Below are 72,089 nucleotides of genomic sequence, written 5' to 3'. Positions count from 1 at the left end.
TAGATCCCACTCTTTTCACGAAGACATATGATGGTGAACTGTTTGTGTGCCAAATATATGTGGATGACATTATCTTCGGCTGCACAAATCAGAAGTATAGTGAAGAGTTTGGATATATGATGCAAGAGCAATATCAGATGTCCATGATGGGGGAGCTGAAGTTCTTCCTTGGTCTTCAAATACGACAACAACGCAATGGCATCTTCATATCTCAAGAGAAGTATCTCAAAGATTGCCTGAAGAAGTTCGGTATGCAAGACTGCAAAGGCTTCACAACACCAATGCCAGCCAAACATCATCTGGGTCCTGACGACAATGGTAAAGAGTTCGATCAAAAGGTATACCGCTCCATGATTGGTTCTTTACTTTATCTATGTGCATCTAGGCCAGATATTATGCTTAGTGTTTGCATGTGTGCTCGATTTCAAGCGGCACCAAAGGAGTCGCATCACTTAGCTGTGAAGCGAATTCTTCGATATTTGGCTCACACCCCAACTCTAGGATTATGGTATCCAAAGGGCTCAGAGTTTGATCTGGTTGGATTCTTGGATGCTGATTATGCTGGCGACAAAGTTGATCGCAAGTCTACATCAGGCACATGTCACTTTCTGGGATGATCACTTGTATGTTGGTCTTCAAAGAAGCAGAACTGTGTATCTCTCTCCACTGCCGAATCTGAATACATTGCTGCTGGATCTTGCTGCGCTCAGCTTCTGTGGATGAAGCAAACACTCAAGGACTATGGCATTCATCTGAAGCAAGTGCCACTTTACGGTGACAACGAAAGCGCCATCAAGATTGCCAACAACCCAGTTCAGCACTCGAAGACAAAGCACATTGAAATTCGTCATCACTTTCTCAGAGATCATGTTGTGAAGGAAGACATTGATATTATACACATCAACACTGAAGAGCAATTGGCAGATATTTTCACCAAGCCCTTGGATGAGAAGAGGTTTTGCAAGTTACGGTGTGAGCTAAATATCCTGGAATCCTCAAATGTCCTGTGATCAGGCACACATCCTAACTCTTATGCATATTGATGACTTAGATGTGCAACACACGAAGTAAAGTATATCTTCAATCAATGAAGACATACATTCTAAGTGCGAATACATTAATGTGGAATTTGACTTCGGAGCGCCACGATAATTGTGCGCCGTGTCTGGGTCTAATACTTCCTATACGGTGGGTAACGCCACCACCAAACGTTCTATTTTGAAGTGTTTCACTCATGGCGTTACCTTGCAATGTCTTCACATTTGGTTTGGCTTCGATCTCAACATATTTTCATGATTATCTTCACTATGTTGATTATAGATATATATACATATATATACTAGTGTTCTGTCCTCTACATCATTCACTTATAGCTATGTCTTCGTGTTGAATCTTTTGAACTAAGTGAATGTGATCGGACCCTAACCTCTCTATGCTTTCTATCTCAAACTCTCCAAGTCATATGCGTTCTATTGAAACTGTCGAATGTCTTCTCTGCGTCCTTGTCAGCAGAAGATACAGAGACAACCATTAAGTCCGTTTTCAATGCTCATTCCTCCACATGAAATCCGGAGAAGTAGGAACGACCACCCGACAATCCAGGCGTGCGTGGGACGTGGAACAAACCCCAAAATTCCGCATAATGGCCACGTGTTCCTCAGATGCGAATCGCCAGGGGCACCTGTGTGATAGCACAGTGCCGCCCTGTACCTATAAATACACACTCACAGCAGTCATTATCTCTTCTTCCACCCTCGCACGAACCCTAGCGCCACCACTAGCCCTCGACGACGCCGGCGACGAAGCGCTTCGCTGCCGCAACCTCTCCGACGCCGTCTTCACGCCGACCGCGGACATCGTCCTCTCCGCCATTGCCGTAGGTGTCCTCCGTCGCCAAGTTAGGGCACGGAAGATCGAACTACTCGGCCTCATCTTACACTCTGTCTAGCAGTTCTTAGTGTGGTAAATAAAACTTCCTCTTTTTACAGCACCATTGATCCTATGGATTTGTCACTTTCTACCACAAGCAGTTTCTGTTCACACAAGCTAGATCTCTCTCATACTGCATCTCATAACATGCCTAGTATATTCACTTGTGCTTCACAAAGTAGTTAGATTCCTCACTTGTACTGATCTGTGGATTCGTACAAATCTGGAACCAACTTCTTATCTATGAGTGAATGTCTTTGCACGATGAGGTCAATGTCTTCTAAACTGATTTATCTTCAAAATCTTCTGAGAATGCATATGACCTCTTCCCCTTCCCTCGCACCTTAATGCTATCAAAGGTACATGTCCGTGGGAGAATCCTTTGGTTCTCATAGTCTGCATTCATTTGCAGAATTCTTACAGCATCACATAAATTCTACCGAAGCCAGTTCCTATTGGTCCAGCAAACGAAAACCTTTGAAGCCTTTGAACATCTTGAAGCCTTTCAAGTTAAAGTTTATGGCTTCAGAGAAAGCAGCAAGGAAGGGTGGCAGAAAGCGTCGTGGTGAGACCTCCAGAGATCTGCCAGATGAACTCTCAGAAATGTACAAGACAGATCCTGAAGAGGATTACAGTCAGCGCAAGACCCGAATCCAATGGATTTGAAGATATTGGGCAGAACAATGGTTCAAATACAGATTTATGACCCAGGAGTATGCTGAGAAAAACGCCATCAAGAGACCGTGGGGAGACATCCTATTCAAGAATCTTCTACCCAGGTCTAGAGATGAAGCCATTGCCCAAGGCTTCTATCCATGCATGGTCCGTGGACCACAGCCTGCTGATGCACACTCGTCGTCACTGCTATGGTGTCGTGACGACAATCTGTTCAAGAGCAACTTCCAGTTTGCTCAGAACTCAGCGAAGCAGAACAAGAAGACTTTTGGGTTAGACTTCAACCCTGGTCCCTCATCTCCAAGGGCAGATGGCACACAACATGCAGAACCCAATGTCATCGGTCCTTTCGCCAACGTTGAAGGCCTCATCACCTACATCTTGGTTCAAGGGACTGCAGTGAATGAGCCTGCAGCTGACACTGAGTCTGATGACGTGCATGCAGTGCCGAAGCCAAAGCAGTTGAAGAAGCCAAAAACTTCAAAGCCGGCCCCTTCACCAAAAATCTCAAGGGCGAAGCCATTGGCAACTGCACCTCCTGAAGACAGTGTGCAGTCTGAAGACTTATCACGCGTCTCCAAGCCCCAGAAGGCCAAGATGCCTCTGTCTCACACTGGCAAAGAGCTAACAGCTGCTGCCATTCTGCGCAATGACGACATTGATCTGTCAAGTGATGAAGATCTTGCAGATGACGCTCTTGAGCAACTCATCAAGAGCAAATAAGAAGCAGAAATCTTCAATGATCTGCCTCTCTTTGATGTCACCATCATCCACAACTTCATTGACGAGTGGTTTGACACGCCAAACATCAGCTTTGAAGATCTGCAGCTATCCATTGGCCTCAGTGTCGCCTTCCAAGGCGCCATTGCTTTAGAACTTGCTATTGCCCAGCGCATTGTTGAACTGAAGCAGAAGATTGACTATGAAAAGGCTCAGTTCAAGAAGCATATGGCCAAGCTCAGCGTGCAAGAAGTGAAGAACTTCAAGACAATGATGCACGAGCTCAAGGAAGCCTTTGTGAAGAAGCGTGCAGAAGCTCAGGGTTAGCGTGAGCACATGAAGACTCTGGCTGACAGATGTGTGCAAGCCTATAATGAGGCTGAGAAGCGCAAGGCACTTGGGCGTCCTGGCATCGACCCCAGGATGGCCGCAAATAAGAAGAAGAAGCCTGCTACGGCTGAACCTGATGCACCAAGGCAAGAAGCAGTTCCGATTGTCTTCCCAACTAGACTGATTGGCTCGAAGCCAAAAAACCAGTCAACAGCTTCAGAGCTCAAGAAGACAAGGACTGCTGAGGCTGAAGCCAGAAAGAGGAAACACTTTGAAGCCTCTCCTACTGCCCCCTCCAAGAAGAAGAGGAAGACCAAGAAAGCTCGGGCTGCTTCCATAGAGCCCTTGATAGTTGAACCCATTTCTATGGTCTATCCTGAAGCTGAACGACAACTGACAATTCATGAGCCTGCTTCCACAGAGGCTCGTGAAGCTGAAGACATTCTAGTAGCTGATCCCATCACTGCTGAAGACATTGGTCAACATGACAATGTAGAAGATGGTGCAGTCCTTCCTCAGCATGAAAACAGCGAACTCATCAGCATTGGTCGTCCACTAACGCTAATTGCACAGGATGCTTCATGGGCGGATCGCCCACAAGAGGAAGAAGACTATGAGGCCCAGCCCACTCCAACTCCACAGGCGTCGTCTGCGTTCCGCAGGCTTCGCAAAGGTCCAAGGCCTCAAGTATCTACTAAAGACATTCCGGCTGCATCAGCCGCAGAAGAAGGAGTACCACAAGATCCCACTCCCCTGTCCCACCAAGAAGCAGTTCTCCAGGAGAATGTGCTTGTGACCGACCCTCCAGCTAGTCAAGTGGAGGATGAAAATCGTGAGGCTGCCACAACCACCAATGAAGCTAATGTGGAGCCCTCCCCAGCAAAAGCTTCAGAAGACAGCGAAGCCACTGATCCCACCACTTCTATTCCTGAGTCTGCTGCTGGTCCCCAGTTCAACTATCATGTTGAGCACAGGCCTCAGGTCCAGAAGCCAATCCCAAGACTGCCAAGGTTTCCAGGTCCTGCATCAGCACCTGGCTCCTTCAACATCAATGGCTTCAGGGCAGACAACACGTTCTTCAATAGCTCCAAGAACCCCTACTCAAGGGAAAGGATATCATCTGATCGGTTCTGGAGCTATCCTCAGCGAAGCTATTACTCTTGCATTCTTTACAACCAAGGTCGCATCTTCCCACACAAGCGCCTTGACGTTGAAGCTATAGCTGGTCTGCCCTGTCTGGAAGAAGCTTTAGATTGCTTCAAGGAAGTTGGACTGCTGCCGTTCATTACTGACGAAGAGCATTGGAATGAAGAGCTGCCGATTCAATTCTATGCCACACTTCACATCAGAGGGTACAGCAGAGATCCGAAGACTTGGGTCCTGGAGTGGATGACTGGCAACGTTCATCACGAAGCCAATGCATTTGACATCATTGAGCTCACTGGCTTGCCCACTCCCGGCAATCTCTTCGAGCAAGGTTGTCAGCTGCATGCTGAAGCTATTGAGAGCATCTTTTAGCGGCCAAAACCTGATATGAGTCAGATGCTCAGCATGATGAAGCCATTGCCCCAAGATGCTGCTTATCCCATAGAGTTCTTCGTTGAAGACCTTGAGTACCTGCCAAGAACCATCTATCACATCATCAGGCGAACTCTCTGGCCTATCAAAGGGCACTCTCCAAATGCCAAGCTTCAGGGTGCAATGAAGACTTTGGTCTTCTATATACTTCATGGCAAATGCTTCAATGCACAGGACTTCTTCATACGCCAACTTGCTGCATCAGGCATTGATCTGTTTGGTTTGAAGTTCTACACCCCTTGGGTCATGCGGCTGATCAAGCTACACTCTGCCATCTCGTATCAGCCCTCAGCCCGCAACCATCGGATCTTCTTGTCTGACATGGACATGTCTACTGAAGCCATATATTCTGAGCCTGCCAAGCAACCTCTAAGTCTTCAGAATGCAGAACATCAGAGTTTTACTCAGAACATTGAAGGAGTTGAAGCAGTTTCTCGGGTGTATCCTTTGGCTGGCACTACACGTGCACCACACACTGCTTCCACTGAAGCCACTAACAGTGCCACTGCTCCAAGACCCAAGAAGCGCACTCATGTTCTCAACGACCGAGAGCTTCTTGTAGCTCTACATCATAAACAGGATAGGCATCATGACTGGCTGAAGCGTCAGATGAAAAGCCTCTTGGTGGATGTTAATCGCACTCGAAATCTTGCCACCAAGAATGCTTCGTTGCCCATGAAACCTGTCGCCGCACATGGAAAGGGCTCACGATGATGTGTTCTGAAGCTGATCTTCAAGAGGATGGCTTCACTGAGAGATTCAAGTTTGACTCCACACCTCCTCGAACAGCTGTGCTGCTAGGAACTCCATCCCTTGAAGACTCTGAGTTCTCTTCCTCTGCTGCCACAGTGACTGCCAGAATTATTGAGGAAGAAGACGATGCTACTTCACCGCCACCTCCTTCAGCACCTCCAAGCTCTTCTGCACCGCCAAACAACACCAACAACCCTGCTACTTCACCTACTCCTCATGAGAACGAGTAGAGGCTCTATGTCTTCAAACCTTTTTGTTCATTACTGACAAAAGGGGGAGAAGCATATGAGATTGATAGTCTTCAAGCGGGTCCACATGGAGGGGTGCTTTATATTTTGCTTCGTGCTTACAACTCTCGTTTTTGCTACATTTGGTTCTTATGAGTTGTAACACTTAAACTAGATGGTCGTCTACTACTTATTTGCCACCTTGTTTTGCGAAGATAAATTCCGCATGTGCGACGATAAATTCCGCACTTAGCTCATTCTGCAGACGTCCATTTTCCATTATGCATGTCATTATCTTCATATACTTTCACATGCATAGTGGATTGTCATCATAAGCTGAAGTGGATCTCCACAAGTACAACCTGCCATGTGCATTTGCATTCCAAAAGCAAATTAACTCATATGCACATCTTCAGGGGGAGCCCTTGCAACTTATGAAGACAATTCCTTATCCTTTACAATTTCACAGATTATATTCCCCATTGAAAACTTCAACTAGTTTTTCATCAATCACCAAAAAGGGGGAGATTGTAAGTGCATCTAGTGCCACCCCTAGTTGGTTTTGGAGTATTGACGACAAACCTAGTTGAGGGACTAATGTGTTTGTGAGAATTGCAGGATAACACAGGTAGAAGTCCCTCATTGATTCGGTTTTACTACCAGAGATGACCCCTAAAAATGTATGAAGACATTGAAGTCAAAGGTGGTATATGAAGATATTCACATTGAAGACTATGACAAGAGAAGACACTATATGAAGCCTATGGAGCTCGGAGACTTAGATCTTTCGTAGTTCTTTTTCTTTTGTGTTGAGTCATAGGAACCACCGTACTGTTAAGTGGGGTCCAAGAGAACCAGTCAGAATGACTGAAGTGATGCCTAAACCAAAAACTTATGTCTTCGAGTGAAGACTATGAGAGCGAATCTTGTCCAGAGTCGGACAAGTCAGCTTTGCTTGTAGCCCAAGTAAAGTTGCCGTGTGAGTTTGAAATCTGACCGTTGGAACACGTGTCAGTTCCTTAGTGACCCAGGGTCATTTCGGACAAATCAGGTCGGGTTGCCAAGTGGCTATAAATAGCCCACCCCCTACAACCATAAACGGTTGGCTGCTCAGATTGAAAGTACGACTTTTGTCGTTTGAGAGCAACCCACCTCGAAGCCTTTGAGAGAGAATTCCTTGCGAGGATAAAGCCCTAACCACCAGAGCTAGAGAGAATTGGGCATCACTTAAGTCTTCTTGTCTGTGTGATCTGAAGACTTATTACACTTGAGGACTATGCATCCTCCAGCCGGTTAGGCGTCGCGTTCTGAGCATCCAAGAGACATTGTGGATTGCCGGTGAACGAAGTCTGTGAAGGTTTGGGAGTCTACCTTGAAGACTTACTAGAGTGATTGGGCGAGGTCTATGTGACCTTAGCTCAGGGAGAATACGGTGAGGACTAGGTGTCCTGAGCTGCGTGTTCAGGACTGGGTGTCCGGGACTGTGTGTCCTAAGGTTTAAATACCTTGCCGCTCCAACCAGACGTACAGTTGTCACAACAACTGGAACTGGTCCAACAAATCATTGTCTTCAACGAGTCACTGGTTTCATCTTCACTTCCCTTTACTTACTGTTACTCCTTGTGAAGTCATTGTATGTTTGCACTATCATTTGTCTTCATTGAGTGGCTGCGTGTTCTGTTTGGCTTCACAATATCTTCCTACCTGATCCTTACTACCTAGCTGCTATTAGTCTTTGTGCTTTCACTTCATTGAATACTTGACTATGGTTTGCCTAGTGTAGTCTACCTTCTGCTGCATGGTAATAGGTTTAATTTTATCGTTTGTCTTCAAAACTTCTATGTTCTGAAGACTTTCATAAAAATCGCCTATTCACCCCCCTCTAGTCGATATAACGCACTTTCAGTTACCCGCCGCGAGCCTCAACACTCATCGGACTGCATACATCAGTATGTATTATTTCCAATAAGTCAGTGGCTCACTCCATTGTTCCAGAGAATGGAGTCTTAGTCATCTTGCCCATGAGGCATGGTTCGCAAGCATCAAGTGATTCCAAAAGCCAACCGGTATGGATTTTCTTCATGCGCTTTACACCAATATGACCTAAACGGCAGTGCCACACACATGTTGCACTATCATTATTAACTTTGCATCTTTTGGCATCAATATTGCCAATATGTGTATCACTACAATCGAGATTCAGTAAACCATTTACATTGGATGTAAGACCAAAGGTTTTATTCATGTAAACAGAACAACAATTATTCTCTGACTTAAATGAATAACCATATCGCAATAAACATGATCCAATCATACTCATGCTCAACGCAAACACCAAATAACATTTATTTAGGTCCAATACTAATCCCGAAGGTAGAGGGAGTATGCGATGGTGATCTTATCAACCTTGGAATCACTTCCAATATATATCATCACCTCGCCCTTAACTAGTCTCTGTTCATTTTGTAACTCATGTTTCAAGTTACTAATCATAGCAACTGAACCAGTATCAAATAACCAGGGGCTACTATGAATTAATACTAGTAAAGTACACATCAATAACATGTATATCATATATACTTTTGTTCACTTTGCCATCCTTCTTATCTGCCAAGTATTTGGGGCAGTTCCGCTTCCAGCGACCATTTCCTTTGCAGTAGAAGCACTCAGTTTCAGGCTTGGGTCTAGCTTTGGGCTTCTTCATGGGAGTGGCAACTTGCTTGTCATTCTTCTTGAAGTTCCCTTTCTTTCCCTCGCCCTTTTACTTGAAACTAGTGGTCTTGTCAACCATCAACACTTGATGCTTTTCTTGATTTCTACCTTCGCCGATTTCAGCATCCCGAAGATCTCGGGGAATCATTTTCATCATCCCTTGCATATTATAGTTCATCACGAAGTTCCAGTAACTTGGTGATAGTGACTAGAGAACTCTATCAATCACTATCTTATCTGGAAGATTAACTCCCACTTGATTCAAGCAATTGTAGTACTCAGACATTCTGAGCACATGCTCACTGGTTGAGCTATTCTCCTCCATCTTGTAGGCAAAATACTTGTCAGAGGTCTCATACCTCTTGACTCGGGCATGAGTCTGAAATACCAATTTCAACTCTTGGAACATCTCATATGCTCCGTGACATTTCAAAAACATTTTTGAAGTCCCGGTCTTAAGCCGTAAAGCATGGTGAACTAAACTATCAAGTAGTCATCATACCGAGCTTGTCAAACGTTCATAATGTCTGCATCTACTCCTGCAATAGTTCTGTCACCTAGCGGTGCATCAAGGACATAATTCTTCTGTGCAGCAATGAGGATAATCCTCAGATCACGGACCTAGTCTGCATCATTACTACTATCAACTTTCAACTTTAGTTTTCTCTAGGAACATATCATAAATAAAACGGGGAAGCTATACGCGAGCAATTGATCTACAACATAGATATGCAAATACTATCAGGACTAAGTTCATGATAAATTTAAGTTCAATTAATCATATTATTTAAGAACTCCCACTTAGATAGAGATCCCTCTAGTCATCTAAATGATCACGTGATCCATATCAACTAAACCATGTTCGATCATCACGTGAGATGGAGTAGCTTTCAATGGTGAACATCACTATGTTGATCATATCTACTATATGATTCATGTTCGACCTTTCGGTCTCAGTGTTCCGAGGCCATATCTGCATATGCTAGGCTCGTCAAGTTTAACCCGAGTATTCTGCATGTGCAAAACTGGCTTGCACCCATTGTATGTGAACTTAGAGCTTATCACACCCGATCATCACATGGTGTCTCAACACGAAGAACTATCGCAATGGTGCATACTCAGAGAGAACACTTATACCTTGAAATTTTAGTAAGTGGTCATCTCATAATGCTACCATCGTACTAAGCAAAATAAGATGCATAAAAGATAAACATCACATGCAATCAAAATATGTGACATGATATGGCCATCATCATCTTGTGCCTTTGATCTCCATCTCCAAAGTACTGCCATGATCTCCATCATCACCGGCATGACACCATGATCTCCATCATCTTGATCTTTATCAACGTGTCGTCACATGGTCGTCTCGCCAACTATTGCTATCACATAGCGATAAAAGTAAAGCAATTATATGGTGCTTGCATCTTATGCAATAAAGAGACAACCATAAGGCTCCTGCCAGTTGCTGATAACTTTAACAAAACATGATCATCTCATACAACAATTTATATCTCATCACATCTTGACCATATCACATCACAACATGCCCTGCAAAAACAAGTTAGATGTCCTCTACTTTGTTGTTGCAAGTTTTATGTGGCTGCTACAGGCTTCTAGCAAGAACCGTTCTTACCTACGCATAAAAACCACAATGATTTTTCGTCAAGTGTGCTGTTTTAACCTTCAACAAGGATCTGGCATAGTCAAACTCGATTCAACTAAAGTTGGAGAAACAGACACCCGCTAGCCACCTGTGTGCAAAGCACGTCAGTAGAGCCAGTCTTATGAACGTGGTCATGTAATATCGGTCCGGGCCGCTTCATCCAGCAATACCGCCGAATCAAAATAAGACGTTGCTGGTAAGCAGTATGACTATTATCGCCCACAACTCTTTGTGTTCTACTCGTGCATATAACATCTATGCATAGACCTGGCTTGGATGCCACTGTTGGGGAACGCAGTATTTCAAAAAAAATTCCTACGATCACGCAAGATCTATCTAGGGGTGCATAGAAATGAGAGGGGAGAGTGTGTCTATGTACCCTCGTAGACCGGAAGTGGAAGCGTTTAGTAACGCGGTTGATGTAGTCGAACGTCTTCGCGATCCAACCGATCCAAGTACCGAACGCACGGCACCACCACAATCAGCACTCGGTGATGTCCCTCAAACTCTTTATCCAGTTAAGGCCGAGGGAGAGTTTCGTCAGCATGATGGCGTGGTGACGATGATGATGATGTTACCGGCGCAGGGCTTTGCCTAAGCACTACGACGATATGACCGATGTGTTAACTGTGGAGGGGGTGCCGCACATGGCTAGGAACAATTGATGTGTGTTCTAAGGGTGCCCTCCCCACGTATATAAAGGAGGGAGAGGGAGGGAGGCAGCCTAGGGCGCGCCCAAGTAGGAGGAATCCTACTTGGGCCCCTAGTCCAATTCGGCCCCCCTTACCATATTTGGATAAGGGGGAAAGGAAGGAGGTGTAGGGGAAGGAAGTAGGAGTCCTACTTCATACTTTCCTTTTCCTCCTCTCCTTTTCCTTTCTCCCCACGTGGCTGGCCCTATAGCGGGCTCACCATCCCCTTGTGGGCTGGTGTGTTCCCTTACTTGGCCCATTAAGCCCATATATTTGCCGGGGTTTGCCCGGAACCCCTTCCGGTGACCCGGTATCACCCGGAACACTTCCGTGTCCAAATATAGCCTTCCAATATATGAATCTTTACCTCTTGACCATTTCAAGACTCCTCGTCATGTCCGTGATCTCATCCGGGACTCCGAAGAAACTTCGGTACATCAAATCACATAACTCATAATACAAATCGTCATCGAACGTTAAGCGTGCGGACCCTGCGGGTTCGAGAACTATATAGACTTGACCGAGACACATGTCCAGTCAATAACCAATAGCGGAACCTGGATGCTCATATTGGCTCCTACATATTCTACGAAGATCTTTATCGGTCAAACCGCATAACAACATACGTTGTTCCCTTTGTCATCAGTATGTTACTTGCCCGAGATTCGATCGTCGGTATCATCATACCTAGTTCAATCTTTTTACCGGCAAGTCTCTTTACTCGATCCATAATGCATCATCCTGCAACTAACTCATTATTCATATTGCTTGCACGACTTATAGTGATGAGCATTACCGAGAGGGCCCAGAGATACCTCTCCGATACACGGAGTGACAAATCCTAATCTCGATCTATGCCAACTCAACAAACACCATCAGAGACACCTGTAGAGCATCTTTATAATCACCCAGTTACGTTGTGATGTTTGATAGCACACAAGGTGTTCCTCCGGTATTCGGGAGTTGCATAATCTCATAGTCAAAGGAACATGTATAAGTCATGATGAAAGCAATAGCAATAAAACTAAACGATCATTTATGCTAAGCTAATGGATGGGTCATGTCCATCACATCATTCTCTAATGATGTGATCCTGTTCATCAAATGACAACACATGTCTATGGTTAGGAAACTTAACCATCTTTGTTTAACGAGCTAGTCAAGTAGAGGCATACTAGGGACACTTTGTTTGTCTATGTATTCACACATGTCCCAAGTTTCCGGTTAATACAATTCTAGCATGAATAATAAACAGTTATCATGATATAAGGAAATATAAATAACAACTTTATTATTGCCTCTAGGGCATATTTCCTTCACATATTTCAGGGCCCAACGTGTGGTAGTAGCTGTTCATGGATCACAAACACAGAACTTAGTTCCTGAGGACGGTTTCAATGAGACAACCCACCATGTACTCCTACATGGCCTGTCACCGCTACCTTTACCAAATCATGTTCACACACTTAGATCTCAACAGTAAGACATGTTCACCACATTCCAATTCATCCCCGAAGAATCAGACCTGACTCAACTCTAAGCAGCAGCGAGCATGACAACAAGCATGAATGAGTAGGCACATCAGGGCTCAAACAACTCCTACTCATGCTAGTGGGTTTCATCTATTTACTATGGCAATGCTAGGTCATGCAGAGGAAAGGGGTTCAGCTACCGCAACATGTAACAGTTTCGTTGTTGACCTAATGCAGTAAAAGAGAGCAGAAGCGAGAGAGTGGGATTGTATCGGAATGAACAAGGGGGTTTTGCTTGCCTGGCACTTTTGAAGATAGTATAGTTCTTCATCGGTGTCATTGACCTCATCATCGGAACCACATCTACTGAGAGGGGACAAATACTGACAACAATGAAGGAACACTATCAATGCAATGCAACAATATGATGCATGATCATGACATGGCAATATGTTGTGGTTTGAGCTAATGGAACTAGAACCAGAAGGATTTGAATTATTTTGAACCAAAGTTTCAAGTTTCAAATTCAAATTATGAACTCATATAATGCACTATCATGTTTTGATCTAAACAGCAAGGTTGAGTTTCTTTATCATGCATGAAACTAGTACAGATGGATAGATTGTATTTTTCTGATCATTTTTCATATATAACTCTTTTCATTTGGAGTTATAGATTAATTTCTGTGATTTTTTTAAAAGTTTATAACAATTTCTGGAATTTTCTGAATAGGTTTTAATTCAGAAAACTCTTTACTGCGTCAGCATTTCATCATTGTGACATCAGCAGGTCAACAAGGCCAGTCCAGGTCAAACCTGATGTCTGGGTCCACACGTCAATGACACAGGGCTGGTTAGTGTCGCTGACGGGTGGGTCTGGTCAACGTCCACGTCAACATGGTCAATGCTGATGTGTCGGTCCCGCTGGGTTATCAACTAATCTAAACAGAAATTAAATTAACCTGAACAGGAACAGGGGCCCACATGGCAGTGGCTCTAGGGGTGTTTAGTAGGGTCATTAGCGCTAATTAAACCGGCACCACGTCAGTAGTTGATGCCGGCGACCACAACAACGGCGAGGACTCGCCGGAGTTGCTCAGGACGACGCTACAGAGCACCGCTTCGCGCATGGTTTGTGGCTACGGTGAGCTGGCGGTGCGGCGCATCTGATGGAGCAAGCAGAGGGGGCTGCGGTGGTCTGTGGTGACGGCAATAGCGAGCTAGGCGGCGGCCGGAGTTCGGGAGCCGATGAAAACGACAACACCGTGCATGGAAAGATCAACAGGTAGCACCTACACGTTCTGTAGGCTCCCGCAAAGCCAACGGGCATATGAACGGGACTGATTGGCTACCGAAGCCTCGTTGGCGATGAGCTCATGCGGCGGCGTGCTTTGAGCATCATTGGAAACGGTGGCTGCATCGAGCGCTAGGCCGCGGGGTTAAGGGGAAACAACAGCGAAGCTCATAGTGATCACGAAGAGGGGCTCGGCTTGCTTGGGGATGTCCTATGGCCAGCCAATCGATGACGGTGGTGATCGGCTCCCGAGGACAAGGACGATAGCGATGGCTAGGCTGAGGGGCTCCCGGGCTTGTTTTGTTCTTCTCGTTGACATGTAGAGCTGCGGCGGATCCTAGGGATACGGTGAGGAGGCCAGGCGAGCTTGGTGGGCGCGTTGGTAGCGAGCGGCGGCGACGGGCTAAGCTTGGGTGGTCGTGGGAGAGAGAGCAGAGAAGGGGGAGGAGTTCCAGAGAGAGGGGGTTCGTGCCCGTCTCCATGGCGCTGGCAGAGAGTCTCAGGGGTGTGAGGCAGGCAGGGAGGAGGTGGAGGCCTCGGGCGCGCATGCGTCGACACACCTCTGCCTACTGGCAGAGGTTCAAGACAACTGCTCCGGCCAGTGGGCTAGGCCGTCCATCTGGCCGCGCCAGGTAAGGCCCAGGTGAGCCTTTTCCTTTTCCTATTTTTCTTTTTCTATTTTGTTTTCTTTGTTCTGATTTAGTTTAGGAACTAAATCATTTTGGATAATTCTGAAAATTATTTTGGAGGTTAACTGAATTATTTCAGATCTCCACAAATAACTTCAGAATATTTGACCATTTAATATATATATATATAGCATTTAAATGGCTCCAATTCAAATACTTTTGTGTTAATCCAAAAATCCAAGAATGACCTAGAAATACATATTCATCATTTTTGGCAGAGATTTTCACCTTAACCAGAAATCATGAAATTTTCTTAGGGACATTTTGGGTTTATTGAAAAAGATTTTATTCAAGCCTGGATAGATTGATTTAGTGCTAGGATTTGAACAATCCCCATTCCAGGTTTAAAAGAAATTTAGACATGATGCAACAACCAAGATAGTCCAAGTGCATAGCAAGGCTAGGGATGTTACAACTCACCCCCATTAAACAAGAATCTCGTCCCGAGATTCAAGACGTGAGGTAAGAGGAAAGGGGGTCACAAAACTATCACAACCTTCATGATCCATTTGCCCTTCTCGAAGATGTTGATTCATTGCTTCAAATTGATCTTGACATCTTTGCTTTCAAGATCTTTATCCAACATGATGACGACAGAAGAAAACTCTGTAGAAAACGATCTCCTCGAAGATCGAACACTCAAGATCAACTGATGGAGTGAGAGGTAATAACATGTCTTGAGTTGAGGCATAAACACACATCGAGAGCAATGGCAAGAGGTATATGACAACGGTTCGATTGGGTAGGCAAAAATTTGATGCTTAAGATGATGGTGCATGGTTTCAAGATAGCGAGGAAATAATTGCCATGATTCCATAATGGGGCACCTTAGGGAAGGTCTCATATAGAATTAATCCCTTAAGTGGCAAAAAGAATTACTTTTGATATAGAGATCATTGAGACTCTTTATACCAGCCAAAGGCATTCACAATCGATCATTTGAAGGAGTTCGAAAGAATGACATACTCGGACTAGAATGGATGATGTGGACTACCTTGTTCAAGACAACGCAATGATTTTTGCTTATCATCGGAAATGGATGGGACCCATGGTAGGACCACTTTTGAAGATGATCCTGGATAGCAACTATTGAGAAGGGAAGCCCATGGGAAATTGGCACAATGGCAGTGCAAGCTGGGAACAAAATCCAAATGTTGGGAATGTTCCCACCATCATATCTACCTAAGATTCAGATCTAGTTGGTAACGGGATATTTCAGACAACATGTCTTGAAAAAGAAAGGTAGCAACACAAATCGACGAGATGACGTTGCGAGATTCTCGGGAAATGGACTATGGTAGTATGCTCCAAAACATGAGCAGGTTCTGCTACACACATGTGAACATGTTATTCCAGACAAGCATGACAACATAGTAGTCTTATAATAAAACACTACCGAGTTCAGGTGGGGAACCATAATCGAGGATATCGAAGTCCTTGCATAAGGCATGCTCTTAAGAAGGAACTTCTTCTCCTTGAACAAGTCATTCAGTGGCTTGGTATGCTAGGAAACACATATAGAATGGAGGTAGCGAGCCTGTCAAACCATAGCATACTTCGCACATGCATGACTGACTTTGGATGGTACCAGAGGAAACAAAAACAATCTTTCTCGAACTCATGGCGGCAACTTGCCCCAAATGCACATGAATCAGAGAAAGCCACTTCTTACATCAAAACATCTACTTCATGAGCTAACACAAAGATGATGCTTACAAAAGTTTCCAATGCTAGCTTAAAGTTCAACATGAATCATGGAGAAGATAAAATGTTGTTGATGAGCTCAACAACAAGTCATCAAGATTCCCATGAAGATGGAATTCCACAACTATGTGAACAAGGCGATAGTATTGGTCAGACCCAAAAGATATAATGGTGTATGCTCGAGGGACAATTGCGAGTAAGACAACATTACGAACATCATTGGTTCTGATTTGATTTGACGATAGCCCATACGCAAATGAAAGATTTGGGTAAGACATTAGGTCCAACAATTGATCACGAGGACCCATCAATGAAGATATCATCTTTCTTCAACACACACACACAAAGATATTCCTTAATAATGAACTAAGTCAGACAAGCTTCCATCTTCCAACTCTCCAAGTTGTTGTTTAGCTTATCCAACTAGTTCAGGAGTATCCAACACAGATCCTTGGAGAAAGGGTGGTTTATGGAAAAACCAACTTGATCACGAACTCAACATAGCGGTCAGGTGACAACCTGGTAATACTTCCGAGAAGATATTCGGAAAATCACAAACCACCGATATGTTACTAAGCTTGAGAACAATCTTACTTTTCAGGGCAAAACGATGTGATCAATGGAGTGATGGATTGACACAATCCTATCTCATTGATCAAGGAGTGCACCAGGGAAAATGGACTAGGTCAAACACTACAAAAAGAATACACTTCTGTGATGATACGTGTTTGTCATAGTAGGTCGCGTTTTTTGTCGTGCCTGTACATCCATGTCGATTTTATGACAGAATCAAGATAGACATACCTGTGCTGTCGTAGAAGTGTTCCATGACATTACCAAAATTACCATGACGGAAGTGTCCACTTCCATGATGGTAAATCGCGCGTCACAGAAGTGCTTTCATCAAGGCTGACCGACACGTGGCATCCACCATAACGGAACGCCGTTAAGCTATCGGGTCCTGTTTTGGATTCGATAACCCGTTAGCAGCCGGGACCAATGGGAAATTTCCACGTGTAAAATTCTGATTGACCGGAGGGAACACCTGTCAGCTCGTTAGTGGGCCAGATGTCGCCCGTCCATTGGAGGAGACATGCCTATGATACGTCGACACGTGGCTGGGCCCAACAGAGGCCCATATAGGTTAAAAAGGCCGGCCCACTCAAAGGCCCGTAGTACTTACTCAGGTACTAGTGGGCCAGCCCAACAACGAGTTGCTTAATAAAGGCCCATTTATGGCCCGAAGCCAGATCTGGCCCGTTAATTATTCGCCGAATATTTGGGCCCAATTACAGCCCAGTGACTTTCGGCTTGTTAGAGGCCCGATGTAGACATGGGCCCATTTCAGCCCAGTGTGACTTTTGGCCTGGGAATGGCCCGTGCTGCCCATGGGCCATATATGGCCCGACGGGACATCGGGCCCACTAACGGCCCGTGATAAAGGTAGCAACAGTTAAGCCCAATGTGACTTTGTGCCTGTTAAAGGCATGTTGCATAATTCGGCCCGTTGATGTCTGTACTAAGCTTTCGGCCTCTTAAAGGCCCATGATATCAGTGGGCCAACTAAGGCCCGAGATATGTTTCGGCCTGGTAACTGCCCGTGATATAACTGGGCCCAAAAAGACCCGGTCTACATTTCAGCCTCCCGAAGGCCCGTCGATGACTAGTGAAAATTGAGGCCCAACATGCATTTAGGCCTGCTAAAGGTCCATGGTTTCATCTGGGCCATAACAGGCCAGTACAATATTCAACCTGTTAATGGCCCAACGCTACCTGGGCCAAACTAAGCGCTGGGTTCACGAAAGGCCCAACTAAAATATAGGCATGTGTAAGTTGTGGGCCTCGCGCAAAGTGTGAAGGCCCCAATCATTCAGGCCCAAGAAAGATGCAGGTCGGCCCCATTGTGGCCCGCTAAAATAAAGAAATTATGGCATAGTAACTAAGAATAAACCTACACTACACAATAAAGGATTTATGGTATATTACATCCACTGGGCACCGAAGTTCGCCACCAGTGATCATAAAGCGCCACGAAGAAGCAGATTACAAAAATTGGGCACCATTGCAGCGTAACAAAGTAATACTGAACTGAGACCACTTCCAAGACAGTTCAAGAAAGGTTAGCCTTGCACGGGAACTGCTGCACAAGCTGCTGAGCAAGGCTGTGAGACCGGCCTAGCATGTCAGTCATAGCTTCCAGGTGTAGCTGTTTAGCGATGAGGTTCTCATTGGTGTTCTCCGCAATCTTTCTTAGAGATAGGACTTCAAGTCGAAGTTGAGTTGCAGACTGCCTTTCTGGTAGAACTTGGGATTGAAGAAGTCGAACTGATTCAGATAACGAATTTTGTGAGCTTGTCTGACTGCTAGTCCCAAGTAACTTGAACACTGCATCAAGACAAGACTTTGGGGTTGTCTCGCTATCTTCAAGATGTTTTGCCTTCTTTGCTACAATATATGTTGGGTTTGTCTCACAGCCTTCAGCAGACTTGTGCATGCCATCAGGCATATCACCCTGAAACAAAGCAGAGAGATGACATGTTTTGCACATGTATAAACAAAGATGATAACTGTGCTGTCAATTCCATCCAATTTCAAATTAGAAAATAAAGAGTAAGTTCAAAATATCAATAGCATAATTTGGCATTTTTCATAATGCGGGGAGCTTCACCACACTACTAGATTACTATGTGAACATAACAAGCATAGATGAAGGGCAAAGAAAATCATTGTATCTATTTTGGTTAATGTGCATGGCATGTTGTTCATATCATCAGCCACATCAGTAAGATAAAACAGGAGATGACAAGGTGTAACCCTGGGCTGCTTCACCACACCTTAGATTATAGATCCACAAAAACAAGCATACATATAGGGAGTATTGAGTAATGTGCATGGTATGAATAAGGAATTTGGTTTTACAAGTAAAAATTAGAACTTACAGTTCTTGTGAACATGCATTTTGGTAGAAACAGCAAACTAAACAGCAGTAAACCATAGAGAGTATGACCAAATTAAACAGCAATTGAGGATAAAGGCTTTAGAAGGACTGACTTACATTAACAGTTAACACCGGCTTTATAATGCCCTTCTCCATGTCAAGGGAAGGATAACTCAAGAATTTCAGCACAGAATCTTCTTCATAAGCATTGCATGTACTCTACATTTTGTAGAGAGTAATTATAGATATGATAATACTGGAAGGGATAGAGGATAATGAAGATAAGATGAAGATGCTACATAATCAACTACTAATCCCTGGAAGTACAAGCGTTATAGGACAAAATGTACTGACAAGAGCAATGGGCTACACTTTTGCAATGGCATTGTCTGTGTATTATACTTTTTGGTAAGATTAAATATAGATCTGATCTTTTTGACTAAATGGTGAGCGAGGGAGATAAGATGCAGAATGATACACAATGAACCAATCCCTCTTCCCATAATACAAGAGTGTTTTGACCACTGGTGTACTGTACAAAACGTTCTTATATTATGGGACGGAGGGAGTAGCTGTTAATGTAAGTACAATGATAGATGACGTTCAGTCCTTACAAGAGGACTACAGAGCTAAACCTCTTCAAAAGAATTGGGTTGATTCTAAATTTATGTAAGAGTCTATACGGATCTTATAATGTCCACCAAATGGACGATAACGAGGCTAACATGTGTAGTGATGCTACATAATCAAACAACTATGAAAGTAAGTATGGTCATATAGGGCAAGAGGTACTCACAAGAGCAATGCAGTGTGCAGTATAGTTGTGAGATTCTGTGGTCCCTTGAGAATGAATGTTCTTCTGCTAACAGTTTTCGTACAAGTGAGATGTTAAGGCAAATGCAAAAATGTAGTTCAGATTGTGATGTGATATCATAGACAGTACCTTATGCTACAGCCGAGACCAATGTGTAACAAGATTATTCGAGTCACCATCGGATAAATGTAGCACCGGAGACTTACAAAAATTTCATTTAGAGGCTTGCCATTGAAGTGCGCTTGCCTCAGGTAGGAACGATACTTCATCAACAAGTGCTTGAAAAGTGCAACCAACCCTTGCTCGTCTTCACAATCCAGTTTGGTCCTCGCCTATTTAAAAGAATGAAATCTTGTGTCTTCTGTCAGCAGAAACATATGCAGTAATGACCATGAATAATATTAGTACATTACTTATGCATAAGTTGCGGAGGAAGACTGGAAATTGTTCTGTGTCTGCGGTATAATCTTTCCATGAAGGAAAGATGCGCACAAAGTTCCTGACAACAATATAAGCTTCATCTTCTAAACTGGGAAGAAATGGAACAGGGGTCCTATTTGCTGCAATTGGGGCTCTCTCTGGTTCGAAAAGGGATTTGACAACTAGATTTGGTATACTCTTTGCTGGAATGGGGGTTTTGCATTGTAGAGCTTGTGCTATGTCAACTGGCATAATCATACTGTTTGCTGCAACTGGGGCCTGCTGAGTTGGGGCATCAGAAATGACTAGTGTAGTAGGGCTAGAGTCTGCTAGAGTTGGGGTGTTTTGTGGGTCAGGTGATATTGCAACTACACCTAATGTGCTATTTGATTTATCAGGTGCCACTACCTTTTCCAAATACTTTGCTTGTGCTCCTCCACGATCAGCAATCGCCCTCTTCCTTTTGAACGTCTAATACACAAGAACATCATTTGAATGGATAATTATGGTATGATGACAGATGAAATATCTACTGAAAATGGATAGGAGGGCGTATTCACATACATGATCTATAAACTAAGCTAATGGCAGTTGAACAAAGTAGAAGCAATGCAAAGCATCAGTTGCAAGATATGTGCGACCAATATAACCTTGGAAAGTTAGAGCAAGCACCTTGATGGGTGAATAAGATAGAGCATCTTCCTCCGACTCATTGACTTAGGTCTCCCTCTAGCTCAGAGTCACCGTTAGGATCATATTCTAAGCATGAATTTGTAGGCGGAGAGCATTTGCATTGCATTGCATCCAGACTTGATTTCAGTCCCTTAATGCCAAGTTTGACAGCCATGGCATTGTTCTGCTTTATTCTTTTCATGCGCGCAAGCTCATAATCATTATGATGCTGTTCAGAATCTGAGATTCATGAAAACATAAAAAGTAGTCAGATTATCTATGGAATGCATTGTGGATTCAACTCGAAGAGTGTCTCCCTATAAACCCCTGCATATGCAAAGTTCACCCCCAACCGTGATGACCAGACCACACACAGAAATACAAACCCCTTATGTCTCTATAACAGGCAAACACACATTTCAAAACTGAAGTAGGAACATTAGAATCATATGAAATTCGTATTTGAACAAATAAACTAAGGAATTATGAGTGGCATAATGTTTAGCTTCAAGGGTGGAGCGTTGGTAGTGCGACACAAAGCAAGTACGCAGATTGTATTCCATGTAAAAGATCGAAGCCTATGTAAAAGCTAGAAATGACACTTTCTTTCTATACAATGTAGTGTTCGTTGCCCACACATGATGGAAGAGATCACATAGAAAATACTATTCACTCATGTCTACGGTTCCAGTATTTAGAAACAGGGTGGTCCACCCTAAAAGAATATTGACAACAAATATGACAAGGCAAGCATAGATGTAGTGAATCAATCATTTACTTGTGAGGTTACTAGTACAAGTATGCAGAATTGTAACTGTAGTAAGAGACCATCCAAAATCCTCCTAGAGTCATGTCGTCCGGGGACGGCAAGTCATCGGCGAGGCAGGCGGCTGGGGGAGAGTAGAGATCGGAAGCGCGCAACAGAACAGAGGGGAATCGGGGCCTGGGACGACCCAAAATCCCAGGGTGGGCCGGCCCACCATGGGCACCCTATAGAGATACACACCTGAGCAGCGAACATGCATTTTCAAAACTAATTTAGGAACATTTAGCTGACCAATTAAACGACTCTGTTTTAATAATATCACATTCGTATTTGAACAACTAAGCTTGTTTAGCTTGATGGGTGGAGTAGTGCTATTATGACACGAAGCACATATTCTGATCTTATAGTGACCATAAAAGGGGGAAACTCTAAGCATATTTTTTTTTAGCAAAAGAGGGTTTCCCCTCTGATTTCTATTAAAGAAACCACCACGGAACCAACATGATCAATTCAACCGTATTATGATTGTGCCATGGCAGATTTGAAGCTGCAAACCGGAGAAATGATATTTAGCAGCCATTGTTTGCTTCGAACTAAGAACTAAATTCTAAGAGCTGAAAAGATAGTAGAGTAACCAAGTTAAGATCTATTTTCTGGTCGAGATCAAAAGGTTGAGGAGATATGAAGTACCACCTCTCTTGCGGCGCCGTGTAGGCATCGGGGGTGCGATGGCTGTCGATGGCGTTGAAGCAGATCTGCGATGGTAGACGGGTGCATTGAGGGATAAGTCCCGTTGCGATGGAAGAGAAGGTCGTGTTAGCGGCCCTGGCAAAGAGGACGACGACGCCGATGAAGAGAGAGGACGTGATGCAAGGCTCTTGGTCCGTCGCTGTGGATGAGAAACGTCCATCTTTAGCAGTGGACGACGCGGTCTTGGTAGGCGCTCCGGCATGGTGGATGATGGTGGTGATGGATGTGGTGGAGGACAGCGGCGATGGATGGGGTGGAGGACGGCGGCGATGGATGGGCTGGCGGACAGAGGCTGGTGTGGGGATGGTGTTCTAGCGCGGACAGTGTATGAATGGGAAAATGGAGGGAGAGGTACATGGAACCATGTTTTTGGGACGCGCCTGTCTGAAATATGGGAAAGTTACGAACTTATCCCCCATTTAAAATTTGGACGTCTCGTCGGTTGGGGATACGACGGTAATCTCGCATCTCGCCAATATTTGCCCAGAGCGATTTCGGGCGAGGAGAGGGTGGTTGGCGCCCATGGTTGGCGCCCACGGTGTATGAATGGGGCTGACAGGTAGGGCAGTTGTGTCACATCTGAGTGAAGTTACAAACCTGCCCCTATTGAAAATATTTGCCTACATCGATTTTGGCTGAGTCGAGTTTGTTTTGCCGCCCACCATGTATGAATGCAGAAATGGAGGGAGAAATAGAGGTCTTTCAGATGAGATTTAATCAAATGTGTTTTGCCGCCCATGTTTGGCGCCCACTGTGTTGGAATGGGCTCAGAGGCGGTCGTGTCACGTCTAATTGAAGTTACTAACCTACCCCTATTTAGAGCAGTGGAAATCGGGCCGATGGATTGTCCGTGTAATGGGTAGACAGTAATTTCCATCTCCCAAACACTTGGCTTCGGGCAGCCGATGTGGGAGTGGACATTTTACCGCTTCTTTCGAATTTTGGGACAATAAGCATCCACGTTTACCCTGGCAACTAAATTCGAATCCATTTTGAATTCCTATATGAATCTTTATAAATCATTCTATGTGTTTTTATATATCTTCAAAAGGACGACAAAGATGTATTCCACTGTCATATATGAATATGGTTTACAAATGCAGATACTCAAATTCAGAAGCTAGAATCCAGTTTAAGGTGAATTTGAATATTTGGAACACTTCATGTCCAACTCAAATGTCACACGCAGCATAATGTGTACTCCCATTTAGATATGTACACAAGCGATGTATCAAGATTCAAATACCGAGTCAATCAACCAAGAATGTATAGAACTAACAGACATATAAACACTTATAGAGTATATGGATCAATAATATCAACTAACATACATAAGCCAGGCCGCTGTATTTTTTTTGCTACAACAGCATCCTTTTTTAGCCAAGATACTACAACACCTTGGCCCTTTCCGATGCGTGCCACTTATGGTCCATCTATACTACTATTATTGCTGAATGCACATTCAGCCCGATTGGCATATTTGTAGGTCTGGCACAACAATCAAAATGAAATGTCTCCGAGTCTTATCAATTAATACAGACTTGTGCTTAAATAAAATTACAAACCAAAAAACAAAAATTAATTATTACATGATCTCTAAAACAAATGGTTTGATTGATTACATGAACAAACAACACCAAGGTTATTCAACGATGGAAAGAACATTTCACCTATGATTTACCAAGTGGGAATTTAATTTCCTTTTTTCCTTCAGGACCTTAACAATGTGGTCAGTCTTAGCTTGCTTTGTTTTGAAATCCACCAAATATTTAATGCTTGTCTTGAGTACTGCTTGTGATTGTGTTGTTTGCTTCCTTAACATGTCAACTTCATCTCTAAGTGCAGAAGCAGAATCTCTTTCTACCACTAGTTTAGCCTCTAGAGCATTAGCAGTTGGCAATTCATAATGCATGATTGGGCCGGTGCCACTGCTGTGGGATGATACAACGTCCATGGGGACCTCGTTCTTTAATCTTGGGCTAACCTGTTTTGCCATTAAAGTTCCGATTGGATTCAGAAAAGTTGAAGTTAGCAAAACATCTCAACTAGGAGTTATAACAGCAAACCAGTTAAACAAACAAGGAATTAAAGAGTTTCAATTGGATGCTGAAAAGTAGTTATTAACATCATTGTAACCCGTTGTTGCAGCAGCAAAGCAGTTAAACAAACAAGTAGCTATTGAAGTTCAGGCAAATAGATAATTCTTAACAGTAAGTATCAAACACATAGATAGGCGCAGTCTATAATAGGATTAACAGGCTGTGGCATTATGTAATCAGTAGAAAACTAAATTAAGCCAAGCAACGTAATTGAACAATTTTGCAATAAGTGACTAACTAAAATTCCGAGAAGCAGGTAACTGAACTTACGCTACTTCTTTGTACATGCACACTGCAACTTCTTTTTCACTTACAAGGTTGTACGAAGGAGTCCATGGCATCAATTGCTTGTATACGCAGTCCCAATACTTCTTTCTTCCCACACTACATTGGTAAGTTGAATGGTTAATCTGGTAAGATGGTGTGTCCTTGATATGTTATATGAGGACGTGTAGTCAGACTAGTTGTAGCCACACCCACATCACACTGGCTTTTACTGTATATTTCATGCGACTACTTTTGGCATATCGAGATCTAAGCAATCTACAATAGGATGAAAAGACTGGCATCCTTCACATTATTAGCGAACTCAGTTCATAGAAACAAGCAATTCAACCATTCCGTGGGTGTCGTGGTTCTAAGTCTGACAGTAGAATGGGGGTAGGGATGTAGAGGCAAGATCCTAGCTATGGAGGAGTTGTACACGCAAGTTTTACGAGTTCAGGCCCTTCTTAGAGGAAGTAACAGCCCTACGTCTCGGAGCCCGGAGGCGGTCGACTGGATTATATGCGTGTGTGTTACAGGGGGTGCGAACCCTTGTCCCAGAGGAGGGGGTGGCTTATATAGAGTGCGCCAAGAACTCAGCTCCCCCTGTTACACAGGGTTCAATGTTCATAAGAGAGAGCATTACATGTAACGTCTATAATAAAGTGCTACAAATGATCATTAAATATACGAGTGAATGCCCGACCGTTGCTGTGTAGAACGGCTTTAGGTCTTCTTGTACGTCGAGTGGTTGAATAGTCGAGTGACGCAAAGAATGAGTAGTCTCCGAGTGAATGGTAGGTCGAGTGGATTGCACTCGACACCTTTATTGGGTCCACCTCGTTTACTCTTGAACTTCTTTGCTTCTAAGACAAGGACCTTGGGTAGGACGTATAGGTCAGGCCTATTACCCTACCCCAGGTCTATGTCCTCATCATTATCCCCTGAATGGATTGAGGTTCGAGTGGAAAGAAGGTTGAAGTTGATCTTGCCTTGACTCTTGCCTTTCTCAAGAATTCATCTCCAAATGGAGGCAAGTGTTGAGACTTTTGGCTTCGTTTCAGTCGCCTCGATCGATTCAGCAATTATCGATTGGTTTTTATAACATCGCCCGTCGAGTGTCACCTTTGATGCAAAATCTTTGGCGTGATCCATTGCCGAGGATCCCGGATTTCGTGGGATTTGAAATTTCGGTAGGAGCGCGCTGGACGGAACGCGCCGTGGTGAGCAGAGTGGATAGATAGAGCGTTTCAATTTCCACGCCACCTTTTTCGCCACATATCCTGCGCGTGGTGAGCAGAGGGATTTGTTAGGATCGTCCGGACCCACGCGTCAGCCACTCGGAAGCGGGCCTTTAAAATCGGCAAGACCGAGGCGTCCGCACTGTGCATGCCCATTCTCTTTCTTCTTCCTCTTTCTCCTTTACCCCACCCGGCTTCTCCACTCTCGACGCCACCGCTCCGCCGCCATGGGAAAGGAGAGAACGACGTCGCTGGAACACGCGAAGAAGGCGACGGGGGCGGCGAAAAGTAGGAAGGCAAATCGGGGGTCTTCATCGCGCTCGAGGCTGCCATCGGGTTGGATTCAAGGATATTGGATCCGATCTTCGCTTCGACAGGAAGACTTGGACGATATGGACGAGTTACGGATGATCGTCCACGAGTCTGCGCGGCTGCCGGAGGGGGAAACGGAACTGCGGCCGCGGCCTGGTGAGTGCGTCCTGCTCGCCACCCACGTCGACCGCAGCTTCTCGCTTCCTCCCCACCCCTTCTTTTGAGGTTACTTGAATTTCTTTGGGGACCAACTCCATCATTTTACTCCCAACACCATCACATATCTTGCCTCATTCATATCCATGTGCGAGAATTTCCTGGGGTGTCGACCGCACTGGGGTCTTTTCAAGCACATCTTTACCATCCGCTCCCAATCGGTGAAGAAAGCGAACTCGAACGACGAGAAAACCCATGTTATCCAGATGTGTGGGGGTCTGGGTATTCAGAAGAGGAAAAGAAGTTCCTTTCCCTCAATGACTCTTCCGGACTCGGTCAGGGGCTGGCAGTCGACCTGGTTCTACTGCAAGGACATCGTGACGCCAGGCCAGTCGACTGGACTGTCCAAACTCCATCTTCGTTGAAAGTGACTACCGCGGAGAAGGCAGAGACAAGCACGCTTGTCGAGAGAGTGGTTCAGTTGATCAACCAAGGTGCCAGTGGCATGGATCTACTAGAGGTGTTCCTCAGTCGGCGCATCCAACCACGCCATGTGGATGTACTCTGGGGCTGGTGACACCGCTCGGGTTCATCCAGAAGAGGTGGAGGCCAAGACAGTGGCCGAGTGGCTGAAGGGTATCACCGAGAACAAGGACAACCCTAGGGGCGCCAGGAGAGTCAACCCTTTCAGCGACAGAAACCAACCAGACAAGGTTTGGCCATCTCAACTGAGTTTTTTAGATGTGTTTTCCGATTGTTTGTCGACCCGACTGACTTGCAGTCGGCTCCTTGTTTTGTAGATCTACACGGAGATGTATTCAATGCCCAATGGTGAGCAAGCTCTGGAGCAAGACCAAGAGGGCGAGGACAGTGTGGAGGAGAGCGGCGAGTGGGAATCACCAGCCGATGATGATGAAGATGAGAGTGATGAGTCGGGCAACGAGGAAGTAGCCGACTCACCGCCTCGTTCTGAACGTCGATCCAAGCAACACCATGATCCCATAGGCAGGTGCCGTAAAGCTGTGGCGTCGAATGCTCCATCTCAAAAGCGCGCTTGGTCTCCGACTCCAGAATTGGCTGAGAAGGTCACCAAGCAGCCCAAGGCCAATCCTTCAAAGGCTCGGAAGACCTTGCCCAGAATCAAGATGGACGTTCCTGTTGCTTCTGGGTAAATATTTTTCCCGTATTTTCTTGTTCCGACTGACTTTTTTGTTCTGACCAAGTGGATGATGAACCTTTTCAGCCCGACCTCGGCTGCAACTGACATGGACATTGACAAGAATCTGGTCGACGAGGAAACCGACGACGTAGCCACCTCCAAAGCCAGTAAGTCTGCCCGATTCGAATTCATTTGGCCGACTGGACTTTTTGCCAGCTATCCGTATGACTTTCTCTGTTTATTGCAGTACCACGGGACATTGTTGTGCTCCTGGATGATGAAGAAGAAGCACCGCTGAGGGGGAGGAGGAGGAAAGACAAGGAACTGGGCGGGACAGCACCCGAGGTCCAGATTCTTCAGTCGACCGTGATGCCTGGGACGGCAGTCGGGCAATCGACAGATCCGGCTCGAACCAACGTCACCTTCGCTGTCCCTCTGTCGACTGGTTGTCCATCAGGATCAGCTGCTCAGACTCCTGCTGCACCGATACAACTCCACGCTTCAGATCCTGCAGCTGCTTCGACTGCTCTGCCAGCATCGTTTTTTACTGCGTATTAGACTCCAGACGACCCGTCGACTGCTGCCAAGGAAGCTCTTCTTCAGTTAAATCTTGTGATGGGGCAAATGAAAGTGGTGCATGAGACCAGCCAGGTGGCCTTCAACGCCGGAGCTGCTCTGCAAACCAATGTCCAGGTTAGTTGGTCATACTTCTCGTCTGATCACCCACTGGGGTGTGGTTGTTTTGAAATTGTATAAGTCACTTTGGATTGACTCAAGCTGAATCTTCGAACTAGTGGGGGCACTCTGAGTGCACCCATTGGGTGTAGTCCCCGAGACCAGAGTTGATCGCGGGCGGTCGACTGTGGTCTGAGAATCTGTACTTTCCTTTTTACAACTCGCGTTGGGCGGACCATGCCGAGTGGAATTAAAACCAGCGGAGGCATGTTAAGTGCACCTACTGGGTGTAGTCCCCGAGACCATAGTTGACTGTGGGCAGTCGACTGTGGTCTGAGAACCTGAACCTCTTTTTTTGAATGTTTGATTCGATGGTAGTCTTGGAGTAGCTGTCGTAGTGTTGTCTTTCATTTCAGTCGACTGACGAGTCTTGTGTGTTGGCTGCAGAAATCCTGTGATCTCGGTGCTCAACTCTCTACGCTGAACCAGCAACAAATCAGCCTCAACCTTGATCTGGAACTGGCCAAAAAGAATCTCAAGACTGCTCGCGATGAAGTAGCTGCCATGGGAGGTAACCAATCATGAACTGTTTATCTTACTATTGCTGGCACTTTTCCTTTCCGTTTTTTGAACCGAGTGACTCCACTCGAGCAGATGTACATAGTGAAAACCGTCAAGTCCAAGCCCATCTGAAGACTGTTATTTCTTTAGAGAAAATGAAGCAGGCTTTGGAGAAGAAGGATCTGGATCTTGCTGCTGCACAGAAGGAAGCGCGAGATAAAACTACGCTTGCCGACAAGAAGCTTGCTTCGGTCGACAAGCTAGAAGAAGAGAATTCCAAACTGAAGACTGCTATTTCCGATGCCAATTGGGAGGTCGAGCGACTGATGAAGGACAAGGACAAGCTGACTGATGAGCTTGGGAGCCTCAAACTTAAGAAGGACGAGTTGGAGTCTTATCTGGGCCAGCTTGCTGCAAAGCTGGTCTTAAACCTTGAAGGTACTGATGGTTGACTGACTTGTTTTTGTCGACTGTCAAGTCTAATTATACTGTCGACTCACCATTCACTCGACTGTGCAGAGTTTTGTCAAGACTTTGAAGCGGAAACTGGGCGGGTCGAGACGGGTCTTGACCCCATAAACTGTCCAGTCAAGGATGATGTTGCGATGAATGTGCTGCAGTTGGAATCTCGCATGGACAGCGCGGTTACTTATCTTGCCCGCCTGAAAGCGCCGATGACTCGGGTTGATGCTGAACTCTGGCCTCAGGCAGAACTGCCCCAAGATCTCGAGTCCCTGATGGCTCGACTGAATCAAATCCCTGACCGAGTGCAGGAATGGAAGAAGTCATCCGCTCGCTGTGGTGCTGATGTCGCGTTGTCCCTGGTCCGAGTGCACTGCAAAGACGTCAAAGAAGACAAGATGGCGAAACTCAAGGTTGCTAACACCAAGAGACACACTTTCCGGTCCTTCGTGGACACTTTCCTTGAGGCCGCCACTCGTATTGCAGACAACATAGACCTTGACAGTTTCTGTGGCCCGGCCAGTCCTTCTCCTGATGCGTGTGATAAGCACATTTCATATATATAATTTGACACCCAAATATAGCATCTGTTGTGATCCGACAATCAATTCTTGCTATGAATTACCGCATATTTTAATGAGAATCATATAAAGGCTTCATTTACTTGTCACTTGTTTCTTTTGCAGAAAAGTGCGCAAAGGCACTATAATCGTCAACATTCCGAATATATGGCTAACCAGAAGAGAGAAGGGCATGAAAGAAATATGTCAAGGACTTCAGTGAGAAGAAAAGAAGTATCCAGGGGAGCAAACTAAAAGAAGAAGGGGATCTTTTTGGGAAGAAATGAATAGAAGAGGAGGGCCAAATCATAAAAGTGGCAGATCAGATGGGGATCAAAATCCCTAGATGCATCCATTCCCAAATTGGGCCTGGCATCACATCTCTCCCCCTCACCCCAACCTTCTCCTCCACCTACGGCCGCCACCACGGCCAGGACGGTGCGGTGGTGCGCCATCCACCCAGCGCCACCATCTTCTTCTGCTTCCCCGAGTCCACCATCATCCATCCACCATGCCATCACCAGCACCATCAGTGCCTCCATCCACCTGTTCATCACGTCGCCATGATTTGCCTGCTGCTCCCTTCTTTCCCCAAATTCTGCTGCTGCATCTTCCTTCTTCCTTGAACCCATACTATTGCTGCTTCTCCTTGGTGCTGGACTGCTCCTCCTCCTTGCTGGTGCTGAAGCCCACAACCACGCTGCTGTTGCTTCTTCTCCATGCCCCCATGCTCCCGCTATTACCTTTCCTCGTTGCTGCTCCTTCTCTCTGTACCTCTGCTACTGCTCCTTCTCCGCCTACCTCGCTGCTTCCCTGCTTCTTCTTCTGAATCACTTTCTCCTTCTCCAACACTTGGTACTGTTCTCTCTCCCCCTCTTAAATTTCTATGTATCAGATGTGAGTGGGATCCTATGAAATTCGGACTTGTCCTTGTCTGGATGTATTCTGTTGATCTACAAGAACTAGAACAGTTTATGTGTGTGTACGTGTGTGTGTGTGTAATTTCTGTGAACATTTAGAGTGGAGAATTGATAATTGGTATTCTGTTTTACTATTTCAATATATGTGAATTTTCTGTCAGTTAGTTTCCCATGATATTCTGATTACCTATTGTGATTATTTTGTGTTGTTTGTGCTCTCTGTCAAGTGAGTTGTTTGAACATCTTTAATTCTTAGTCCATGTGTTAGCTATGTACGTGTGAATATATATATGCTTGTGATGTGAAGTACTTCTGTTCATGTCCCTTGATCTTAATTCTTCTCTTTCATACTAGTTGCTGAACATATATGTGTTGTTGTCTTGTAGTTTTCTTGTTTCTCATGTCAGCCTGTGCTAGTATTTTAGTTCCCAAAGTAAAACAAATAAAAACACCAAAAATATAGTGAGTACATTTTATTTGTCAATGATTTTCTGGAACAAACTTGCTTTATTTTCGTTTGTCTTGCAATATCAAAAACCTTTTCGTCTGATCTAGCATTAGCCGAGCACTATTGTCGTCGCTTAGTCCCTGTGGAGAACACGACACTCGCAGTTTGGGCGTAAAACCCCCATTGTACTTACAATTGATCAGCATGACCGAAAAACATTATGCTCCATCTTTATTTGCCTCGGAATGTCGAGTGATTGTGTAACTGTTAAACTCCTTCGGGCTTGATGCTCGAATACTTTTGATCCGTCGTTTGGAACTTTTAGGATCTATCTGAACTTGATTTATTTCCGAATATGCTTGTTTTTGCCTTCACATGGAATTTGCTCTTTGAGATGTAGCCCTGAAGTGGAGACTTCAATCGACCTGCGCCTCGTCGTCCCTGCGGACAAAGATGGATCACACATTGTATTTGTGGCGTAGCTCGGGGAAGAAGGCCGCGGTCGACCTGCACCTCGTCGCCCTTGTAGATAGGGATGGAGCGTATGTTGTACTTGTGGCGTAGCTCGGAGAAGAAGGCCGCGATCGACCTGCACCTCACCCTTGCGGATAGGGATGGAGAGTATGTTGTACTTGTGGCGTAGCTCGGAGAAGAAGGCCGCGGTCGACCTGCACCTCGTCACCCTTGCAGATAGGGATGGAGCGCATGTTGTATTTGTGGCGCAGCTCCAAAGGAGAAGGTTGTAGTCGACCTGCACCTCATCGTCCTTGCAGATAGGGACGGATGTCGGTGTCAAAACCGGTGGATCTCGGGTAGGGGGTCCCGGACTGTGCGTCTAGGCCGGATGGTAACAGGAGGCAGGGGACACGATGTTTTACACAGGTTTGGGCCCTCTTGATGGAGGTAAAACCCTACGTCCTGCTTGATTAATATTGATGATATGGGTAGTACAAGAGTAGATCTACCATGAGATCGGAGAGGCTAAACCCTAGAAGCTAGCCTATGGTATGATTGTTGTTCGTCTTATGGACTAAAACCCTCTGGTTTATATAGACACTGGAGAGGGATAGGGTTACATAGAGTCGGTTATAATGGTAGGAGATCTACATATCCGTATCGCCAAGCTTGCCTTCCACGCCAAGGGAAGTCCCTTCCGGACACGGGACGAAGTCTTCAATCTTGTATCTTCATAGTCCAGGAGTCCGGCCGAAGGTATAGTCCGGCTATTCGGACACCCCCTAATCCAGGACTCCCTCAGTAGCCCCTGAACCAGGCTTCAATGACGACGAGTCCGGCGCGTAGATTGTCTTCGGCATTGCAAGGCGGGTTCCTCCTCCAAGTACTTCATAGAAGATTTTGAACACAAAGGTAGTGTCTGGCTCTGCAAAATAAGTTTCCACATATTGCCATAGAGAGAATAATATTTACACAAATCTAATCTGCCGACGTATTCCGTAGCATGACATCACACTACGACCAAGTCTTTATTCGAATCTTTTACTATCCCACCTCAGCGTGTTTAGTGAGGCGGTTTCCTTGGCACGTCTTGTTAAAGCAGAGATCGTGTCCCCTTATTCCAGGAGTCTCATCAATACGAGTGTGGGTAACCCAACCGCGCCATTGAATACGACGCTTGGGAGATAAGCGAGTTTTACCAGGCTAGTGGGGGCGCATAGTCGCATCCATCCATATAAGGGGATAAGGATCCGCCTTTTCATCCACGCCTTCTTCCTCCTTTGCCTATCCATTTCCGCGCACTCGAGCTCCAGCGCCCAAGTCCGCACACCCCACCTCAACCTTCTCCAGCCATGTCCGAAGCGGGAGGCAAGTGGATGGTCTCCTCCGTCACGGAGGGACACATCAAAAGACTGAGGAAGGCCGGATACTTGTCTAACGACATTGCGCACCGGCTTCCCGAAGAGGGGCAGCTCATCCCCACCCCTAGGCCCCATGAGAGGGTGGTGTTCCTCCCCCATTTCCTTCGCGGACTGGGCTTCCCTCTCCACCCATTTGTCCGGGGGCTCATGTTCTACTATGGCCTGGATTTCCACGATCTGGCCGAACTTTGTCCTCAACATCTCGGCGTTTATCATCGTGTGCGAGGCCTTCCTCCGCATCCACCCCCATTTTGGCCTATGGCTCAAGACTTTCAATGTCAAGCTGAAGGTGGTGCGCGGCACCCAGGCGGAGTGCGAAGGCGCCATGGTGGGCAAGATGCCCAATGTTCTATGGCTAGAGGGCTCCTTCGTGGAGACCCTAAATGGGTGGCAATCGGGGTGGTTTTACATCACCAAGCCGCGACCCTGAATGGGTTGCAGTCCCCGAGTTCAGATCCGGACCCCCTACGTGGCTCACCTCCTGAAAAGAGACGGGCCTGTCGTGGGGTAAAAAAGGAGAGCTGACTGGACTCCAAACATGTGTCCAAACCCTGGTGGACAAGAAGCTCAAACTTGTCAACGTAGTCCAGGTTATGCTCATCCATCAGATCCTCCCGTGTCAACAACGGGCTTTCAACCTGTGGGAGTTCGACCCGGCACAGCACCGAACTCTTAGCAGGCTCTTCGACACAACGTACGATGATGCCTGGGAGGTGCTTTTCAAGGGTGCCGAGGCCCCCGCATCCGCTACCGAGGATCGCGGATTCAGCACGCAGCGTCACGCTAGTGTGGTAAGCTGTTTTTACCTTTTATAGGGTATTAGTTTTTCGTAGTTTGACTCCATGCGGGATCTAAGCTCCCTTACCTTTGACAGGATTGGTAGAAGACGTCCAGACAGATCAACTGTCCGGCTCCTTTGCCCGATGGCTCAGCGGACGCTCGCTTAGCGAAGCTGCTGGTTCCGGCACCCTATATGGTGCCGGAGAAGAAGGCCAAGAAGAAGGCCACGGGGACTCGAAAGAGTGCCCGGCGACTGGGGGTGTCGGATTCATCATCCGACGACTCCAAGACGCACTCCTCCCATGAAGACGAGGAGGAGGAAGAAGAGACCTCTCCCCCTCCAGCGGGGGGGGGGGGGAGAAGAAAAGGAAGGCCACCCCAACTGGGGAGGCCGAAGGGTCCAAGAAGGGGAAAACCCTCCCTCCGGACGGCTCCACCAACGCCGCCGATGACGAAGAGGAGTGGCCGCACAGGGCCAAGCCCCTGGCAAGATCGTAAGTGTCCGGATACCAGAGTGATTCATAGTATTCCTCCATTGCATAGCTTTTCCTTAAGTCGAACATGTTTATGCAGTCCACCCAAAGACCGGCTCGACGTGTCGTTGAGCGGTTCCCTGGATTCGTCGGATGTGAATTCGCTTCCGACGGCTACCTCCCCCACCCTACGGACGACGCCGAGGTGCTGTCCCAACAGGTTCCAAGCCAGGAGGAGGTGGTCCTGGAGGCGCCGCAAGGCGACCTCCCGGACTCCAGGCGCAAAGGGGATAAAACCCCCAAGGGCTCCGAGTCCGGCCTTGAGCCGGACACCGCGCAGGAACCTTCAACGGTTCCGGACTCCGGTAGGCAGCCTCCTTCCAAGAGGAGCAAGCCTACCAAGCCGGTGACCTCCGGTCAACCGGAGGCACCAGACAATTTGCTGGAGGTGCTTAACGGTGCCTCCATCGACGAGGAGCACCGCACTATTATGAGTGTGGTGATCCAGAAGGTTCAGTCCGCCAAGAGCGGACTGACTGAAGCCTGTGCCAGCCTTCTAATAGGCTTTGAGGTAAGTAAAGAATATGTAAAAAATATTACCACATAGACAGTAGCCCCTGATGGTCTGTTCGGCGTTCGGAAAGAAAAGCCGAATAGAGGATCTAATAACATTCACAGGAGTCTAACATAATTAAGTCAATATGCGTATGCAGGCTTTGCTGCTGGCCTCCACCGCACTGACTGCGGAGGTGGATACACTAAAGCAGAACCTTGCACGGTCCGAGAACGAGCTCGACCATGCCAAGAGGCAACTCGAGGAGAGGGAGGGTAAGTAATACCTTGCGCAAGTATATAGAGAAGATGTGGTTGCAAAAAATGATAGGATCAACGTGCTACTATAGGGGCCACGACTGAGGTGGCAACCCTTAAGCAAGCGCTGTCCGAGGCCGAAAACAAAGCGGCCGCAGAGTGCACGGAGAGAGGGAAGCAGGAGGCGCGGGTGGAGGAGGTGCAGAAAGAGCTCCAGGCTCTAGTGAAAAAACACGAGAGTTTGGAGCTTGACTCAAAGACGCAAGCGTCCAAGCTTGCGGCAGCCCTCAAAAGCGCGAAGTCTGCCAAGGCCGAAGCCCAGAAAGCCCTCAAAGAAATTGAAGCGATGAAGAAGATAGCAGCGGGTAAGGCATTCATTATGCAAAGCAAGCACGTGAAAGTGAATTACTTGTTACTTACCCGAGTCCGGAGCTCTCCAGGAGCATTCGCAGATTTGCCCCGCAGTGTGTCTGATGCCGCCGCCTACTACCGAGCCGAAGAGGGGAACTCGACGGAGAAGGTGTTCTGGTCTCAGTATGTTGAGGCCGGACACCTGGTGCCTTTGAGCGACCAGCTGAACCAAATGGTCGAGCTTCACAAGGTTGCCGAACATGCCATAAAGGGCCTCATTGTTCGGCTGTGGCCTGGAGAGGCTCTGCCTGGGAGCTACTTCGGGCTGGTGAGGTGGCTGGTGGATGCCTGTCCACGGCTTGAAGTAATCAAGCGCTCCATCTGCATCGAAGGTGCCCGTAGGGCGCTTCCCGTGCTAAAGTGCACTGGGGCAAGATGGATGCGGAGAAGCTGGTGAAGGACGGGCCGCCGCCGGGCAAGGAGCATCGCGTCCCGGAAGCGTATTATGAGGGCATCCTGAAGGGTGCCCGCCTTATAGCGGATGAATGCTCTAAAGATGTAATTTTTGAGTAAACTCGCATTTGTGATCCTGTACGCTGAAAACTTGTTCATATGCGCTAAGCAACGCTTTTGAATTTAAAATATTACCTTCTGTGCGGCCGTTTATCAAATTTGAGAGATGGCGAGTCGTCGGCTTCTGCCCCCATGCCACGAGTGTTGGGGTGTTCGGGATAAACATGAGCGCTCTTGTCCCCATTCTTGGGTCCTTCGAGGGAGACGCTCAACACAACGAACAAGGCAATCAGACTATAATGCTTGAACACTCTCACTTAGCCATAGAATTCTATAATTTTAAATTTTGGCGAAGCCCCTAGTGTTCGGAAGACCGAGTTCGGGGCGCTATCCATGCCTAGGCCAGACAAAGCCGGCTCCTCGCTCTAAGCGGCATAAGTCTTTAGGGACTCGAAAACCTCTCGAACAGCGACCAGCTCTCGCCTCATCATGACGGTAAGTTTTAGCTTTCTCTACTAAGGTGCTTAGCCCAGCTCAACTGGGGCACAATCGCAGTAGTTCTCCTAGTGCTACCTTAGCCGATATAACAGAATGTAAGATACCAAAACATAGGAGCCGGGCAAACCCAACTATTGACCCAAGACATGATTCGGAGCCGATGCATATAATGCTATAAGTTCGGGGTGCCGCACTTGTGAAAGTGTTCGGACTTCTCACACCGTATTGTGTGGTACTTAAGCCCCTGGCGTATTGGCCGTACCAAAGTGTACGGGTGCAACATGTCATTAATGAACATATATTCGTAAAAAAGGTAATGCAGTAATAGACGGAAGCTATGCATTGTTTATTTAAAAAAGCTGCGATCAAAGCAGAACGATACAAATAGTGCAATAAGCAAAAGATGGGACTATTTAACATGTCCTTTCCAGGGGCGAGCTACGGAATGGTATGTAAAACAGGTATACTGCTCGTTATAGAGACCACCTTAGAGCTCCATAGTGCGGCGTAGCTTTCTGCTTCCCTGGTTGTATCGTTTGTGCGGCAGTTGTACTGCCGGACAAGCCTTCCGAAGAATGGAGTCCTGAAAATAAGAGAAAATTAAGAAATCGGCAGCCCCTAGTGCGGTTTAAGCCGCGTTTCAGGCGTGCCATGATGGTGCCCCTCCCCCTGTGCCCATGGTATTTCCAGAGCATAGTTATGTACGCGCAACACTGGTTTCGCAAGTTCGCGAGGGCTGGGGTTGGGGCCGCATTGCTACGCTTTCTTGGAACGTGCTAGGCGGTCTTTTTGTAGGTTACTCCGGGCGCGCTTGACGGTGTCTAGACGTTTAATGGCCGGACTGGAGAATTGCCTTGAGAGGCTGCTTTGTACTTCCGCTGCGATAGCCGCCGTATGCTCCTCCGTTCGGAGAGAGTGTTCGGTGTTTCCATTGACCGTGATGACTCCTCGAGGGCCTGGCATCTTGAGCTTGAGGTATGCGTAGTGCGGCACCGCATTGAACTTGGCAAATGCGGTTCGCCCGAGCAGTGCGTGATAGCCACTGCGGAATGGGACTATGTCGAAGATTAACTCCTCGCTTCAGAAATTATCCGGAGATCCGAAGACCACTTCAAGTGTAACTGAGCCTGTACAGTTGGCCTCTACACCTGGTATGATGCCTTTAAAGGTCGTTCTAGTGGGTTTAATCCTCAAGGGATCGATGCCTATTTTCCGCATTGTATCCTGGTAAAGCAGGTTCAGGCTGCTGCCGCCGTCCATAAGGACTCTAGTGAGGTGAAATCCGTCAATAATTGGGTCTAGAACCAATGCGGCGAATCCGCCATCATGGATGCTAGTGGGATGGTCCCTTCGATCAAAAGTGATCGGGCAGAAAGACCATGGGTTGAACTTTGGGGCGATTGGCTCCATCGCGTATACGTCCCTTAGCACACGCTTCCGCTCCCTCTTGGGGACGTGGGTTGCGTATATCATGTTCACCGTCCAGACTTGTGGGGGAAAACCTTTCTGTCCACTATTGTTCGGCGGCCGGGGCTCCTCCTCTTCATCGCTATGCAGCCCCCTGTCTCTGCTTTCGGCATTTAACTTGCCTGCTTGCTTGAACACCAAACAATCCCTGTTGGTGTGATTGGCTGGTTTTTCGGGGGTGCCATGTATCTGGCATGAGCGGTCAAGTATTTGGTCCAAACTAGATGGGCCCAAAGTATTTCTTTTGAATGGCTTTTTCCGCTGACCGGGTTTAGAGCCTCTGAATCCGGCATTAACTGCCATATCCTCAGCGTTGTCGCCGTTAATGCGGCGCTTTTGCTTGTTGCAACGCGACCTGCCACTGCTGTCCTTGGTATCCGAATTACCAGGGCTCTTGGTCATGTTATTGCTGCGAGCTAGCCAGCTGTCTTCTCCCACGCAAAAGCAGGTCATAAGTGTCGTGAGGGCTGCCATAGATTTCGGCTTTTCCTGTCCTAGGTGCCGTGCAAGCCACTCATCGTGGATGTTATGCTTGAAGGCTGCTAGGGCCTCTGCGTCCGGACAGTCGACGATTTGATTTTTCTTGGTTAGGAATCATGTCCATAATTGTCTGGCCGATTCCTCTGGCTGCTGAATTATGTGGCTTAGGTCATCGGCGTCTGGTGGTCGCACATAAGTGCCCTGGAAATTGTCGAGGAATGCGGCTTCCAGGTCCTCCCAACAACCGATTGATTCTGCTAGCAAGCTATTAAGCCAATGCCGGGCTGGTCCTTTAAGCTTGAGTGGGAGGTATTTGATGGCGTGTAGGTCATCACCGCGGGCCATGTGGATATGAAGGAGATAGTCCTCGATCCATACCGCAGGATCTGTTGTACCATCGTATGATTCGATGTTCACGGGTTTGAAACCCTCGGGGATTTGATGATCCATTACTTCATCTGTGAAGCATAGTGGGTGTGCGGCGCCTCTGTATTGGGCTATATCACGACGCAGCTCAAACGAGCTTTGTCTACTGTGTTCAGCCCGGCCGAATTTACTGTATCCGACGTGACGAGTACCGTCTCGTGCCGTGGGGCACACACGTGATCCGTAGATCGATCTTGTTTGCCTTGCCTTGTCCTCCAATATATCTCACAGGTCTGGCGCATTTTCCCATGCCTTGGTATTTTTTGAGCGGCGCCGGGGTGCGGCTTGAGTGGAGGGCCGAGAGGCCTCTCTGTCGCGGCCACGGGGGGGCCGGTCGGCCGCATCATGCGCTGGTGATGTAGGTTTAGGTGCTTCCTCCTCTAATTGGGGTAGCAACCTGCGCTTTGGGTAGCTCTTGGAGGGCCGTTCGAGTTCATACTCTTCGGCCGCAAGGACCTCAGTCCATCTGTCGGCTAGCAAATCTTGATTAGCTCTAAGCTGTTGCTGTTTTTTCTTGAGGCTGCTCGCCGTGGCCATAAACCTGCGTTTGAAACGCTCTTGTTCGATGGGATCCTCTAGCACGACAAATTCGTCGTCGTCGAGGCTTGCCTCGTCTTCGGAGGGAGGTATATAGTTATCGTCCTCGACCTCTCTGTCTGCCGCTCTCTCATGAGGCCTGGCTTTTCCATCCTCCTGTGCTAAATTTTGCTGGAGGTGGTTGTCTTCGGCACTGTCCGGGGTGTTATTATCTCCCATGCCGGAATCAACGTTTTTGCTTTGGCGGGATTTAGAGCGGCGCCGCTGACGCTGCTTCTTGGAGGGGTCATCCTCCGCTGTTCCATCGCCATTATCTTCTTTTGGGGTGTCCACCATGTATATATCATACGACAAGGTGGCTTCCTAGTGCCCTACAGGCGCTGGTTCTTGATCGTCTCCTGCATCAGCGTCCATACCGTCGATGTCTTCGGAGTCGAAGTCGAGCATGTCGGTTAAATCATCGACAGTGGCTACGAAGTGGGTGGTGGGTGGGCTTTGAATTTCTTCATCATCCGCATCCCAACCTTGCTGACCATAGTCCGGCCAGGGCTCTCTTGATAAAGAGAGAGACTTTAGTGACTTCAGAATATCGCCGAAGGGCGAGTGCTGAAAGATGTCCGCGGCGGTGAACTCCATGATCGGCGCCCAGTCGGGTTCGATCGGTAGGGGCGCGGAGGGTTCGGAGTCTGGAGAGGAGTCCGGCTCCTTGGAGTCACGGGCTTCGCAGAGAATAGGGCTGGTGTTCGGCTCGATCGCCACAGAGATTGCAGCCCCCGAGGCGGTGTCCAACCACCCATCCTCGATTGGCGCAGTTGGCTCCGAATTAAGAGTCGGAGCTGATGCGGGTGCGGCCTCCAGGGCACTGTTCGGCGGCAGAGCTAGATCATGCCCATCATGACAGTGCGGCACGCTCGGCTGCGGCTCGAATCCGTCGAATATCAAGTCTCCGCGGAGGTCCGCTGTGTAGTTTATACTTCCAAATCTGACCTGATGGCCAGAGCGTAGCTTTCGATCTGCTCCAGATGACCAAGCGAATTGGCCCACAGTGCAAAGCCGCCGAATACGAAGATTTGTCCAGGGAGAAAAGTCTCACCCTAGATCGCATCGCTGTTGATGATCGGAGAAGCCATCGGGCCTAAAAGTGACAACACAGAGGAACTCTCAATGAAAGCACCAATGTCGGTGTCAAAACCGGCGAATCTCGGGTAGGGGGTCCTGAACTGTGCATCTAGGCCGGATGGTAACAGGAGGCAGGGGACACGATGTTTTACCCAGGTTCGGGCCCTCTTGATGAAGGTAAAACCCTACGTCCTGCTTGATTAATATTGATGATATGGGTAGTACAAGAGTAGATCTACCACGAGATCGGAGAGGCTAAACCCTAGAAGCTAGCCCATGGTATGATTGTTGTTCGTCGTATGGACTAAAACCCTCCGGTTTATATAGACACCGGAGAGGGCTAGGGTTACACAGAGTCGGTTACAATGGTAGGAGATCTACATATCCGTATCGCCAAGCAAGCCTTCCACGCCAAGGAAAGTCCCTTCCGGACACGGGATGAAGTCTTCAATCTTGTATCTTCATAGTCCAGGAGTTCGGCCGAAGGTATAGTCCGGCTATCCGGACACCCCCTAATCCAGGACTCCCTCAACGGACTTTAAACCTTAGGCGAGTACTGGACTGAAGCTAAGCCTCCGAGTGGGAGGGTTGCTCACCACTCGGTAGGATTTTTTAAATGTAGGCGAGTACTGGACTGCAGCTAAGCCTCCGAGTGGGAGGGTTTCTCACCACTCGGTAGGATTTTTTTAAACTTAGGCGAGTACTGGGCTGCAGCTAAGCCCGTGAGTGGGAGGGTTGCTCACCACTCGGTAGGATTTTTTAAACTTAGGCGAGTACTGGACTGCAGCTAAGCCCCCGAGTGGGAGGGTTGCTCACCACTCGGTAGGATTTTTTAAACTTAGGCGAGTACAAGACTGCAGCTAAGCCCCCGAGTGGGAGGGTTGCTCACCACTCGGTAGGATTTTTTAAACTTAGGCGAGTACTGGACTGCAGCTAAGCCCCCGAGTGGGAGGGTTGCTCACCACTCGGTAGGATTTTTTAAACTTAGGCGAGTACTGGACTGCGCTAAGCCCCCGAGTGGGAGGGTTGCTCACCACTCGGTAGAATTTTTTAAACTTAGGCGAGTACTGGACTGCAGCTAAGCCCCCGAGTGAGAGGCTTGCTCACCACTCGGTAGGATTTTTTTAAAACTTAGGCGAGTACTGGACTGCAGCTAAGCCTCCGAGTGGGAGGGTTGCTCGCCACTCAGTAGGATTTTTTAATATTAGGCGAGTACTGGACTACACCTAAGCCTCCGAGTGGGAGGGTTGCTCACCACTCGGTAGGAGTTTACAAACTTAGGCGAGTACTGGACTGCAGCTAAGCCCCTAAGTGGGAGGCTTGCTCACCACTCGGTAGGATTTTTTAAACTTAGGCGAGTACTGGACTGCAGCTAAGCCCCCGAGCGAGAGGCTTGCTCACCACTCGGTAGGATTTTTTAAAACTTAGGCGAGTACTGGACTGCAGCTAAGCCTCCGAGTGGGAGGCTTGCTCACCACTCGGTAGGATTTTTTAAACTTAGGCGAGTACTGGACTGCAGCTAAGCCCCCGAGTGAGAGGCTTGCTCACCACTCGGTAGGATTTTTTAAACTTAGGCGAGTACTGGACTGCCGCTAAGCCCCCGAGTGAGAGGCTTGCTCACCACTCGGTAGGATTTTTTTAAACTTAGGCGAAACAGATTCGCAGCTAAGCCCCCAAGTGAGAGGCTTGCTCACCACTCGGTAGGATTTTCTTTTGAACTTAGGCGAAACGGATTCGCAGCTAAGTCACCCATTGGGGGATTTCATACGCAAATAAAAGCAACAACAATCGTTCAAGAGGACTGTAAAGCTCTTGTCTTTGATAAACAAATTACAAAGGTATACCTTATTACATTTTATTCGAACGAGTACTTAAGTATAAAAGGGGCAGAGCAGCTCCGCATTCCAAGCCCGTGGCTCGTCCTTCTTATGCTCGACATTGTAAAGGTGGTATGCTCCATTGTGGAGCACTCCGGTGACAATGAAGGGACCTTCCCAAGCCGGGGCGATCTTGTGTGGTTTCTACTGATCCACTCGAAGAATCAAGTCATCCTCTTGAAAGGCTCGACCCTTCACGTGTCTAGCATGGAATCGACGCAAGTCTTGCTGATAAATGGTTGACTGGATCAAGGCCATCTCTCTTTCCTCCTCTAGGAGGTCGACTGTGTCTTGCCGAGCTTGTTCTGCTTCATCTTCAGAGAAGATCTCAACTCGTGGTGCATTATGAAGCAAGTCACTCGGTAGAACAGCTTCAGCTCCATAGACCAAGAAGAATGGAGTTCGTCCAGTTAACCGATTGGGAGTTGTCCTCAATCCCCAAAGAACTGATGGAAGTTCATCAACCCAGGTGCCCGCTGCGTGCTTGAGATCTCGCATCAGTCGGGGTTTTAGTCCTTTGAGAATCAGGCCATTTGCTCTTTCTGCTTGTCCATTCGACTGGGGATGGACGACTGAAGCATAGTCGACTCGTGTGCCTTGTGAGGCGCAGAAGGTTCTGAACTCATCAGAATCAAAGTTCGATCCGTTGTCAGTGATGATGCTGTGCGGAACCCCATATCTGAATGTCAACTCTCTGATGAAGCTGACAACAATACTAGCTTCAAGATTCTTAATAGGCTTGGCTTCGATCCATTTGGTAAACTTGTCGACTGCTACAAGCACATGAGTGAAGCCACTCCTACCAGTCCTCAGTGGACCAACCATGTCCAATCCCCAAACAGCAAAGGGCCAGACGAGTGGAATGTTCTTCAGGGCTGATGCAGGTTTGTGCGACATATTGGAGTAGAACTGGCAGCCTTCACATCTGTCGACTATATCTTTCGCCATTTCATTTGTACATGGCCAATAAAATCCAGCTCGGTATGCTTTAGCCACAATGGTCCGAGAGGACGCATGGTGACCACAGGTCCCCGAATGGATGTCGTGGAGGATCACTTGACCTTCTTCTGGCGTTATGCATTTCTGGCTGACCCTAGTTGCACGTTCTCTGAACAATTGTCCTCTTATTACAGTAAAGGCCTTGGATCGACGGACGATCTGTCAAGCCTCTTCTTCATCCTCTAGGAGCTCTTTCCTAAGGATATATGCAATGTATGGCACTGTCCAGTCGGGAGAGTTGACCAACACCTCCATGATCAAGTCGATGACGGCTGGGACCTCGACTTCAGTCGGATCTGAGGTACTCTTAGGCTGTGGGGGCTCTTCAGCAAAGGGATCTTCTTGAACTGAAGGTGCATGAATATGCTCCAGGAACACATTACTTGGAATAGCTTCTCTCTTGGAGCCTATCTTTGCTAAATCATCTGCTGCTTGATTTTTCAGTCGGGGTATATGATGGAGCTCTAACCCCTCAAACTTCTTTTCCAACTTCCTCACCGCGTTGCAGTAACCAGTCATGGCTGGGCTCTAACGTCCCACTCCTTCATCACTTGATAGACTACCAAATCTGAGTCGCCATAGACCATGAGTATGCCGAGTGAGATGGCCATATGCAACCCATACAAGAGTGGTTCATATTCTGCTTCATTATTGGAGGAATCAAAGTGAATCTGGAGGACATATTTGAGCTTGTCTCCTCAGGGGGATACCAGTACCACCCCAGCACCGGAACCATTCAGCATCTTGGAACCATCAAAGAACATGGTCCAGTGCTCCGAGTGAACTTGAGTCGGTAGTTGTTGTTCAATCCACTCGGCAAGGAAATGCGCTATTGCTTGGGACTTGATAGCTTTCTTTGCCTTGAACTTGATATCTAAGGGAAGGAGTTCAATCGCCCACTTTGCCACTCGACTAGTTGCATCTCTGTTGTTCAGAATCTCTGATAATGGAGCATCGCTGACGACTGTAATGGAGTGATCAGAGAAGTAATGTGCAACCTTCTTCGTGGTCATATAAATCCCATAAACAAGCTTCTGATAATGTGGACATCTTTCCTTTGACGGAGTCAAAACTTCAGAGACATAATATACTGGGCACTGAACTTTGTAGGCTTTTCCTTCTTCTTCCCACTCGACCGTAAGTACTGTACTGACGACTTGTCCAGTGGCTGCAATGTAAAGCAGTAAAGGCTCTTTGCTGATTGGAGCAGCAAGCACCGGCTAGGGGAAAAGCAGGGCTTTAAGCTCTGCAAATGCTGCATCAGCTTCAGGAGTCCACTCGAACTTATCTGACTTCTTCATCAGTCGGTAAAGAGGCAATGCCTTTTCACCGAGGCGAGAAATGAATCGACTTAGGGCGGCCAAACAACCAGTAAGCATCTGGACATCATGCACACGCACAGGGCATTTCATCTGGAGTATGGCACCCACTTTCTCTGGGTTAGCGTCGATCCCTCGTTCAGAAACGAGAAAACCGAGTAATTTTCCGCCTGGAACTCCAAACATGCACTTTGATGGATTAAGCTTGATATCATACCTTCTGAGGTTGGCAAAGGTTTCAGCAAGGTCAGCCAGTAGGTCGGAACCTTTACGTGACTTGACCACAATGTCATCCATGTATGCTTCCACATTCCGACTGATCTGAGTGAGCAAGCACTTCTGAATCATCCGCATGAATGTGGCTCCAGCGTTCTTCAAACCGAATGGCATAGTGACATAACAGAAGCACCCAAATGGGGTGATGAAAGCTGTTTTTATCTCATCAGGTTCATACAGACGGATCTGATGATACCCGGAATAAGCTATTTGGTCGATATAAGGGAGAGGAAAGTGATCTTTTGGGCAGGCCCGATTGATATTTTTGAAGTCGATGCACATGCGAAGTGAGTCGTCCTTCTTTGGGACCATGACGACATTAGCTAACCACTCGGAGTGGTAAATCTCTCGGATAAACTCAGCTGCCACAAGCCGAGCCACTTCTTCACCGATTGCCTTTCTCTTCTGTACGGTGGACCGTCAAAAATGTTCTTTGACTGGTTTCACCTTTGGGTTGACTCGCAAACGATGCTCAGCCAGTCCCCTGGGAACACCTGGCATGTCAGAAGGTTTCCATGCAAAGATGTCCCAGTTCTCACAGAGGAACTGGATGAGCGCTTCTTCCTATTTGGAGTCGAGTGTTGTTGAAATGTGAGTCGGAGAAGCATTGGGATCCGTTGGATGAATATGAATCGGCTTCGTTTCACCAGATGACTGGAATGCTGAATCTGTGGCAGGCTTCTTAGCTCGCAACAAATCACTCGGATCTGCATTTTTTTGATACTCCTGCAACTCCACTACTGCCATCTGTGCATCGGTGATCTTTGAGCCCTTCTGGAAGCACTCTTCTGCTTCTTTCGACTGCCAGTGATAGTGATCACTCCTTTAGGACCAGGCATCTTCAATTTGAGGTACACGTAACATGGTCGAGCCATAAAACGTGCATAAGCCGGCCTGCCTAGAATAGCATGATAAGCACTCTGGAAATCCACAACTTCAAATGTCAATTCTTGGAATCACCGAAAACTACATCAAGGGCGATCTGGCCGAGTGACGCAACCTTCTTGCCAGGAATAACTCCATGGAAACTCATATTACTTTCACTTAGTCTGGACATCGGAATGCCCATTCCTTTCAACGTCTCTGCATATAGTATATTCAGACCACTGCCACCATCTATCAGAACCTTAGTCAATCGAGTGCCTTCGACTACTGGGCCGACCACCAGCGCTTGCCTCCCAGGGGTGGCTATGTGCGCTGGGTGATCGGATTGGTCGAATGTAATGGCAGTCTGAGACCACTTCAAATAATTGGGTGTCACCGGAGTGACCATGTTCACTTCTCTGTTGATGACTTTCAGTCGACTCTTACTCTCAACATCAGCGAAAATCATCAGAGTGGAATTGACATGGGGGTAACCATCATCGTCCTCCTCTTCATCCTCAACCTTTTCTGCTTCCTTCTCCTTTTCCTTGGGCTGTTTCTCTCATAATTGCTGGATTAGGAGTCAACACTGTCGAGTGGTATGCTTCGGGTAAATGAAATTACCCTCTTCATCTTTTTTGGTGTGAATGTGGCATGGCAAGTCTAGCACATCATTTCCATCTTGATCTTTTACTTTCTTGGGGTTCCATGGCCCTTTGGGTTTCCCTTTGAACTTTCCTTGAGTCACGGCTAAGGCTTCACCAGGAGCGGCTGGCTCGGCTTTGCGCTTTTGCTTCCGACTGGAGTTCCCTCCTCCGGTTTCATGGGCGACTATTTTGTGCTTGCCACTCTGGAGTCGGTCTTCTTCTTCACCATTGGCGTACTTGGTGGCAATCTCTATCATCTGAGTCAGAGTCATATCTCCTGTCCGACCGAATTTCAGATTCAACTCCCAATACTTAATGCCTTCTTCGAAGGCACAAATTGCCTGGTGATCCGACACATTCTCCACTATGTGGTGCAACGTGATCCATCTCTGGATATAATCTCTCAAAGTTTCATTCGGTTTCTGAATGCAACACTGCAATTCTGTCAGCCCCGCTGGCCGTTTGCAAGTACCTTCAAATGTTCTGACAAATACTCGGGCAAGATCTTCCCAAGTATAAATACTACCAGGCCCTAACTGATTCAGCCATGCTTTGGCCGAGCCCTCTAACATCAAAGGAAGGTGCTTCATGGCCACTTCATCGTTGCCACCACCAATCTGTACAGCCACTCGATAATCCTCAAGCCAAGTGTCAGGCTTGGACTCGCCAATGAACTTACTGACTCCAATCGCCAACCTGAAGTTGGGAGGAATCACCGCAGCCCTGATGGCTCTGCTGAAGCACTCTGGACCTGAGACATGTACCCTGCTGCTGGTTGGGAAATCTCTATCGTGACCTTCTCTGTGAGCTCTGTTTCTGTCGACCAGACCCTGAATGAGAATAGATCTCGCATCAAAGCCCGGCTCCCTGGGGTCGACTGGAATCCTTCGCCCGCCACTGTGAGGACGTCTGTCATCATGTTGCCGACGCACGTATGACCCACTCCTTGGGGGAGGCGTGGGCACTCGACGACGATCATCGTGATCGAGTCGGTGATCATACTGCTCGCGGTTTCTGTACTGATCTCGTCGGTCCCCACATCCTTCACGCCTCGGGGGTGATCTCGGGCTGTGAGCCGACTGGACTGTATCTGCAACCACGGATTTGCTATGAATCCTATTCCGCGATTGAGATACTGCTGTATTCTGCTCTCCCGCCGCACGGAGCAAAGCCCGGATCTGCATCAAACCTCGACCAGCTTCTGACTGGGAAGGTTGGATTGACTCCGCTATTCGGGCTGCAGCTGCGAGCTTCTGGATCGGAGTTCGGTATACCTGAGTCGGAGGCGGAAAAAGTTGGCGTCGACTGGACTCGGCGATACGCTGCCGAGCACGCTCATCGAGTGCGCTCTAGAGGTTCTCCAGTCGAGTGCGCTCAGCCAAGTTGGCCAGGCGCCCCTCCTCCAAGGTCTGGGCCTCAGGGGTTTCTCCAACGATAGGAGTGTGAAGTGCATCCATGTGCCGGCGGCGAAGTTCTTCCCTTCGCTGCGAAGAGAGGGGTTCGGGGCGGTACTCTTCGTGAACATGCGATGGATCACCATCCCCATCGCCTCCGTCTTCACGGGTGAAACCAGGAGGACTGTGTGGTCCATTGACCATCAAAACTTCCACCGCGGGGTCACTGCTGTCGCACTCGGATGTAGTCTCTACGGAGCCAGTCGAACAGGCCGTAGATAGTTTCATCGGGCTCGATTGCCGTGACTTGGGGGGTGGCCGACTGGAGAGCCACCACATGCCTCACCCACCGCTGAAGCCTCGATCGATCGGAACGTTTGCTCCGGCGGGCTGCGGGGAGGGAAGTCGGCACAGGAGCCAACCAACACTGAGTCGACGGCTGCCGCAGGAGGACGCCACGGATGCACGCGCGAAAGTGCGTTGCCCCGCGGACGGGGAGCGCCTCGACGTCAAGTGGCGCTTCCTGGAGCCAAGCGGAGTCGTCGATGATGAACACGAGCGCGCCGAGATGGATCTCGCGGCCCTTGGCCAAACCTCCGCCTGAAACCATGTTGATGGGGATCAGGAAAATTGCAACTTCTCCAACAAGTCGCTAAGACACCTGCCCCACGGTGGGCGCCAACTGTCGTGGTTCTAAGTCTGACAGTAGAATGGGGGGTAGGGATGTAGAGGCAAGATCCTAGCTATGGAGGAGTTGTACACGCGAGTTTTATGAGTTTAGGCCCTTCTAAGAGGAAGTAACAGCCCTACGTCTCGGAGCCCAGAGGCGGTCGACTGGATTATATGCGTATGTATTACAGGGGGTGCGAACCCTTGTCCCAGAGGAGGGGGTGGCTTATATAGAGTGCGCCAAGACCTCAGCTCCCCTCCGTTACACAGGGTTCAATGTTCATAAAGAGAGAGCGTTACAGGTAACGTCTATAATAAAGTGCTACAAATGATCATTAAATATACGAGTGAATGCCCGACCATTGCTGTGTAGAACGGCTTTAGGTCTTCTTGTACGTCGAGTGGTCTTTTACATGGTCGAGTGGTTGAATAGTCGAGTGACGCAAAGAAGGAGTAGTCTCCGAGTGAATGGTAGGTCGAGTGGATTGCACTCGACACCTTTATTGGGTCCACCTCGTTTACTCTTGAACTTCTTTGCTTCTAAGACAAGGACCTTGGGTAGGACGTATAGGTCAGGCCTATTACCCTACCCCAGGTCTATGTCCTCATCAGTGGGTAAATCAAAAGCGCCACTGGAATATTTTTCACTACCCCAATCATACACACAAAAAGGGGCGACGCCACCATAGGGGCTGGTATGGGCGGCCGCCTCGGGTGGCTGGAAAGTGTGCACCTAGTTTGAGTCGTCTAGGTTGGCCCAGGCTAGTTTTGTTCGTCCCAACGCACGAGCAGGCAATGTAAAAAATGAAAAAAAATGTTTCAATTTGGATGGGCCAATAACATAAGTGCAAGGCAGGCCCTATAGTAGGCTCGCGGCCCAAACGAGCGCCTCCCATATCGATCGACACCAGGAAAAATCCCAATTCATTCGCTCCAGCCTCCAGCCTGGTTCGCTCCTAACCTAGCCGCCGCTGGACAGACCGACACAGCACTTCCTCGCGCCCTCCTTGGAGGGCGGTCACCGGGCTTGAAGCAAACAGAAGGACAAGAAGATGAAGATCCAACCCTGGGTGTAGCCTGCGTGGGAGGCAGCGGGGGCAGCACGGGCATGGCATCGAGCTTGCGCAAACGGACAGTCACAGCTTGCAAGAGTAGCATGCACAACGAGCAAGTACATCACATCCCTGATTATATCTAATTCAACTCTTCAATTTCTGACCAATAGTTAAACCTAACGGCGTTGTAAAACTGTTTGTATGTAGGGAATCTATGAGAAAATGAAACCAATTTCTACTTACTTTATAACTCCCCCAATCAATACTGAACTGACTGAATCTGATGTATCTAATCAAGTTTCCGATGCAAACATCCAAGCTCATGTTGTTCTTGAGCCTGAAGTGTCTAATGAACAGACTGCTAATGAAGGATTTGATGCAAACATTTTACATGCTCCTGGTGATGAACATATAGAGTCTAATGAGGGATCTAATGCAAGCATTTTGCAAGCTCCCATTGAAGGATTTAGTGTCTAATGATGATCTGCTATGTTGATAGAGACATAGAGATTTGCAGGCAATGATGACAAGCAAATTATAGTGCATTTTCATGGCTTGAGGAAACGCCGAGGCCATCTACTAGAAAGTCCCCGTATCATGAAAACATAACATAAATACTTTTCTAATATGTTGTTTGAAACTATTGGCATACTTGTGCAGGATAGATATATTGATATGCAATTTGCGCACTGGTTATAGGTCCAATTACACTTCGATATTTTCAGCCAGAGAACGAATAATTCAAGCAGGTACATACCATGTTTGTAGTCCTTGTACACCATGTTGCATTTTGTGTTTTTGGTGCTTGCATCATTTAGTGTTTATAATCTAAACTACTTTGGATGATTAGCTGGTTTTCAAAGTGCATGTAGCTTCACATTTCACAAGTTATGTTGATTTCTAGAGTGCAAGTGCCTTCGTATTTTTTAAGTTAAATGTTCTCCCCTGGTAACTTGAATTCGTGGATTCGCCACTGCACACAAATCATACACGAATGCCAGTACGAATTAAATGAAATGCAGGGACTTACGCTAGCTCGTTGTATAGGCTCACTGCAGCTCTGCTTGCGCTTGGGATGTTCCATGTACAAGTGCATGTTAACACTTGCTTGGATGTGCAGGCCTTGTGCTCCTTGCATCCCCCTCTGCATTTTTGACATGGCGAATGGTTGACCAAATAAGAGGAATCGACCTTGCTGTTGTACCGGTGGGCAGATACTTACAAGGTTATACGGGTGTGCATGATGTGTACCAGATCCCGTAGCGCCGTCATGCTTCGCTAAAAAATGGATTTGCTTGTTTCAGATGATATCTCCAGAAGAAATAAGAGTTAAAGTCAGAGTTGCATAGGCGTGTAAGCTAAGAGAGCAGTAAAAGGATATCCAAACATCGTCGAAACAATGCACAAGGGAGTGATGTGTGGATACCTAGTTCGGGCATGCTCACCTAGCTAGAGTGCGGGTCACTTCAGAGCCGTTGAGGGTGATGCGCTGGCGTTGGCTGACCGCGCACGGATGCAGATCTTGAGTGGCAGTAGAGCGCTACGATGCGGTGGACGATACCATTGGTGAAGCCCCAACGGCCTCGGGGGGCGGAGGTGCGACGATGTGCTCGGTGAAGTAGCCCCGGTGATCTAGGAGACGACGTCGGTGAAGCGCACCTGATGCGGTGGAAGTCGGTGTCTGTGAGGCACGTCGATTGCGGCGGCCGACGTTGTTGGTGGACCACCCGGTGCGGTGGATGAGGGCGTAGATGAGGTAGCTCCAGTGCGGTGGTGAAGTGCGACCGTCGTCTTCGTCGTCGTCGTCCGACACAGAGGTGGGGAAAGAGACGAGACGAGGGGCGATTCGAACTTTGCTTGGGTTGGCGGCGAATTAGGGATTTGAGCAATCTGGGCGCGAAAGGGGACGGTGGAGAAAGGATATTTTGCAGGGCTGGAATTGTGGCCGCTAGATATTTCAATCCGAAACGTGAAAGCGCGAACTTATTTTGTCGTTGTCCTTTTTTTGGGGGGGAGGGGGGGAGGGAGGAAGGGGGGTGGGTGGGATGCACCTTCGGTGCCTTAAAGGCACCTGCCTTTGGGTCACTCACATGTGGGCCAGCGACCTGTTGGGCCCACATGTGATGGACACAAAAGTAGGTGCCTTAAGGCACCGAAGTATCCGTCCGGGTGGGTGGCTGGGTGCTAAGCCATCGTACGACACACGCGACCACCATGACACGACCCTGGTCTGCCTGGTGCGCCTACATTTGAGAGGAGATTTGAGAATGCAAACGAATCTTCTTTCATTTGCAAATGAATCTGTATGTATTACCATGCCCGTGTTTTCCTTCGAAATAATTAGTCATTCCAAACGAGATACTATAAATTAATTAATGAGGAGTTATTTGAAAAAACGAAATGGTATCCATGGTATCCACGCTAACGTGGATTAGAATGTGTGTCACATAATTAGTTATTTGAATTAGAGTGTGTGTCACATAGCGATCTCCAATTCTAACGTGGATTTCACATTTCACTATATCCATGCTACTTTTTAAATACAAATTCATATGTATATGATGAACACCATGGTAGTGAGAAAACTTTTGGATTGATTCAAACATATGACCTACAAAATAGCACAATAAATCAAGTCAATGTCAACTTTTCAAAACCTAGTATGGCACGAATTCGAAATAATTACCCATATCCATGGTCCTCAGTTCAAATCTTACAATGTACACCGAATTGAAACATCGATATTAAGTCTCATACTATCTACATTCAAATGCTGTTTTTAGCCCCCCCCCCCGCCCGCACACACGCTACATACTTCCTGTATCGGTCAATATTCCTCTCCTAACAACCTTAGGAAGCTATCAATTTCCAACATACATTCATTCTTTCTCTCCATGTTTCGATCTCTAACTCTCTCAACTACATAACCCCCTTTTTCCACTCTGTTACCAAATGTATTTACCTCACACACCCGCCATTGCACCCCATGCCGAGCTCTCTCTCTCTATCTATCCATCTCCCTCTCACCCTCTAGCGCTAAATACATGCATTGCCTATCTAGCCCCCCAACCTCTCGTGCACACGCACACACGTTGTCTATCTAGGTCACTCCCTCGAGACTGTCTCACTCTTTCTTCCGCACGGCGGGCCACACTCGCTCAATCTCGCTCTCTTTATCTGAGTCTCGTTTAACCTCATTTTCTTTCACACACAAATGATATATCTCCCTGTTCGGGCCTCAATCGACACACTCTATACTCTATCATGTAGATTGTCTATCTAGGTCAGTCCATCCAAGCCGCCCCCACTCTTTCGACCTCATGGCGGGCCACGCTCGCTCAATCTCTCTCTCTCCCTCTCTCTCTCTCTTTGTATGTCTCGATTGACCTCGCTCTTTCTCGGAAAAAATGATATATCACCATGTTTGAGCCCAATTCGACCTATTCACATTGTATACTCTCTCACGCACATTGTCTATCTAGGTACTCTCTCCAACCCGTCTCACTCTTTCGATCGCACGACGACCCTATGTGATCGATTGACCTTGCTTCCTCCCACGCACAAAATATATCTACACGTCTGTGACTGAATCATCTCTCAAGCTCTATCTTACAGCCCTCACCCTTGCCAAAAGCTCAATCGGACAATATCTCTCCAGAGCATATATATCTGTTCAATGAATGTCGGACCACACTCACTTTGTCTCTCTATCTATATGTCTCTCGATTGACCTCACTTTCTCACGCCGTATCTTCCACACATTGAAGCTACCTCTCCATCCCTCGCAAAGCCGGAGCTATTTACATTGCGAGGGGCACTCCAACCTTGGATTAATTTGTGTAGGCATTTATTCCGGTCGGTTTAGATTATATTTTTGTAGCATTCGGCCCACAACTACTCCAAACACCGTTGCAACCCCCGCAACTCCCCTAGTTGATTTCCCTCTGGCTCGGTCATCGCTCCTCGCACATCCTTTCTCGCCTTCAACGTCACACCATGGTATTATTGCAAAAAACTCTATTGTTCTATTTAATTATTATAAATAAGCTACAAAACTACACACTGATTGTCCACTTGGAATGGAACAAATTTTGACCCACAAATTAAAGTGCTACAAACTACACACCAAGGGGCCCACATGTCATGAAACAAATTTGGACCCATATACAAATTAAAAAAATAAAGGACGAGGATTGAACATGCAAGCAGGGCCTTCAAGCCGCACGTCAATAGGCAACATACGTAGAACAACAATGTTTGTTGTACCTCCCTTTGTTCACATAATGTTTTTATATTACCACAGCCTATTTAATGGATAACATGTAATATTATTTTTAGTACTATTCGCCTTCACTTACTGGTGGGTTCCATGTGTACTCTCTCTCTCCTCCCCTTCCACGTTTAGATGCACGGGCAAACACAAAGAACTCGCGGACGATGTTGCCGTTGACCATATCTGGACGCGTTCACAAGTTACGACACCAGTTTCACGTACTAGCAGCACTAGTCAGTGTGTATGTGCAATGCACGTTAATTTGGAAGTATATTAAGTGCATGCAGATATTAAGTAGGATATTATTTGCGTGTTATTATATGATTATCACTATTTTTGGCATGAAATTAACTGCACGCTAAACATGTTAAGCGCTCGACATTGAAGCAGTCTAGGTCGTTGGATGACAAGGAATACATGTAGCTTGATGACGTTTTATATTTAATTTGATACAGCTCTAGCAGAACATTCAATCGATCAAACCATATATTTCGCCTAGTCTGACTCCGACTTGAAATTATATGACGATCAATCTAAAATAAACGGAAATGATAAATGTTTCGATTTTAAGCATGGCAATCCGAACATTTTTCATGGCAAATTTAGATTACGCGGCGACGGCGGGGGCGTCTTGCGGTGGGAAGCGGCTCCTCTGCCGTGCTCTGTGTGTCGTCAGGCCACTGACCGACCACGACGGCGGCGCCTTGCGCCATTGTTGGCGTACTCCTGGACATTGGCCTAGCTTCAAGGAAGGCCAAAATGTTCTGGACTTCGGAGCGAGTCAACTGGTGGGAGGAGGCGACTGGCGTTGGTGCAAGGAAGCGGTCGACGGCGGCCATCCATGCCGCTGAAGGGGGCACTGGCACCCATGCGGGGACATGCACTGTCAACGGCGCGGCAGAGACATTCGTGTGCATGGGCACCAGCACGGGCGCACACGTCAGTGCACGCGCAGGCGCATGCGCTGGTAGGTGCATGAGCACGGGCACGGGCGTGCGCGTTAGTGCACGTGCAGGCGCTGGCAGGTGCACGGGCGCGTGAAAGTCGGTGGGGACCTCGTGGAACCCCGTGGCATCAAGCTCGGCGATAATGTGCGGCTCCCAACCCATCAATGCCATGGGGATGGGCGCTGGCGCAATCGGGGCAACAGGAGCTGGAACGGGAGCGGGGACAGGCGCGGCGTCTTCCCGCAAGGCCATTTCAAGCTCGTCCCAAAGCGCCTTATGTTTTTGAGACTCCGGCTGGGTGTCTTCTTTGGGAAACTGGAAGACTAAGGGCAGACCATCGTGATGCGGCATGGCGTACGTTTAGGTCAGGCTGGTTGGAGGTAGATGACAGGAGAATTAGAGAGGAAGAGAGAAGATTGTAGCGATACTGGGTAGTGCGGGGTTGATTTTAAACTGTGGCGCCAGAGACATTAAAAGTGGGAGCAGTTGGGACGAAGGTGGGCGGCGGAGCCTGGTCAAAGGGCTCGCCTCCCGGTGAGCCTGCACACCAGTCTGCTCGCACGCCCCCTGTCAACCGGCGCAGCGGTCTGCTCGCACGCCTCCCGTCGACTCACAGGCTTGCTCGGACGGCACCTGCCGATGAGAAGCGGGACTCGTGGCGGCACGTAAACGCCCACGGTTTCAATAGTGAAAGCGTTCGCCTTAACATGACAGGTCTTTGTTCCAAAATATCTTGGCTCTTCATTTGTGCAACTTGTCATAAGCAGCTTGTCTCAAATTGAAGAAAAATATTACGAAGTAATATTTGTGCCATATCACGTGACCATGCTCAGTTTCAAGAATTTATGGTCACTTTTGGATTTTCTGAAATTTTAAGATCTAGGATTCGAAACAATATCATAACCTGCATCATGCAATAAATTTTCAAGCCATACATCAGTCCTGTTGTATTTCTTAAGAAAGGATTTGGTCAAACATTTTCCTTAGTTAGACTTCAGACAAGTTATATATGCAGAGTAAAAGGATAATCCCTCCGTACCAGTGCATTGCCCGATATATTAACTCAATTACTACGCACGAACAAACAGGCTCAATTCTGCGCTCATCCTGTTGTAGTAGTAGTAGTAGTACTAGGCAATGCGGTTTACGGGTGACCTTGCCGAGCGGCGACCGAGGGAATTGAACCGTGCTCGACAGGGTAGGTAACGTTGTCTAGTTACTAAAGCATCCCTCCGTTGTTCATCGGTAGTCATTATGGACCGGGGACATGAGAGGAATTTCCTAGGGCTGGAATTCTGGCCGCCAGATATTTCGACTCGAAACACGGAGGCTCGACTGGTAGGGGTTGCCTAATGTGCGTACCACGCATGCCACCAGAAGGACACGAGCCCGGTTTTTTTTAGGATCAACACGAGCCAAGGTCTGGCTGGTACGCCATTGGTTCTTACCATTCGAGAATATGAAAGGAACCTTTTAAATTGCTGAACAAATCTATGTGTATTACAATGCCCGTATTTTCCTTGCAAATACTAATCTCAACGTGGTGATTGATTTATGACGAGTTTTTGAATTAGAGTGAGTTTGTGATATAGTGATCTCAACATGGATTTCACATTTCATGGTATCCCTAGTAAGTTTTTCAATGCAAATTCAAATTTAAAAGATGAACAATATGGAGGTGAGAAAACTTTGTATGTATCAAGCATATGACCACACACACACACACACACACGAACACAGTGACAATCCAATAAGTATAGTGCATCTATTTTTCAAACCATGCATGTATGACATGAATTCAAAAATACTCCTTCTGTTCCTAAATATTAGTCTTTTAGAGATTTCAGCAAGTGACTACATACAGAGCAAAATGAGTGAATCTACATCTAAAATATGTCTATATACATCCGTATGTGCCAGTCCATTTGAAATCTCTAAAAAAACTAATATTTAGGAACGAATGGAGTAAAATATAAGACATGCATGGTCCTCAATTCAATATTTAAAATGAACATGAAATTGAAACATGAATATTAAGTCTAGTACTACAGTACATGCAAATGTTGTGTTTAATTAGGCAAAGCTATGATTGTCGGGGGTCAACCCCTCGACCTTAGATAAAATTGTGAAGCTCTGTTTAGGGTTGTTTAGATTATATTTGTCCCCACCCTCCCAACCACCGATTTGTTGTGCACCCCACCCCTCCTCCCGGGAGAATATCATGTGCCCCCATACCTTAGATGCTATATGCCGATACGAGTTGCTTGGAGCTTGTAGATCTAAGATATAGCAGATCACATGATGTCTTAATATTTTTGCAGGAAACCTTGATGAGTTTGAGAATTGCACACAATTTGTAAAAAAACTACTCAGATGCTCTTGGATCCCATATCCAACGACCTCGAAGCTCGTATCACCATAACATCTAAGATGAAGGAGGACATCATATTCTCCTGTATGTAACAATATCATGTGCTACCACACCTTAGATGCTTTGGTGATACAAACTCTTCGGAGCCATTGGATTTGTGACCCAACACCTCCTCGGTGGTTTGAATGGTTTTTTGCAGAAAAGCCCCCAAAGAGTTTGGCCACTACTTACAAGCACAAAGACTGCTCAGATGCCATTGGATATCAGATCAAACAACCTCGAAGCTCGTATCACCGTAGCATCCAAGCTGCGAGAGCACCTTATGTTTTCTCGCACGGGAGAATATGAGGTGCTTCCGCACCGTAGATTCTATGGTGATACGAGTTCACGGAGATCTAACGGCCCACAGTAGGAGGTTTGAATGTTTTTGCAATATACGGCTGAGAGAGTTTGGGAATTGCGCAAAAAGTACAAGTACTACCCATGTGCCATCTTATCACTGATCACACGACCTAGATGCTCATATCACCGTAGTGGGTAATTAAGCTACGGGGAGCACCTAATATGAGCAACGGGGAGCCGTTGGATCCAAGATGCAGCGGCACACATGAGGCATGCATGTTTTATTTGCAAAAAAACCTTTGGAGAGTTTGGAAATTGCGCATAACTACAAAGACTACTCCCAAGCCATTAGATCTCACTTCCAACGGTGTAAAAACTCGTATCACCATAGCATCTAAGTTGCGGGGTGGATGTGATATTCTATGCCGCTGTCATTTTTGTTCGTAAAGTTGCAAAATATGTGTAACTCGTGCCGTTACTTGTCTAACCGCGCAAAGTGTTTGTTCAAAAAAACCATCCTACACTGAAATATCGGAACAACACACGGGGGGTCCCACTTGTCATTAATCAAATTTGGACCTAAACCAACAAATCTGAAAGACAAGATTCGAACTGGCAACCTGGACTACAAAGCGTAAGTCGATAGCCTGAAACAACAACGGTTGTTGGCTTTGTCCCATAACTTGATTTTATACAGTATTACATTGAGTAGAGTAGAGGGAGTGCCTCGTCAACACGTGCATGACCGTTGACTCACTTACTGGTGGGTCGCAGGTCTGCGATCTCTCTCTTCTCTCCATCATGTAACCTTTGCACGGGCACACACGAAGAGCGGCGCTAGCTTGCCGTGGTGTTATTACAACTAAAAAAAGCTTGGAAAATAGAAGAATTGCCTAGAACAAGAGACGTTGTGGCTGGTCGAGACGGAGCTAACCACACCTATCCTCTGTGCCACATTAGCATGATGAAGCTGTGTGTCTAGTGGGGTGTTTTCGACCGACTGGCTGGGTCCCGAGGTCGAACCATAGGTACTACGTCTGATACAGTATATTTTTACATGCACATTTTTCCTCCGTGCTGAGACATGGCACACCCTACCGCGCGGTTTCGGGGTCCTCCCAGGTGGTGCACGCATATATTCTTCCTGACGTGGGACGCCCTACCGCACCTTTTCGCCGAAGCAAGTAAATGAGTCGTCAAATCATGAAAGACCACCTTTCACGCCAAGTACATTAGTGAAGCACGGTGGCTAGCTAGTTGGGCTAGTTTGACCGATTAGCTAGGCTGCCGCCACATTTGTTTTTTCACCCCTTTTTTATCTACTTGCCGGCAGGTAAATTTAAATATTGTAGCGACCCGACCTGAATGGATCAAGTCTCTGTGCTTAGTGTCATCCCTGGATCGGTATGCTGACACACACAGTACTCGAGGATTTATAACAGAGGTAAATCACATGTATAAAGAAACGTAAATACTATTACCTCAATCCAAAATAGCGGAAGTAACAACAAGGTTGTGGATTCCCATCAACACCAACGGCAAAGTTGAGTGTAGAAATCGTAACCCTAACGTATCACTTACTCGTCGTAAGATAATCCTGCAACATGAGACGTTGCAGCCACAAAGGGTCAGTACATTGAATGTACTGGCAAATTCACACCATAGAGAATGATGAATAAAGGCTATCACTACATGCATATTTGGCTGGTGGAAAAGCTCTATGGTTATATGTTTTTGCGAAAAGCCAATTTTTCCCTACTGCAAAGGAATACATTTTAATTAACTATCATGGTGGTTGTTGAACATTGAGAATGGTTGACAGCATCCTCAATCCCAATTAAGTAACATCATTAAACCCAACAACTTAATTTAAAATAACATGATGAGATCAACAGGATAATCCAAGAACTAGATACTCAAGACGTCCATAACCGGGGACACGGCTAATCATGATTAGTTTGTACACTCTGTAGAGGTCTGGGCACTTTTCCCCACAAGACACGATCGCCTCCGTTGGATTTCTCGCACTACATGGTGTTTGAGAAACGGATGACCGAGACATGGTCTTTCAGAACCGCTAGCACCTTACGATGGATAGACCGTTACACGTACTTTCCCCTACATCTGCTAGTCTACCCTGTAAGAGTTCGCATGACTTAATCAACTATGCTAGAGCCCATAATAGCTTGTGGCTGCACACGGAAGTTTCTAGTATGAAAAATCTGATGATCCCTTTGGGCCTGGCTGGCGGTCCATAAAAAAACAAGCAATCCTGGTCTACCCAGGTGCCTAGACAGGCAATCCTGGAATACCCAGGTGCCTCAATCCACCCAGATGTGTGTTTAAGTTGCCACCTTAAGTAAACCATTAATTAACAATCTCACATCTGTCATGAATACTCTCAAAACCCAATCCACGTCTACGAGCATAGCATGACACTATAAGCATAACGTAATAGTAACTCCCAAGGTTTGAATGCAGGGCAACAGGTTCCTACCTCATCAACTACTTCCCAATACCCACAATTTAATTAGATCCTAATCATGCAATGTTTGAGGTTTGATCTAATGCAATAAAAACTAGGTATGAAAGGGATATGATCAAAGTGTGAACTTGCCTGCAATGTTGATGAAGATGATTCGCACTCAAAACTCTTGATAGTTCTACTCGTTACACTCCGGTCAATCTACCGTAAGCAAGCAATAGTAACCACACATAAGCAATCACTCAAAGTATCAGAAAGATCGAAGAAGACAATTCGGAAAACATCAAAACCAAGCAAATAACTCTTGCAACATAAAACAATTTCTAACAGTACCAAAATTATATGAATTTGGCCTTATCAGAAAGTTTAGGTCAAGAGCTTCGATTTGCAAAAAGAATCAACTCAAACGGGGCTACGAAACTCAAGTTATGATCAAACAAAGTTTGAATTCAAATCTGATCTAATTTAAATTTTAAACTTTTCAAAAACATGGTTGAGTTGGATTACTGGATAGATGAGATCATAAAGAAGAAGTGGGCGTTGGTTTCGTTGGATTTGGACAAACGAGTAAAAAGTTATGGCTATTTGAAAAATCAGGGCCAAGCTGTTTTACGGAAGAAAAAAATAGCTATGGGCTAGGGTCTAATGTATAAATACGTAGACTAATTAATAATCTAATTATTTTATCATATTAGTCTAAAAAATAATAAACTACAAAAGTATAAGAAGAAAAAATAACAAAGAGAGATACCTTTATAAGGTAGAGAAAAGACAACTTTGGAGAAAGGAGACAATTTCCAAAAGTCGCGCCGGAGAGGAGAAATATATTTTTCTTAAATGAATCTAGTCAAACCAAAATATTTATTTAACCCGAATCGGATGATTTTTGGAGGCTCCATGGGTCTATATTTATTGATGGAAAAAAGGCTTAGAGGTCAAAAGCTAGGCAACGTGGGATTAAATGTAGACGAAAATATACGAAACAGAGAAGAAAAAAGGCAGATGGGCCTAAAAGGCCTTCGGCCGGCCCCGCGCGCGCACTGCGGCTGCAGTTTTTTTTTACAAAATTCGGCCTAACAAAAAAAAAGGAAAAAAACAAAAAGACTGGCTGGGCCTGGCCTATTTAAGAGAAAAAAACAATGGGGCGCCAGAAGCTACTATATTGCACATGTAGGCGATAAATAAATATGGGCCGCAAGTACAGTTTTTTTGTTTTTTTAGAAACAGAATGAAATCTGAATAAGTAAAATAAAATAAAAATTTTATATAGGCATATTATATATCTAAATTTTCAGAAAAAGATTTTCTACGACATGGACATTTTTATAATGCCAAATAAAATCCACACAAATTTAGATAATTCAAAGAGTGCTACTGGTCTAATAAAATCCGATAAAAATCATTTTAAAAATATCAAAATGATTTCAAATTTATTTTTGTCCAATTTTCTGTTGTAGGGAATCATGTTACCCTAATTTCCATATATTTTATTTTTGGAGAAAAATAATTTGAATAAAACTCAAATAACTCCAAATTGAAAATAATTTCCAAAAAGGACTTTGAATTTGATCCTTTTAACTTCCAACTCATATTTCATATATTTTGAAGAAGTCATTTTATCTTATCTCATGAAAATCATTGAGTTGCTTGAAGTTTAAGAATTTGAAATATTTTCAAATGAAATTCAAATATTTTCAACACCCTTTTCATTTAATTTAAATGGAAGAAGTCATGTCATCTTCCCTCTAGGGTTTTGGGTTGAAAAGAATTTGAATTCATGGAGATCACGAATGAAAAATACAAGTTTGGGAAAGTCCTTTTATTCCCTCTCATTTAACTTTCAAAATTTCGAATTTCACTCAATCAATCACACAACAATCAAACAATCAATCAATCTATCTATTTATTATAACATTCCAAAATTTAGAATTTTGGGATGTTACAAACCTATCACCCTTAAAATGAATCTCGTCCTTGAGATTTGGAGAGGCTAGCAAGAGAAGGTTAGGGTTGGGGGTCTTCTCAAAATTTCATCAATCGTCTCCGGGGTCTGGGTGCTACCACCCTTAGAAGCATGGTTACGGTTCCATCAAAACTCATATACTTCATCCATATTGTTAACAGTGTCGGTCTTCTCAGATCATCAGGATAATTCCTTATCTGGGATCTTTCGGTAGTGGCATAACCTTTTCCTCAATTCTTTTGTCCTTTCATCTTGGTAAGGTTATTCCGAGACTGGGTCTTCTTACCTGACGGGTTTGGCGCCAGTACTAAACAACTAATCGATATCTCATGGTGGTCAACAAATTTATGGTTTCTCCTGCAGGAAATGGGTCTGGGTTGATCCTCACCGTATAACCTACGGTTGGCAAAAAGCTGCCGTGTACAAGGGAAAAATTCTTATACCATTCTAAGGTTTAACAAGGTTTAATATCGTCGTCTCTCTACTATAGGGAAGTCACTCAGATTTACCATCCCATATAGCAAGGTGAACAATAAGAGTAAGTCGGTATGGTGATCGATCCATCCCGCACCCAAATCATTACTTTGTATACGGTTTAGCGAATCTCGCATTCTAACACTCGGTCATCCTCACAAGCATTGCAGAATTTCTCTTGTCCATGAACTGCATTCGGAAAATCCATTGATTCTGCAAGCCAAACAAACATCTATCATTCCTTCACAACTCCCAGGTTTTGCGTTACTCCTATAAAATCGTCTGTCGACAAAGATATATCCTCTTCCAGGGTTTTTCCTTTAGCAAAACTGTGCTTGCTTCTTGGCAGGTCCTGGGGCCTGTGGGTTATGGCCCATCTCATCACTTGTAGTCCTTGAACTTCTCATCGGGCTACTGATCATTATTCCAACTTCCTAGTATTCTTAAATCCATCCAATTGTACTGTCTTCCTTCCTTCTATTGGCACCAAACTAGGACATGATTACTCAGACTTATCATGGAATTTCCATTGATCCATATTTCCAACATCATACCTCCTTTATATCCAATAGTATTTCATCTCTTCATCCTCGTGGGATATCCCACATACCGAGATAAAAACTTATACTTATGGAGTCCATATTCCACATCATTATCCTTTCCAGGGTCAAGCATCCTTACAGGGAAATATTGGCCATCTCTACATGGCACTCTTCAACTGAGAAACGTGAAACACATCATGAACTCCTGACAGTCCTTCGGGTAACTCCAACTTGTAGCCCACTTCTCTCATACGCTCCAAAACTCGGTATGTCCTACAAATCTCGGGGCTAATTTTCCCTTAACTCCAAATCGTTTAGTTCCTCGCAGAGGGAACACATGAAGACATGCTCTATCTCCAATTTCATAGACTACCTCCTTGCGTTTTTAAGTCTACATAACTCTTCTGCCTGGACTGAGCTACCTTCAGTCTATCTTGAATCAACTTAACATTTTCTTCTGACTTCTTGATCACATTAATTTGGTCCAAACAACTGACGGTCTCCACTTCATCCCACATACTCTTGGGGCATCACACATATCGAGACAAAACTCGTATTCATTTTGTCCGAAATCCACTCGGTGGAGTATCCTTATCTTTTCCAGGGGTCAAGGGTTCTTATAGGGTACTACCACCCTTAAAATGTACAAATCTTCCATAGACCATACTTCTCATATCCTTAGAATGGTCAAAATTCTTCTTCATAGAGTAACAACTCATAAAATCCATATCAGTACCAACGATGCTAACTTTATTCATTCTCAATTGATTACAATCTCTCGCTTTTCCATTACATGTCTCAACTCAATCACCTTGATACAAAAGAGTTGTTCTCCCTTCTACTACTATACTTCTCACAGACTCAACTATTTATCACAAGTCTCCTTCTCCTTGGGGCATTCTCTAGCAAAGTGCCCTGCTCCATTACAACTAAAACATATTACTTCTGACAAGTATCGAGGTTTCCTTTTTGGGCAACTGTTGAGGTAGTGCCCTGACTCCTTGCACCTGTAACACGTGATATGACTCAGGTCCTTCCTAGAATCCAATCTTCTTCTCTTCCTGGACCTTTCCATGCCAATCATGGCTTCTATTTCCTGTGGGTCATATTCTACTTCCTCTGTCGGGAATTCTACTAGATCCCCATTCAAACAATTTTGGGAGATGTGTCCTTCTTCTCCACATGAATAGCAAGACTTAGTGTAGGGTTTTCTCGGGTCTTCTTTAGGTGCGTCCTCCATCTCTTCCTTCATCACAGCTTCTTCTAAAATTTCCATGAGGGCTCCTTTCATTACTTCTTTCTTCTGCTGGATGGTTCGTTGTACCATGGGGTAAATGTGACACTGAGTAGGATAGTGGGTAGTCCCTTCACACAAGAAACAAGTAATCTACCTAGTTGGGCATTCTTCAACTGGGTGACTTCCTTCACAATTTGGGCATTCATCCTTGTGTTCTTTATGGGTGTGTCCTATTTCTCCACAAATCTTGCATGCACAAGGTTTCTTCATATACTTTCCATAAGGCTTCAACTTCTGGGACACTAGTCGAGACTTTGGCAGAGTCAACTTAAATTATTTCCAAGTGGTTACTCCTTGCCATCCATTGATGGTTTGGTACATCCTCCACCAAGTAGCAGCACCTCTTTCAAAGCACTGAAGAGCATGCTGGGTCATATCATGTCCAACTATAGGGTTATTCTCCATGTGATCCTCCATGTTCTGAATCCATCGGTCTGTCTCCAACTGACTCATCGGTCTAGAAAATACAAGCTCATCTTCATTCATCCTCTATTGGGTCCATGGGTTTGGGGTGAGATAAGAGAGATAGAGTGGGATGCACACAATACAAACAATAGTTTTAAAAAGACAGATTTTATTGGGGCTGTCGGAAAAAACATCAAACAAATGACAGCTCACAAACGTCGCATCTAGCGTAGGCATATAACAGGGGTTTGGTCTTCTAAAGGTCAATAAATCTTCAACTCTCCAAACTCTTCAAGCCTTGTTCATGCCTCCAATGGCTTCTTCCGATCATGCTTGTCTTCTCAAGTTCTTTTGCCAGATCATCTTTGTTGACGTGAAATCTCTCGTGACATCCTTTAGTATTTTGGAGTTGTATTTCAAATTTCTAGGTTTCAACATCCTTGGCATGAGCCATGGTCCTACTGTCCTTCAGTTCCTGACAAATCTCCGGTATCTCGAGGTTTTGCTCCTCCAGCTTGGCTACTTTCAGCTTCTGGTTCCTGAGTTCTTCACAAAATGCTTCCTTGTCTACTACGGCTTCCTGGAGCTCCATCTTAGAATTCTTGATGTACCACTCCAGATCCTGGTGATACACCGGCTAAGGTTAAAACTCCATCTTTTGCCGATAGGTGCTCCATCAGCCTTCTACCATCCAATCCTTCCGAAGAAATGCCCGCTTAACTCAGCCCGGTGACAAATAGCATAAGCGGGCGATGACATCACGGATAACCGTGTTTCTACTCTTATCATTTCCATGAGCTATCATTCCATAGTTGATATCTCCTGCCTTAGGGTTTTCAAAACTTCGAGTTCTCATGCTCCTTGTTTCAGTCTTTCTCTGATACACCTTGATCTCAGGTATTGACAACTTCCATAGTCTGCCAAGTTCCATAAGGGTAGCCTTCCTAGGTCATACAAATCTAGGAATTCTTCAGAGCCTTCAAATTCTACTTGTCTTCGGAGTCTTCAACCGTTCTAGTTTCCATTATTATAATGTATGGTATAATCCTCTTCATTCTGGATGGTCTCGGTTGTCCGATATCTTGTACTTCTTGAAGTGGTCTCATCCGTCGAATCTTCGTGTGGTCAAAAGGGAAAAGGGGTATGGTCTCACTAAAAGGGGATATATGAATAAGCTCAGAAGAGAAGAGATGTAAAAGATCTTTTGAAAGGGAAACTTGTAGAGAAAAATCTTTGCTATGGGCTTGCTAGTTTCTAGGGTCACGTCCTACAGTCAACATGTGCTCTGATACCATCTTGTAGCGACCCGACCCGAATGGATCAAGTCTCTGTGCTTAAGTGTCATCCCTAGATCGGTATCCTGACACACACAGTACTCGAGGATTTATAACAGAGGTAAATCACATGTATAAAGTAACATAAATACTATTACCTCAATCCAAAATAGCGGAAGTAACAACAAGGTTGTGGATTCCCATCAACACCAACGGCAAAGTTGAGTGTAGAAATCGTAACCCTAACGTATCACTTACTCGTCGTAAGATAATCCTGCAACATGAGAGTTGCAGCCACAAAGGGTCAGTACATTGAATGTACTGGCAAATTCACACCATAGAGAATGATGAATAAAGGCTATCACTACATGCATATTTGGCTGGTGGAAAAGCTCTTTGGTTATATGTTTTTGCAAAAAGCCAATTTTTCCCTACTGCAAAGGAATACATTTTAATTAACTATCATGGTGGTTGTTGAACATTGAGAATGGTTGACAGCATCCTCAATCCCAATTAAGTAACATCATTAAACCCAACAACTTAATTTAAAGTAACATGATGAGATCAACAGGATAATCCAAGAACTAGATACTCAAGACGTCCATAACCGGGGACACGGCTAACCATGATTAGTTTGTACACTCTGTAGAGGTCTGCGCACTTTTCCCCACAAGACTCGATCGCCTCCGTTGGATTTCTCGCACTACATGGTGTTTCAGAAACGGATGACCGAGACAGTCTTTCAGAAGCGCTAGCACCTTACGATGGATAGACCGTTACACGTACTTTCCCCTACATCTGCTAGTCTACCCTGTAAGAGTTCGCACGACTTAATCAACTATGCTAGAGCCCATAATAGCTTGTGGCTGCACACGGAAGTTTCTAGTATGAAAAATCTCATGATCCCTTTGGGCCTGGGTGGCGGTCCATGAAAAAACAAGCAATCCTGGTCTACCCAGGTGCCTAGACAGGCAATCCTGGAATACCCAGGTGCCTCAATCCACCCAGATGTGTGTTTAAGTTGCCACCTTAAGTAAACCATTAATTAACAATCTCACATCTGTCATGAATACTCTCAAAACCCAATCCACGTCTACGAGCATAGCATGGCACTATAAGCATAACGTAATAGTAACTCCCAAGGTTTGAATGCAGGGCAACAGGTTCCTACCTCATCAACTACTTCCCAATACCCACAATTTAATTAGATCCTAATCATGCAATGTTTGAGGTTTGATCTAATGCAATAAAAACTAGGTATGAAATGGATATGATCAAAGTGTGAACTTGCCTGCAATGTTGATGAAGATGATTCGCACTCAAAACTTTTGATAGTTCTACTCGTCACACTCCGGTCAGTCTATCGTAATCAAGCAATAGTAACCACACATAAGCAATCACTCAAAGTATCAGAAAGATCGAAGAAGACAATTCGGAAAACATCAAAACCAAGCAATAACTCTTGCAACATAAAACAGTTTCTAACAGTGCCAAAATTGTATGAATTTGGCCTTATCAGAAAGTTTAGGTCAAGAGCTTCGATTTGCAAAAAGAATCAACTCAAACGGGGCTACGAAACTCAAGTTATGATCAAACGAAGTTTGAATTCAAATTTGATCTAATAGATGAAACGAAGTTTGAATTCAAATTTGATCTAATTTAAATATTAAACTTTTCAAAAACATGTTTGAGTTGGATTACTGGATAGAGGAGATCATAACGAAGAAGTGGGCGTTGGTTTCGTTGGATTTGAACAAACGAGTAAAAAGTTATGGCTATTTGAAAAATCAGGGTCAAGCTGTTTTACGGAAGAAAAAAATAGCTACGGGCTAGGGTCTAATGTATAAATACGTAGACTAATTGATAATCTAATTATTTTATCATATTAGTCTAAAAAAATAATAAACTATGAAAGTATAAGAAGAAAAAAACAAAGAGAGATATCTTTATAAGGTAGAGAAAAGACAACTTTGAAGAAAAGAGACAATTTTCAAAAGTCGCGTCGGAGAGGAGAAATATTTTTTTTAAATGAATCTAGTCAAACCAAAATATTGATTTAACCCGAATCGGATGCTTTTTGGAGGCTCTATGGGTCTATATTTATTGGAGGAAAAGAGGCTTAGGGGTCAAATGCTAGGCAATGTGGGACTAAACGTAGACAAAAATATACGAAACAGAGAAGAAAAGAGGCGGATGGGCCTAAAAGGCCTTCGGCCGGCCGCGCGCACACTACGGCTGTAGTTTTTTTTTTTACAAAATTCGGCCTAAGAAAAAAAAGAAAAAAACGAAAAAAACGAAAAATCTGTATGGGCCGCACATACAGATTTTTTTTAGAAACAGAAGGAAATCCGAATAACAAAAGTAAAATAAAGTTTTTATATAGGCATATTATATATCAGTTTTTTCAGAAAAATATTTTCTACGACATGGACATTTTTATAATTCCGAATAAGATCCACACAAATTTAGATAATTCAAAGAGTGCTACTGGTCTAATAAAATCCGATAAAAATCATTTTAAAAATATCAAAATGATTTCAAATTTATTTCTCTCCAATTTTCTGTTGTAGGGAATCATGTTACCCTAATTTCCATATATTTTATTTTTGGAGAAAAATAATTTGAATAAAACTCAAATAACTCCAAATTGAAAATAATTTCCAAAAAAGACTTTGAATTTGATCCTTTTAACCTCCAACTCATATTTCATATATTTTGAAGAAGTCATTTTATCTTCTCTCATGAATATCATTGAGTTGCTTGAAGTTTAAGAATTTGAAATATTTTCAAATGAAATTCAAATATTTTCAACACCCTTTTCATTTAATTTAAATGGAAGAAGTCATATCATCTTCTCTCTAGGGTTTTGGGTTGAAAAGAATTTGAATTCATGGAGATCACGAATGAAAAATGAAAGTTTGGGAAAGTCCTTTTATTCCCTCTCATTTAACTTTCAAAAGTTTCGAATTTCACTCACTCAATCACACAACAATCAAACAATCAATCAATCTATCTATTTATTATAACATTCCAAAATTTAGAATTTTGGGATGTTACAAATATCCACCGCGGCGTTGCTCTGGTGTTTGGGTGCGGCAGGATTTTTAATTTTTTGATTGACGGGGGCAGGCGTGGCAGGATTTTTATTTTTGTGATTGATGGGAGCAGGCGCGGCAGCAATTAGTCACGATGACTCCGCCTGTAAAACCCACTGCTCCCTGATGTGAGAAGTCGTCGACTGGTGTTTTACCATGGTGAAAACCAAAAGATTCCCCGCTCCTCGGCTGGCTCCCTCCGCCTTCCTGTAGATTGCATTGCCTTTCAGCCGTTTCGCCCCCTACATCACCAAAGTCATGCGCCTCAAGAAGCAGAGGGACTTCGGTGGTGTTTAGGTGCCCTCTGCATGGGCATGTCCTTGTCTCGGTGCAACATGACCGTTGGATCAAACTCAGACGATGCAGATCAGTCACTGTAGCACAAAGCGTGTGGGTGTGTTTGGTTGCATTCTCATCTCAATATAGTTGTTTCCTCTTCGTGTATTTGTGTTAAGCTACTAGTGTGGACTCATGCACCCTTCATGCACTCTGCCAAACACCCAAAAGTGGGTCGAGAAGGGAACTTTTGCTCCCACCCCATGCACCCTTCATACACCCTGCCTAACACTATTTGTGCTTCATATGGTTCATGTTTCATGGAGTTCTGTAGCACTATACTCTCCGTGCGCTGTGGACCTAGTTCTGTTAACATTGATCTCACCGTTCATTCTCGACTGGACAGTCGAAAAAGCGGTACTATGTTACTACATTACTGTTCATATAGTTGACATGCGCACAACATCATTTGTTGTCGTCATATCTTACTACACTAGCAACAAGATTATGTAGTACTGACGTATGAACCACTACACATGCCTAGTAGTAGGAGCACTATGTATGTTCAAGTGGCTGCCGTGTTTCGCACTCCTCCGTCGTAAGAGTGGAAATGCTTGCTGTATTCATTTTTTATTCAGAAAAACAGTGGACACGTTCTACCGTGCAGATCCTCCTCCGGCCATGCACTAAATTACTCACTTCCGTGATCGTGGGACAGCCAGCATCGGGGTCCACCAGCCATGCACTAACTTACTCCATAGTAGAGTGACGGTAGACTACCCCAATCGAAGCGCCACTGTAATACCCAATGAGCCATCAAATCACAAAACCCCCTCCTTTATAGCAGTAAGTTGGACGGACTAAGCAACCATCATTTCACTCTTCTCTCTCAGCTTCCTCTCTACCCAACTCTCTTCTCCCTCATCTTGTTCCTCATTTCTTCAAGAAAACCCCGACCTGCTTCTGCCATTGTTCTTCTCTCCCAAAGAAGGAAAGGTGAGCGCATCAATGGTGTTGATTCTGGCCAAGGCCCGGTCTTGCAACCCCGAGACTGATCCTATAACCCCCTCTCTGTTCTTCTTTTGGGTTTGTGATTATGGTTTCTTTTCTTTTATTTCTATTTGATAGTTTCTTGATGGACGCTGGAGCACCGGCTGAAGTGATGTCTATGGCTCTGGCCAAAACCGTCGAGGCTCATGGTATGAAGAAGCGCAAGCACCCCACCGAGACTACCGCAAACAAGCTCAAAGCCATTGCCCTATCCAAGCCCCCCTCTCCAGGATCCCTCATTAAGCAAGTCCAGGTAATATGTCTTCTTGACGATCTTTTTCTCGATCTTGATCGTGTTTGTTCATCTAACACACAGTACTAGTACTAGTAGTACAACTTTCTGGGTGATCTTGCATGTGATTTTTGTGTGCCAAATGACGGTTCTAAATTCCTCTTTTGACCAAAACATGCGAGAGGTTGACACTAATTTATTATAGATTACTTTCAACTGGAGTAATTTATGAACATCAATGCTACCTTTGAAAAGGGTATATTTGCCTCAGTAACTTGTGTTATGGATATTGCAAGTAATCCCTCTGCTCTCATGCCTTTGAAGACATGTTGTAGTGTCTTTGTTCACTCATTTCTGTGCGTATATGTAGTCATATATGGAGTATAATATCGAAAATCATCTTATATTTCTAAACGGAGGTAGTAATAAAATATGGTTTCTGTTTGAATTAGAACCAGGTCCGCGGTGGAGATGAAGTTCTCAAAGTCATGTCGTGTGAACTGGAAGACCTGAGGATGAGTTCTACTGCTAAACTATCCAGTTGATGTGTCCTTGTCGCCACGTGTCCTGAACTAGTGTTTTCCTGTAGCATTGTTGTCAGGCGTGTTCTCGAGGCTGTACTTGACCACAACAATTTCCTGGCTATGCCTTCGATTACGAAGGGTGTGGTTCTTATAAAGCTTCCCAACAAATCTGATGCGGCATGTCTTCATCATCATGTTTATGAGTGGAAAGACCACTCTGTTAGGTTCTCCAAGGTTGACGAGATGGTGATGGTGCATGTAGACATCTCTCACGAAGTCCATGGCCTAGTCAGTTATGCGGGGTTCATCCCGTAGGTCGGTGGCAAGAAATAGTCTGCAGAGTTTAATTAGTGCAACTTTGCTTGTCTGTAGTAAGTACTATTGTTCAGTACTTGATTTGTGTTTGTGAACCCTGTATTGTTTATTAGTACTGCGGCTTTTGGTGTGTGGT

The sequence above is a fragment of the Triticum aestivum genome, chromosome 5A, assembly GCF_018294505.1.
Source record: "Triticum aestivum cultivar Chinese Spring chromosome 5A, IWGSC CS RefSeq v2.1, whole genome shotgun sequence".
NCBI classification, from domain to species: Eukaryota; Viridiplantae; Streptophyta; class Magnoliopsida; order Poales; family Poaceae; genus Triticum; species Triticum aestivum.
Note: the sequence above shows the minus strand (reverse complement) of the source record.